The sequence below is a fragment of the Homo sapiens genome, chromosome 5 (assembly GCF_000001405.40).
Source record: "Homo sapiens chromosome 5, GRCh38.p14 Primary Assembly".
NCBI classification, from domain to species: Eukaryota; Metazoa; Chordata; class Mammalia; order Primates; family Hominidae; genus Homo; species Homo sapiens.
This window is the reverse complement of record NC_000005.10, coordinates 98,737,648-98,798,595: the sequence shown is the minus strand read 5'-3', so window position 1 is coordinate 98,798,595 and position 60,948 is coordinate 98,737,648. Positions and strand designations below refer to the sequence as shown.

At 40.4% G+C, this 60,948-nt stretch overlaps 1 protein-coding gene and 1 long non-coding RNA gene across 10 annotated transcripts, besides 9 other annotated features; one reads left to right on the top strand and one right to left on the bottom strand.

The window, feature by feature from the left end:
• Positions 1-2,101: 2,101 nt before the first annotated feature.
• RGMB (repulsive guidance molecule BMP co-receptor b) lies at positions 2,102-29,964 on the bottom strand. Of its 9 annotated transcripts, XM_047417124.1 has the most exons (6): positions 28,971-29,160; positions 28,141-28,243; positions 27,923-27,998; positions 24,390-24,643; positions 18,508-19,016; positions 2,102-5,511 (listed from the first exon to the last, which is right to left on the bottom strand). In XM_047417124.1, exons 1-6 carry the CDS (start codon positions 28,977-28,979, stop codon positions 4,843-4,845), a joined length of 1,620 nt encoding a protein of 539 aa, XP_047273080.1. In that variant the 5' UTR covers positions 28,980-29,160; the 3' UTR covers positions 2,102-4,842. The 9 variants fall into 9 exon arrangements, with proteins under 9 accessions (XP_047273080.1, NP_001353439.1, NP_001353438.1 ...); NM_001366510.1 differs by lacking the exons at positions 28,141-28,243; positions 28,971-29,160 and adding an exon at positions 29,734-29,964; NM_001366509.1 differs by having other exon boundaries at positions 27,923-28,243.
• Positions 18,283-19,482: an enhancer, noted in NCBI's record as "MED14-independent group 3 enhancer chr5:98114818-98116017 (GRCh37/hg19 assembly coordinates)". NCBI's record gives its function as "activates an origin of replication core promoter dependent on BRD2, BRD4, P300/CBP and CDK7 cofactors, and independent of MED14, by STARR-seq in HCT116 cells {active_cell/tissue: HCT116}" and the evidence as "EXISTENCE:reporter gene assay evidence [ECO:0000049][PMID:35650434]".
• Positions 23,697-23,816: an enhancer, noted in NCBI's record as "active region_22836". NCBI's record gives its function as "activates an Ori minimal core promoter by ATAC-STARR-seq in GM12878 lymphoblastoid cells {active_cell/tissue: GM12878}" and the evidence as "EXISTENCE:reporter gene assay evidence [ECO:0000049][PMID:35858748]".
• Positions 24,072-24,571: an enhancer, noted in NCBI's record as "H3K27ac hESC enhancer chr5:98109729-98110228 (GRCh37/hg19 assembly coordinates)". NCBI's record gives its function as "activates a minimal SCP1, AML or CMV promoter by ChIP-STARR-seq in primed H9 embryonic stem cells {active_cell/tissue: H9 hESC(primed)}" and the evidence as "EXISTENCE:reporter gene assay evidence [ECO:0000049][PMID:30033119]".
• Positions 24,072-25,086: a biological region, named in NCBI's record as "H3K27ac hESC enhancer GRCh37_chr5:98109729-98110228".
• Positions 24,457-25,086: a silencer, noted in NCBI's record as "silent region_16203". NCBI's record gives its function as "represses an Ori minimal core promoter by ATAC-STARR-seq in GM12878 lymphoblastoid cells {active_cell/tissue: GM12878}" and the evidence as "EXISTENCE:reporter gene assay evidence [ECO:0000049][PMID:35858748]".
• Positions 25,307-25,356: an enhancer, noted in NCBI's record as "active region_22835". NCBI's record gives its function as "activates an Ori minimal core promoter by ATAC-STARR-seq in GM12878 lymphoblastoid cells {active_cell/tissue: GM12878}" and the evidence as "EXISTENCE:reporter gene assay evidence [ECO:0000049][PMID:35858748]".
• RGMB-AS1 (RGMB antisense RNA 1) lies at positions 25,512-28,978 on the top strand. The gene is given in 2 exon segments (NR_033932.1): positions 25,512-25,974; positions 27,412-28,978. It is a non-coding gene; the product is annotated as an RGMB antisense RNA 1 (long non-coding RNA).
• Positions 27,735-28,235: an enhancer, noted in NCBI's record as "H3K27ac hESC enhancer chr5:98106065-98106565 (GRCh37/hg19 assembly coordinates)". NCBI's record gives its function as "activates a minimal SCP1, AML or CMV promoter by ChIP-STARR-seq in primed H9 embryonic stem cells {active_cell/tissue: H9 hESC(primed)}" and the evidence as "EXISTENCE:reporter gene assay evidence [ECO:0000049][PMID:30033119]".
• Positions 29,947-30,687: an enhancer, noted in NCBI's record as "OCT4-NANOG-H3K27ac hESC enhancer chr5:98103613-98104353 (GRCh37/hg19 assembly coordinates)". NCBI's record gives its function as "activates a minimal SCP1, AML or CMV promoter by ChIP-STARR-seq in primed H9 embryonic stem cells {active_cell/tissue: H9 hESC(primed)}" and the evidence as "EXISTENCE:reporter gene assay evidence [ECO:0000049][PMID:30033119]".
• Positions 30,688-31,429: an enhancer, noted in NCBI's record as "OCT4-NANOG-H3K27ac hESC enhancer chr5:98102871-98103612 (GRCh37/hg19 assembly coordinates)". NCBI's record gives its function as "activates a minimal SCP1, AML or CMV promoter by ChIP-STARR-seq in primed H9 embryonic stem cells {active_cell/tissue: H9 hESC(primed)}" and the evidence as "EXISTENCE:reporter gene assay evidence [ECO:0000049][PMID:30033119]".

Genomic DNA, 60,948 nt, shown 5'->3' with positions numbered 1-60,948 from the left:
TACTCAATTGGTTTAACATCATTCCAAGGAGGGTGAGGGCATCCATTCTGGCTTTGTAGAATGTTTGTTAGTGTATCCTGCTGGGTGTTGGTTGGATTTCACACATATTTCACCGTCAGGGAGCCATGACATAACCTTTTGGGTACAAAGGACAGCATATTCTATTATTTAGTTGATAGTATCAAATGGCATGCTTATTAGAGGTACCTGGGGGAAGAAGAGCAGAATTTTTTTTTTTTTTAAGTCTCGCTCTGTCACCCCAGACTAGAGTGCAGTGGCATGATCTCAGCTCATTGCAACCTCTGCCTCCTGGGTTCAAGCGATTCTTCTGCCTCAGCCTCCCGTGTAGCTGGGATTACACGTATTCGCCGCCACACCTAGCTAATTTTTGTATTTTTAGTAGAGATGGTAGTTTCACCATGTTGGCCAGGCTGGTCTCGAACTCCTGACCTCAAGTGATCTGCCCGCCTCGACCTTCCAAATTGCTGGGTTTACAGGCATGAGCCACTGTGCCCAGCCAAAGAGCAGTAAATTTAAAGGAAAATACCATCTAAATAATAACAATTGCTTTCATGTGACTTGTCCATTTGGAAGACATACAGAAAAGGGATAGAAGCAGAAAGAAACAATATGGTTTAGGTTTAGGTAACAATATGGTTAGGTAGTGAAATAATAAAGAACTTTGAAACTGCTCCTTGAACATCCTGATTACTTTCTCTGTGGGGGAGACATTGGTTCACATACAAATAGAACAGGGAGAAAATCTGCAGCAAGGTATCTTTGCTCAGAAAGGACAGCAGCAATCCAAGACTGTTATCCCAGCTAGTTCCAGACAATAGAATACTGCCAATGCTACAAAATTAAAAATAAACAAGATAAAAAATAAATCAGATAACAGGACTCTTAGGGTTGATGTCGCTGTTGGGATTTTGGAGTTGACGTTTCAGTCCCCAAAGAGCTGGAGTTCTGGGAATGAAGACAGAATGGTAAAGAATTATTTTTGACTTTAAGCATAAAAGTCAAATAGTCTATAGCACATTTCGTTCTGCTATAGATTATCTGCATTCTTTCAGCACAGACACATCACTGGGTACTCAGTGACTATGTCATTTCATCCTATTTTATGTGGTTCAGCTGATATGATTGTCTTTTTTTTTTTTTTTTTGCTCTGAACTGCTACATGTAAATAGTCAACTGCAATGGTTAAGCTTTTTTCTTTAAGAAACGATTATGGCCAGGTGTGGTGGCTCATGCCTGTAATCCCAGCACTTTGGGAGGCTGAAGCAGGCGGATTGCTTGAGTCCAGGAGTCTGAGACCAGCCTGGGCAACATGGTGAAACCCTGCCTTCAGTCTCTACAAAAAATACAAAAATTAGCTGGGGATGGTAGCATGCACTTGTAGCCCCAGCGACTCGGGGGGATCACTTGAACCCTGGAAGTTGAGGCTGTAGTGAGCTGAGACTGCACCACTGCACTCTGGCCTGGGTGACAGAGTGAGACCCTGTCTCCAAAAGAAAAAAAAAAAAAAAGAAGAAATGATTACATGTATGTTTATCCCAGTCAGAATCTGATCCATTTAGTATTCTACCTAATACAAGTAACAGTGCTTCTCTGTGCCTTTTGTTTCAGTTATTTTCCTAACTTTTCTACCCTTTGGTGTGTTTCTTGAACAAAGACCAACTTGTGATCTCTTGATGTCTCTTTTTAAAACCCAAGAAGTGAGGATTTGTTTTCAAAGCCAGAAAATCCTGCCTTCCCAAATCCTCCCCACCAGGAGGAAGTCGTTACTGTTCACATCACCTTAAAAAGAACTAGAGTGCAGGCTGTATGTCTTCAAGGGACCAAAACTGTTACTAAAGACAGAACTTTGGGACAATACTAGTGGACCAATCTCACTGATACGGATTTGTAACTGCTTAAAATTTCAAAAGAAAAAAAATGACAGTAATGCTATAGTTTTGAAAATCAGCGAATTTGTGGGCAGGTGGCATGACTTATCAGTAACCTTTAGGGATTTTATACAATTCCCCCTCCCCCGACTCCCTTTCTTCTGCAGCTCTCAGTTCTTCCAGCAGGTGTCCCTATAATCACAGAACAGACATTCCACAGCAAGGTATGTAACTTTATTTTTCTAGCATAATAATTTAAAGTATTTACACACTGCACACTCACTGTTTTACACAGATACGTATTCATATATCTATGAACCACATCTAAAGGTTTCTTTGCAAAGACTCGACACACTGTTGGGGGGGGGGGAGCTTCCAAGCATAACAAAGAGGACAAAAAAAAGTTTTGAGTCTTTTAAAGACAGCCATGTGGAGCATCTGTGAAAACCAGTGTTTCCCCCGTTTTAAGCTCCCCCAGGAGACCTCTGAACAGCTATAGCCTATCCACATGTTGGTATGACCTGAAATTCTTCTAGCTAAGGTTTCAAGAACCAACATGTGCAAGCAGCATTTTTTCTAGAAATCTCAAAAAAGGAGAAAATAAACCTGGCCCTTACGTAGAGAAATACATCTATTTCTGAAAGTAATCTGTGGGGATTGTTTTACAGGGACACCGATTACAAGGGCAGAATAGCAAAATACACTATTACTAGTGATGCAGGGTGCTTTTAAATGTCACTTCCAGCTAAATGATATGGCAAAATAACCCAATCTTCTTTTCCCAACTATCAGTAAGGGTGGTTGTTATTTTCCCTGAAAAGAGCAAAGGTATATTTATTAATGATACACACTCTAAACCCAGATCCTATAGAAATTTCTTCTATTGCTTTTACTTCACTTTCATATTATTTGCACAAAAATAGTGGTTATCCTCCGTATTTTTTCCTCGCTTGTACTACTCAATTATAAAACAAATTATTAACGATAGCTTCTGAATTTGGTACATGGCATCATAGGTGAACAAAAAAAGCCACAGTTCAGAGCTGATGGTCAGTCCGTCTCTAGTCCAGCTTCTATAAAAGGAAGGCGGGTTTAGGTTTCAACTCTCTATAGTTGAATCTCCATGAGTAAGAAGGAGATGCCTTCCTTATTTTCCCAGACTGCCCAAGATTATTCTCTCATCAACACAAGGTAGAGGTTTGCCACCTCTACATGAATTCACAACTCCACTCTGTGACTGGGTGGCACATCAGTTCGCTAAGAAGTTAAACTTTACAAAATGACGTCCTCTTCCTCTTGCCGGTATGGGCCTCTGGCAGTGTCACTGATCAATAGGACATGGCAAAAGTAACTACCTGGAGAACTAAAACTAAGCATAATCTTGGCCTGAACTACTACGGTAAAGATAGTATCTTTTATTTCTGTTTATGTAAACTTATCAACAAATTATTAAAGCAGAAACTCTATCACTTCTTGGAACTAAAGATTTACATCTAGCTATAACAATAGAAACCTACCTATCCTGGAGTTAACTTTCTCAGATTACTGCTCCTGACTTTTGCTGTTCTTTTCCTTTTGCAAGGGGGTGCCAACAATGGATGGAAGAGGCAAGGAGATCTTACTTTATAGGAATTTCTCCAAGTTACAACGAGCAACTGACCAAATCATATTCAACTACAGGTGTTGAGAGAGAGAGTACCTGACTTCAGACCACCTGGGAAGCACAATGCTTAGTTAACAAGAATATCTGGATTAAGCAGTGCCGAAGTGGCCGCACACCGAGTCAGGCCAAGGAAGCTCTTCTGTCATTGCCGCCCAACTCTGTTCCACTTTGCATGCAGACATATCAAAGACTGTGATGAAGATCATGGTGGACAAGGAAGAATGAAAAACTTTGTGATGGGATCTGGGCCTCTACATTAGAGAAAGAACCTAACAAACCCCAGTTCTTTGGATTCGTAAGGTGAGGCTGAGGAGGGCTTACTGGAGTTGGAGACAGGGAGAGCTGTGTTTCTGGGCTCAAAGCCAAGAAACGGTTAAGAAGAGGGGCTTGCATCAGTCATATAGATTAAAAAGAGCAAGGCATGATAATTACTAAATTTATAGTTTCATGTTTTAACACAGAAGAGTCAGAGGGAAAACTGACAATTTAAAACGGGGCATGGGATGAGAAAAAGTCTAGGAGTTACTGAGATGCCTGGTACTTATCTACAAAACTTCCATCACTAGACCCTTTTGACCTACGAGAATAGCAGTTTCTATGGTTCAACCTAATACACTGTATGGGCTCAAATATATAACAATTAGAATTGAGAGTAATCAGAATACCAATAATACCCCCCCTTCTGAAAAAGTAACAGCTCTTAGATGAAGAGAGCTTCTTAAGATCAGCGTTTAAGAGTCAAAGCACCTGTAAGGGAGAGTTAACGACCCTTTCAAATCAAGTGAGGGCAGAAGGGTGAGGGCATAGTTCAAAGGAACGAGGCAGCTCCACCGGAAGGTGGCGAGTAAAAGCTGCACACCGTGGCAAATCAGTAGCAATGGGAAAGGGCAGGAAGGTACAGCCAAGAATAGCTACAAACAACTGGTCACCTTCAAAGGAAACGCTGCATATGGATGTCTGTGTATATGTACTATACATATCAACCAAGCACACACATAAATATTTAATATATAAAAAATAAAGTGCTTTCTAACAGGTCCCTGGGCAGGGACATTATAAAACATTTCACAGAACTGCAAAACAAAATTGATACAATCAAAGAACACTACATCCAACATATGTGAAAACAGCCAAACACAGTATGTACAATCTGGTGGGTGTCCCAGGACAAACATCCTGTCATATACATGGTATATACATATATACTCTTTTACTCAATATATTATGACAATATATATTTTAAAATTTTGTTATAGACAAAAAATAAAAAACCAAAACAAAAGACAACCCCTACAAAAACACGATAAGGATCAAGCAGGTGAGTCCTAGACTGACAGACAAATCACTGCCTCCACGGGGAGTCCCATTGCCACTGCTGGGGAAAATGTGCCAGCGTTCCTTCCTTGGGTGCAGGGCCTCCACATCCTCCAAGGCACTGTGGGCTGCGGCAGTAAAGTTGGCATCACCAGTGGTGAGCAGGTCGAAGACACAGGACTGGAAATAGATGTCCTTCACTGGCATCTTCTCATGGCATTGAGTGTTGGCAGTCTCCAGTGTGTAGCCAGGCCAGGCCTGCACCAAGGAGGTGCGAGGCAGGCTGTGTCCCAGGATGGCAGACACCTGGCCCTGCCCGTCATCGATGCGTTCACTCAGGGGGCAGCCGTTCACGCACAGCTGCAGGTCCTGGCTCTCCTCGTAGGACATGGCCAGGTCTTCAGGCATACGGATGGCAAGGGTCAGGTAGCGACCCACCTGCCGCACAAACACTGTGGTCCCTATATAGCGGGCGTGCATCTCCACATAGTGGCCACTCTCCCTTTCCACGATACGCAGGCTCTTGGCATCGCTGTCCCCACCACTGGTGGTGCCATCCACAAAGGCGGCCGGCAGGTCATCTGTCACAGCTTGGTAGACTTTCTGATCTGTACACTCATGGTGGGCTTTGAAGATAATAGTGATCTGTGGGAAGGAGCATGTACAAGGTTTAACAGAATGGGAAGGAAGCAGAACGGGGTAACCCTCTGTAGCAAGAGCTCCCCGCCATTTTGAAGCTGAATGGCTTAAGGCGGAATCTCCAAAATGGACCCAACTGCTTGCACCTCAAAAATGGATATCACTTTCAGAAAATATTTTTTAAAGTCCTATATATTTAGAACTAAAGTTTAAATAAATCTGTGCATCAAGACAAAACTTTTTTACTTTCCTAAGAGAAAGAGTGAGCAAGTGAGCAGTGTTGCTATCAGAATATCGGTTTTTTTTTTTTTTTTTTTTTAAGTGACAGGGTCAGCTCTCTTGCCCAGGCTAGAGTGCGGTGGCACATTCATAGCTCACTGCAACGTTCAACTCCTGGGCTCAAAGGACTTTCCCACTTCAGCCTCCTGAGTACACAGGACTAAGGGCATATACCACCATGCGTGGCTGATTTAAAAAACTTTGAAGTGAGGGGGTTGGTGGGGGGCGGGGGGGATGGTGGAGGTCGGGGGTTCCTCACTACGTTGCCCAGGCTGGTCTTGAACTCCTGGCCTCAAGCGATCCTCCCACCATCATCTCCCAAAGTGCTGGGATTACAGGCATGAGCCACTGTGCCAGGCCAGATTATGGGCAATTTTTATTGATAATTTATATCTTGTCTGCTTCCAAAGTGGATGAGTCATGGCATAGTTCTGAGAAAAGAAAAAGGCTCGTTTCTGAGTTATTATGCAGAAACTTTAAAGGGCTTAATTAACAATATACCTAACAGAACTTTGCTTCCTACCAAGATTCTTCATAGGATTAAAAAACTGTATCCCATGACTCACCACTACAAACTTACTCGAAATACAGAGAGAAAGAGTTGAGGAGGGGGCACCCCAGTAACAGCCACCACTCATGTACCCCAGGAAAGATTTCTATTAGTCCCTTAATCAAATGTTTCACATCACTGGCTAATCCCTGCGACAGGGAAATCACCTGGCAAATATAGCTCCTAAGCACTGGCAGAGACTGAATACCCTAAACCTAGTTACAGCAAATGTTTTCCCAAACAGCACCAGAGTCCCTTAACTCCTCAGAAATCTTTTCCCAGCCAACTCTCGATTCTCCAAACTAAGCACATAAATTCATCAAAGAAAAAAAATTACTAATAATACAAAAGCTTCTCTTTTGTAAACCCATGTTCTTTCCTGCAGAATCCTTTAATTAGAACAGTTAGTTAAAAACCTTGCACACCTTCACCTCCAACATATCCAACATCTCTGGTACAGGTGGTGGAGGGAAGACAACTATGATAAGACAGGGGCTGCTGTGTCACACAACATGGAGAAACTATTTCAAAGAAACAAAAAAAGACCAGATTTTGAGAATTGTATCATTGCTAGTAACTGAGGCAACAGGGTTCTCTCTTCCTTCTTGAAAAAACAAAAAGTATCAGGTGACTTCAGTCAGGAGGAAGGTAGACAAGCCAAACACTCTATGAATTACTCGGGATGGAGGAAACCTTCTACCTCCTGCAAGGAAACTAATCGAAACAATAGACCCTTGTGAAAAAGACCAGAAAATGCACCCCCCTCCCCCCGCCTGCCCACCCGAAGTCCTCACCACCACCCTCAAGTTTATGTCTTAAGTTTTTCTCCAACTCGGCCAGCATTTGCTCACACTATTTAATTCCACTTGTTCCCACTGGTGTTACTTGACTGGAATTTTCCAGCCATTTCATTTTACTTCAGCCAGTTATAAAGCCAGATCTGAACCAGCTGCACTGTAGCAACCGGTTAAATTCATATCCGCTGTGTGCAGCTGCAACTAAAAGCCAGACAATGTACTATGAAAATGCTGGGTTTTCTCCCTTCCTAATTACCCTGAGCCACAACTTGATTTCACTACCAGCCTTCTCACATTTCAACACCTTCTTAACAACCCAAAGGAGGTGCATCAGAGATGATTTCAGGAAATTTGTTGTGCATCCAACCATAGGACCTTTCAGAGTGAATGGGGGTTTTGAGCTAGATATCTAACGGGACCATAAAATAGATTTATTTGGTGGCTCTAAAATCCGTTGACAAGTGTTTTTTTTTAAGGCATGCTGGGATCCCTTGGAGATGAAAAGATTGATTCAAGAAAATTTTGCACCTGAAAAAGTTGAAAGTCAACAATACAGATGGCTAAAATAAGAGTTAGTAATAGACTTTTTATATAATCACTATGCTCATTTTCACCTGTAACATCTACTCAAAGATTAAACTCTTCAATGACGGCTAAATAATTCGTCTTTCTAGTCTAACAAACCTAAAATTTAAACCAACTTGATATTATCTGCAAGAACTACTTTTTTGTTCACCTTAGGAAAAACAAAGAGGATTTACTTGTGTTGGGCCAACAAAGCAAAGATAACCGATTCCAAACAAGTTTCCAAAAAGCAAGCAAGGGTCCATATTGAGATGAGTGGAATGGTTCCATATGTCTCACCACGGCTGTTTTTTTCATTAAGCACACCAATTCCAACTCAGGAACTCAGGATTCATTTCAAACACCTCCCACAGTATTGTCCTCTGCTATGCCAGTGACATTAACAATAACTCCTACCTATCTAGAAGCTCAAAACTTGTTTTCTGCTCTAGTATCTACACCTACAAAATATCCTAGTTAACCTAAAAGATTTGTCTTTCCAATTTACTAGTAGTGATTTGCTGTGAGACAAGTGGATATTTCTCTTGTTGTTTCCCAACCAAGCAAGGTAATTCTCACACAGAGCATATGTGTAGAATTATCCCTTGAATCAAAATGCTGAGGGGGGTGAATTGATTGTAAAGCATGAGTGGGTTTCCTGAGTAGTCCCTTGTAGTTTAAATATGCACTGAGCAGGTACCTAGAGATATAATCAATGTAAATTTAGAAAACACTGGGTAATAGTTTCACATGACTTAAGTTTTATAATGCACTTTCATTCCTCATAACAATTACAACATGAGCTTTTAAAAGGCAAGTACTCAGCCAATGAAGGGCAAGAAATTCATTTCAGACTGTCTTCCTCTTCAGAAAAGCAAAATTTATTCATTCTTAATTCTTACTTTAGAAACAAGCACAATTTAATTGGAATTTTAAAAAACACCAAACTTTTAATATTTCCAGCTAGCAGCCACTAGAAAGTAAAAACTGAATACATAAAATTGTATTTCAAAAGCTCACAGATAATTTAAAAACGTTAGCTATGCTACTTACTTTTCCCCTCTATGAACTAATATATATGCTGTCATAACTCAATTTGGCACATCTGTTCTATGCCACACCATTTATTATTGATAGATGGCATTTCTGTGCATTTAAAACATCAATGCCTTTTGTTAAACCTCCTCCACCCAGCCCCTCTCAACCCCCACCTTAGACAAACTACTTCAGTTCTCTTCATTCATTTTTAATGTTTCACTCTCCTAGATCTTCACCACCCACAAGGTTTATTAGGAAGAGAAAGACAGCAGCTACAAATCAACCTTTCTACATGAAATAGGCAATAAGAACTTACGAAGGTTTGCTGTGAAATAATTTTAAGAGGCACCTGCCTCTCCTTTCCACCGGGAGAAAAAAAAAAAACATATTAAATGAAAATTAGGTAGCCAACAAAGAGGGAAATACACAGGTACTGCCTCGCCAAGAGGTACAGAGATATCTATCCAAAGCACAGCAGCCTTGCAAAATGCCACAAACAGGTTTTAAAACAGCAGACTTCTCAAATGGCTGTGCACCTTGACTACTTGTGCGTAATATATTTTGGAAGAAACATTTATCTGTGTTTAATCAGGCCATTTGGCACTGTGAGTGTAGGACTTTTCTGGAATCCTCAAAACATGAGAGCCAGACTTTAGGAGCTCTCATCTCTGGACTCTAGACTGGTCAGTAAACTAAACTGAAGAGGCACAGAAACTAGCTTGAAACACATGAAAACATAATTTTGATATGCACCTGGTTAAAATTCTGCAGTGTCAAAGAAGTCGATGAATTTTATTTCATATAATTAGCTGATGTGTCTACTTTGCCATATCATCTGGGTGCAATGATAGGTTGAAAAATAGAAGACTCTAAGGGAGAATAAGCCCACGGTGCTCACAGCCCCTTTTACTCTTAACACATGGTTAACAGCATGCAGCCTCTACAGTCTTCCCCAGTGAACAAAAAAGAAACCATTCCAACAAGAGCACATGTTTCAAAGGAGAAAAACATATACATGCTCTCTCTCCATTCCTAAAAAACCCAAATTTTACTTCCAAGGGTCAATTTTTCTAAATGTTACGAAGTCAGAGACTAGGATGCTCTGAAGCACCTAAAGGAAGTAGAGGCCTTTGAAAGCACCTTCCTTCAAGTGTCTTCCCTGGTCCCACTCCTCCCTACCCGCCAGGGTAATTCTGAAGTGTGGATTTTGGCCAGAGCAGAGGTACTCTGTCCACGCGGGGTGGCAACTGTCCCCTGGTTACATAAAAACTGGGGAGAACTCTGTCTCTCTCTCGAGGGGGGAAAAGAGGTATATTGATTTAGAATAACTCTTTCTGAACAATTTCATGCAAAACCCAGGAGAGTTTTTATATATGCCATATTTAAGAAAAAATAATGGACTAGAAAATACTTGATGTCATTGATAATTTTCCTTTAAAAATTATGAAAAAAACTGTTAGGAAGCTATGAACTCAATGAACTGGGATGTAATTTTACAATCACCACTCAGCCTACATATCAAATATCTTATAAAACAAATATCTACAGGAAGCTCAACTTAAGATCCACAAAAATACATTTTGTTAAACAATTTTATTGGACTAGGACAAGATACTAACAGTAAGACAGTACCTGTGTTTACGAGGTGAGTGGCAGATTAAAACTCATACTGTGGACTCCTTTTAGGGCTTGAATGAGACTAAAAAATCAGCTACCTTAAAAAGAGGTATCAGTTTCTCTATCCTCATGTCTTTTTCCACAGAGCTTGGAGCACTTACAGGATCCAGAGAAATGGAATGGACCAAACTTATTCTTCAGTGTTGCCGTAGGTAATAAATACATGCAAAAACAGGGGCTGCCTTGGCTGCTGAAGGGGTACTTGGCAGCAGATAGAGAATGAAGAAACCAAACCAGAGGGGAAGGACACGCAGAGCTGAAGGCAGCTAGGGTGGTCTAGAGAAGCAGCATCAAGCTCAGTGGCTAAAACGAGAATGAAAGGGAAGCTGGCCCAGGAAGACACATAAAAGGAACAGGCACAAAAATGCTGCTTCCCAAGAGTAATTTCTGTACAATTAAGACAGTGAATGCTGGAAGCATAAATAGCCACAGAGACAGGCAAATTCGCCAACTTCCTTGTATTAGGGTGAGCATGAGGAAAGGCCTTTGTCCTGTAAGTCTTGGTCACTCCAAAATCTCCAAATGGAACCTCTCCCTTAGCTTGTCTGTTGTGTTCGGACTCCACATTGTGAGGAGGCCAGCAAGTGTAGGAACTCACTATATGCCCAGATATGAAGGCAGGCCTGTGTGGACAGTATTATAGGCCTAGGCTGCCACCTTGCTTCAGACTAGAGGCTAAAAATATTCTGAAAGGTGAGAGCCAGGGCTGGTGGCAGTAACTCTCAGCCGAATCTGTCCTAGCAGGTCTTCCCTTCAGGCATTCCCTCTCCTGGTAGAGAGAGGTGGCAGGACTACAGACCCGAGGCCCTGCTCTGGGCCTAGGTTCAGCACAGCTGTTCTCCAAACCGATGGGATTAGAAAACCACAGGCTCTTTGATCATTTTTCAGCTTTGGGAGGTGAGCAAAAAAAGTAAAAGGGCTTGAAGATCTTCACAATACACTCACACTCTGAAAAAGAAAAGACCCATGAGAACTCAGGAATGAAGTGGTTAGAATGGTTACCATGCATTTCAAGAAGTGAGTTAACCGAAATCCTACAAAACAATATCTTTATGTCTGCATTTTCCTTGGTAGGGTGAGGGGAAGACCTCGATACCATGTAAAAGCACATGCATGTACATCTGTGCATGCACACACATGTCTTAAATGGAAACTGACCCCCATTTCAGGAGCACATGCAGAGCAGATGAGAAGTGAGTTTTAGATGGTGTCATATCATCCTATTCACAGTATACATGCTGTGTCCCAACATGAAAGAACCCCCATGTTCTTTTGGCTCCAACTCTTAAAGTAAACAGTTAACTGGGGCATAAAAAACTCCTCTCTCCATAGAACCAGTTTCACCTAAACTTCTTTCTAGACCCAATAGCACTGTGATTTCACTGCAAGGCTGTCCAGTTAAAGTCTGTAACTTAGATGTATGTTAGCTTTTCTTTTATTACTTACTGACAAGTTGGCCAGCTTCCTTGTCAGTATGAAAAGTCCTTAAGTTACCCCACCCACAAGAACACAAAATTCGAAACAGTGGAAGAGCAAGTTCTACTGCAGTCAAAACAAATAAAAACAAAATGGATAAGGTAGCAGTTTTCATTGTTCAACAATGTAGGTAACTTTTTATATGCCACATTCCACACGAGCAGAAACTGGTTAGCATTAATAGAAGCCAACAAAAAAAGGACCAAACATCCAATGCTTCCTTCTCACCCCTTCCCCTCAAAATGTTGACTCAAAGAAAATTTAACCAGGCAGACATTTGGAAATGTGACAGAAAAACAAGTTCTAACTCTCAGCTGTGTATCAGACTTGGCCTCATGCCTCTGGTTTAAACTATGGAAGAGTGTGGATTTGTTTTAAAGCAGCAGAGCCCCATAGCACCCTCACGGAATCTTGCCTGGCTCACACAGGGACAGGCGCTGGGTTAATTTCACTTACAAATGGGGGGCATTCTGAAGGTCTCTTCCTCCTTCCAAACCACATCTGGGACAGAAGGAGTGGCACAGTCAGGGAGATTAGAAAGATGGTAAAAGACTCATTACCCAGAATTTTTAATGTGTATGAATGAAACAAAGGCAAATCTTCTTTGAAAAGTATAGCATAAAGAATAAACAGGTAGCTCATTTATCTTACAAAATGATTTTTCAGACATAGGTTCATTACACAGCTAGCAATTTCCCCATTTTTCTCTGCTTCCTTTCCCCACATCCACTTGGAAACCTTTTCACCTCCAGGCAATTTACTGAAATGATATAAAGCAAAGTTGAGTACTTCCTGGGCCTAAGATCTTATAATCCAGTATGCACAACAGCTGCATGATAAATAGAAAAGGACAAATAATTAGACTGCCACCTGGAACTACAGCTGATTTCTGCTCTTTTGAAAACCTGGCTTTTAATGTTTCAATATTGTTTCTATAATAAAAAAATTCAGGGAGGTAAAAATAGCTAACATATGCTTTTATGAGAATTTTAAAGATGAGATGAGGCTCTGGAAAATGAATTTAATTAAGAACTGGCGACTATGACAGTCAAATTCTAGAAAGCTTTTTGGTATAACATCAAAGATCAGCAGTCTTTCAAAAGTGGGAGCCAGGGTTCTAGGCCCTGCTAGGTTGTATGCAGATGAGGAAATACAGATGCAGGTGAGCATTCTTACTGTGGGAGGTGGAAAGAGACTGTGCCAAATCCCGGGAGTAAAGACAATGATTTGGCAAGGAGGGGTGTTAGCGTGGGACAGGCCTTTGTAGCAGCCCACTCTTCTGGCTCTTCTTGACACCCCTGCCAACTTGCTAAATGAATAACATCAATTGGAACCAGCTTGTCAATGTGAAAAGAACCCTGAAAATGCTGGGTTTACACACAAACCCCGTGCTTTCCCACCAACTGCTGCAAATTTTAGTTATGTGCTTAGATTGAGGCAAAGGCTGCATTCACCTCTACATCTCCCACAGTGGGCCCTTTAGTACCTTCTGTTTCAAATGCAGCACCAAATTAACCATACATTTATCAGAGAATGATTATCAGGGAAATAATTACATTAAGCAGGGAGGTGTAACTGCAAAATCCTTTCCATCTGTTCCCAATATGCCTCAACCAGTCAGAACTTCTTAGCATCTTCATAAAGCAAGGAGGGTCACAATAAGGAGCAAATCTCAAAGAGATGCCAAGAATTACCCATGCAACAATGTAATTGTAACAAAAATAAAGAGCGATCTCAGATTATAAGAATTAGTTACAATGTATCACCAAGAGAGTTGCAGTTTCCTTGTGGAGGGAAAATGGTCTATTTTTCCCCCACAAATACCATGCGTCCCCCTCTTTATAACACTGCATGCAAGAACAGTGTCCATAGATTCAAAACACAGACCTATCAATGGAAGAACCATATCCCTTAGTCCAGAAAAATAATGATAAACACTATGTAGCTCACATGGTTTCCATAAAGATGCTAAAAACATAATGGGTTGCAAAAACTTAGCTACAATAAATGTACTAGGTCTGGGGTCAACAGAGAACAGATTTCCAAACCTTATGCAGAGATATACTTAAAATGACAACTGAAAGCTGTTGCAATGCAGGCATGTCTGGTTCTGATTTTGTAACCAACAAAGAATGACCCAGAACACTGGTTTACATGCCCACATGCTGTTGTAGAACAATAACTCCCTGCTAAGGGGCACCAGAAAGCAGACCTACCTCATGCTCTAGGAGCCTACAAGGTAATGGTGTTTCTTACAATGGAAAACTGTAGGTTACAGAGTTTGAAGAAGACATTAACCAAAAGCAAACCAAACTAAGTCTTTCTACATCTCTAGTATCTTCAACCAGCGGAAATTTTCAAGAATTCCCAAGAAAGTAGCTACAGAATTTGAAATTCAGGGGTAAGTATGGAATTTAGACTATCCATAATGCATGATGGGTATGCTACTATGCTTTGGACAGGCGATGAGTGCTGCCCATAGGATTGCCAGGAGCTGGTGGCCGTTGGCAGCACCAAAAACGTACAAGATAGGCACCTCAGAGCATCTGTCCATCTGCCTAACAGTCATCTTGCTTGGTCAAGTACGATGAGCACAGCCCTTTCCCAAATTCAAACGCCTTAAGGTAAACTACCTTCTCTCACTCAAGGGTGAGGCACAGTAAAATGTGTAGCAGAAGATCTGCAGTAGGACCTGTTGTCATCCCCAGTCTCCACTCCTACTTTTTATTTTGTGTTACTGAGGTGGAAGGATAGAATAAGAAAGCAAGAGTGGTGAAAAAGGATACAACCACATTAAAACAAAAGGAAAAATAAAATGAAGGCATTCAAACTACTTGTACAAAAATAATTACTAAAAACATTTCCATTGTTTGTTTAGGTATGCAACTTAATAATAAATGAATTTCAGAATTGTTTTTGAAAAAGGAATACTTTTGAATTCCCTGGAGACTGGCAATTTTAATATATGCTATTGGGAATACATTTGCAAAGTGCAGAATCTTTCATAAAAAAATTTATTCCCCAATCACCTTCTGTGATCATGGCATATACAGATTCTTATTGAACCCACTTAAACAGAGATATAAAGATCCACAGAATGAATGAACAAGAGTTGAGACTGAGAGGTTGGCAAAAATAACATGGAAGAAGTCAAGCATCCTCAAAACAGATCATCTGGTTTATCTTGAGTGTGTGAGGCACAGGACAACTACTGACATGTGCCCTCTCTGGAGCCTGTGAAGGGTGGGCTACTTCCTCCTGCAAAACAAAACCTGCCTTTCTTCTCAGTGTAGCTAACTCTGCCAGTTCAGAGCCTGTCCCTCTCATCTCATTCTGAGTGCCTACATGCCTGTAGCCGCCTCTCACAGCCAAAGGTGGGGAAGATGGCCCAGAGCTGATGTGGATGTCAGCCGAGGTATGTGTGTGTGCCAGACACCCCTGCAGCCCCCGGGGTGGAGAGATGAAAAACCAGCCCTGGCTTCCCCTTCAGAAACACATCTACCTGGCAAGGTAGCCAACTGGCACAGGTTCCTCCAAAGAGAGGGAGGCAGGCACAGGGCAAAACTAAAAACACAGAGGCCTTGAGAAAGCATACCTGTGCACACCATGACCAACAGGAAAACAAACCCTACCTTTCCCAAGGAAGGGGAGGAGAGGGCCATGGTGGGGAAGAAAACAGTAGACCAGGGGAGATGAGGCAACATCATTAAGCACCGCAGGCATGTCTGCCTTGAACTCACTGCTTGCCATGTAGAGAAAAAGAAAAGGCTTAGCTAATATATGGCCCCGGGTGACTTCATTTCATTCTATGGTGTTTAGATTTTTCCCCCACTTTGTCTTTTTGTGATAAGGAAAAGGGGGGTACCTAGGAACAGGCAGAGCTCACAAAGTTGGGCTTGAAGACGGCTTGCTCAAGAGGCCAGGTTCCCAGGACTGAGAAGCTGTCTTAGTAGCCTCATTGAGCAAAATACCCTGGGGTCTAGTGCTTCAGTGCAGTGTTAAAGGGAGCGAAATGAATGGATGTTTCCGAAAATTTCAGTATCACAGCTGGCCAGCTAGCCAATGACATCAGTCTTTCAATCTAGTGGCACTGAGCACGTGGGTTATTAAAAACACTTGACCACACAAGGATGATCTGGTATCTACAAGGCACAGTACTAGGTTACCCAACAACTGGTCTATGCACTTGCTTAAATTCTCAGTAAAGCTGGGATTTCCATGAAAAAATTTTTCAAAAGATTTTTTAAAGAAAGTATGGTGGTAGACATTAAGGGAAAATTTCAGATCTTGTTTAGAACTTATTTTATAAGCACTTTTATGCCTCTTATTGTTTTTATTTTTATCACCACCACTTTTTTGTGCTGAAGGTTTTTAAAGGTTTTATTTTGGTCCTGGCTGGGTAAAAGGAACGTATTGTAAGATTTAGGCCTTTCTTTGGTTTCACCAGCACACGTCATACTAGTATTGAGACAGGTCTTCAAGAGCAACCTTCCAGATGCTTATGGGGCTTTGGAGAGAGTTACAAAGAGAAGGGGGATGGGGAACCAAACCCAACAACTCCTAGAGGTTGTGAAGTGAGGCTACAGAATAGTTTGCTGCTGAACAGCATGGTCACCAGATGTGGGAAAATACCTTCCAATAGTGCAATTAAAGACCAAGCATTCTCATCATCTACTTGAATTTATGTCAGAGGACCACTTTCTCCAACTTTTTTTGAATGGGTAAAACCTTTGATCCTTATTCCAAACTGAGGGAGAAAACAAGATTGTCCTTTTTATTTATTTGCTAAAAATTACAACAGAATTCAACTGAAATAAAATGATCTTAAATACTTCAGTGTAAACTGTTCCATATATATAGCAATATTCATAAGGTTATCCCCCACATATTTTCACCATAATCAGTAACAATAGAATTCTGAAAGACTGAATAACAGAAGTGACATGACCGGATGGAAGGCATGAAGAATAAAATTTGAATACTGCTTCTTGTGAAGAGAATGAGTATTTCCCCATTTACAAGCTCTGATTAATCTCTATAGTTTTGTTCGAAGGTCACTCTGCCAAGTCCTCAATTATTTGCACAATTGATGACTTTTTCCATTCTCAATGGACTGCCTTCTTTCAGTTACCCAAAGACTATTCCCAGCTTTCATGTGCCATATGACTCTGCAGTAATGATGGATTTGGGGCCATCGTTTCTCTTATAACTTCATAATTCTATAACTTTATATATAATTTATAGCAAATACATATTCTGAGATATTTATAAAAAAATGATTTGAGTACATACAAAAACCAGAGGGAGAAAAGTTTATTTTGAGATATGGAATTTGGTAAGGCAAAAGACAAGCTTGAGCTTTTACTGAGAGTTGAAGTATAAACATTTTGGAGTTCCCCTAAGATGTCTAGACCAGTGTAACAGTCGTCTTTGATTAGGGCAATGACTTCTAGTCTTAAATTTGTGACACCCCAGGGTGTCTGCAGATATCTCCCGAGGTGTTGTAAAATTCCCTCCACAAAATGCCAAGTAAAATAAGCTTTAATTTATTTAAAAAGTATACCACACATGTTTAGACACAGGGGAGGGTGTCCTGGAATCAAGAGAACAGTCGTAAGTATTTCAAAAGCTTGAGTCTTGTCAATTACATTAAAAAACTAAACCAATTTTTTTGGATACAATAAATGCAAGAAATAAAGTAAGATGAGATGGTCTATGTGTGTGGTTTTGTGGTTGGAAAAGACACGGAAGGAGGTGGTTAGTCGGGACACTATTTTAGTGGAAAAGTGACTTTACTTACTAATGGCTGAATTAGCACTGACTGCCAATTAGAAACCTAGTTCATAGGTCCTCTCTACCTGCTTGCACTAAACACTGGTGCCTTGAAGTTGGTGTCAAAGATCTCTGTACAGTATTAGTTTCTTTAAAACAAACGAACACAGACCACATAAACTGGCAGCTAGTCATGGTAAGCTAAATTTTGTCAGTGTTTCTCTTAGCTTCTGACTGAAACTGTTAACCTGAGGCCCTGAGATTACACACAGGTTACATATTGCTGCTCTGCAATATCCAATTATTAACCTCCTCGGTCATCAAGAGGTTAGTAACTAAACCACCACTGTGGGTTTACCACTGGGAAGTTGGCTTATTGCCATTATGTTTTACTATAGCTTCCAAATCTCCAATAAAATATGTTTCCTGATACGTCACTGCCTCAGGCCTCACAGCTTTCTTTATTCAGAACACCCACTTCAATCATCTGATAAATCTGAACATGGATTTCTTCAAGAGTCACACACATATGCACTCAAAAAAAGACATCACTGAAAAAAGCATCCTTTTTTTACTAAACAGGTCTGCCTTTTCCCTGGAGAACTCAATTTCACTGTTTACTTTTTATTCTTTATATCACTGTCTATTTAAAATTAGAACCACGTTTACATTCCAATAAGAAATTCCTTACTAGATAATTTTTATTTAACCCTTTATCAACTGTTAATTGCTTTTCAAAAGAAGTTCCTTTTAAACTAGGCCCTTTATAGCACATTTCAAAAGTTATCTGAAGAATCAAACATCTTTTGAAAGTTGAGTAGGGAGAGGGAAAAAAGAAGGTATACTTGCCTTATTTGTAGCAGTAGCACTGGATCCAGGGACCACAGGTACGTTTGTCACTTGAACTGAAAGATAATTATTATCTATGAGTGGCCAGGCCCCTTCTACTTTGCATGTTTGGAAGTTATCCTTGAAAGTTCTGAGGTGAGGATCTCCAAACAAGCCACAAAAAAGGTAACTGGGAGGGTTCTGGTCCCCTCTCCTGTGTTCCCTGGCTCCAGCGTGGCTGTGATAGTTGCAAGGATCATGGGTCACTTCGGGGTTGGTAGAGGATGTGGGTCCATCCTTGGAACAATTCCTCTGGCTCATGAGGTCACTGATACCCAACACGGCAGAATGGTATACCAGGTTGCCACGGCAGGCTTTTGAAGTTCGCTGGGTGCAGCCAGCATAGGCACGCAAGGCCTTGCAAAACTCAGAGTCAAAGCCGTCAACGGCAGAGTTCAGGTGAGAAGTCAGGGACACGAAGTCCGTGGTGCATTTCTGGATTCGACATTGGGCTGGCTGTTGGCAGTCACCTATGGGAAAGAAGATAAGACCAAACATTTGTAAACTCTTCATAACTTCCTGAGCTACATGAGAAAATCACATTGTTCTTTGGGAATTGTTTGTTCTATTTTATACACTGTACTCCTATTTTAAGAAGCCTTCAGATACAGGGTTTCATTGTGTTCCTGTGTCTTTCTCAAACTAAGCCACTGGAAGAAAAACTGCATGCAATTAGTTAACTTACAACTTTAAAGCATGAGCCACTGTGAGTGAACATGAGTCTAGTCCAGTGATCACAGGTTGAGATTACAAGGGAATAGTAAATAAAATATTTTATAAATGTTGCTATTTGTTCATAGGTTTTGAAAAAGATTACTCTAAGGTTACGCCAAAAACATGAACATTGTTTTGATTTTCCAAAATTGCATAACTTCCTTCAGAAAGCATTGGAAAAGCAGCACTAGGCACAAAACCATGGTTAAAACCTCCCCACTTCAGGAAGGTGTAAAATCCTAAATTATAGTATAATTAGTTAAAACACCTTTACTTGATTTACCTGTATGGCTACAGAATAAGAAAAAAAAAAATCCAGGTACTGTCATTCTACTTCTCCTGAGGCACGTTTACCAAGAAACTGTAAATAAACTGACACAATTTCCTAATTTCTACAAAATGTAAATGCTCTAAGAAAAAAAAAAACAAGATTCACTTGACCAAGCTATATATTTACTTTTTCCTTACTGTCTATCTCCATTACCCTAGGATCCTAGCTCCCAAGCAGATCACAAGTAAAAGCACACTAAATAAAAACAATTCATATAAACATTATGAAAAACCAAAGTATCACTGCCCTATTAGTTTTAAAAAAATCAATTTCCAAATGATGCTTTTTACCACTAGTTTCTCAAACAAAAATTTATAAAATCTCCTAAAGCACAAAAACTACCAATACTAGGTCAGTTGTGTGTCCCCAAATAATTTAATATTCTGTTCCATAAAATGGAAACAACAGACTTAGTGAAAAGAGACACTGTTCTTTGTCATCAACTGCAAATTTTATATAAATGAACTGTAACACATTATTTGTGTTACATAAAATCTTTATAGGTCTTTAAACTATGGAGACGTCTCTTAATCTCTTTAAATGTGAGGGTCCTCATCTGAGAAATGAGGAAGCTATTCTAAGACGAACTTTGTATTCTTTTCCAGACAGTAAATATCTTATGATTTGTATTCTGGATGGGGGAAAAAATTCAGGGCCAGTAGATTATTATTAAATATATAATTATTTCAAGATGTGGATGCAATAAACTTCAGGATGATATCAAGATTTAGGGAACTCCATCTGATAAAGACTTAAAATTTAGCCTAATATTGTCTTAGAAAGCTATTTTAACATTTTCACTAGTAAACTGCTCTTAAATCTGAATTTAGTAGCTTGTAAGCTCTGTTTCTGGCTTTGGCTGGGAGAAACAGGTGGGAGAAGACAACTTCTGAAGACAACTCTGTCACCACTTTTAAATTTGCAAAATTTTAAATTTTAAATTTTAAATTTCAAATCTTCTTGGGTTCTTCTGCTTTGGCTAAGGCTTCCAACAGCATTTTGCTACAGAGATGATGGGAGGGAAGAGGGCTAAATACAGAGAAAGTGTGTTTGGGTCAAAAAGGGGAAAATACTATATAGTCTAGGCTTGGTATTCACTTTAACCTGAGTCAAAGATTAAAACATTTTAATATGTTGGAGCTATGGATTTACAGCAATCATCAAATCATACTTTCAAAAAAAAAGTTACAAAAACATCTTTGTGTGGAATCTACTTTATGTTTGCTCATTCCAAAGCTGACAAAAGTAGCTCCAGTATTTACTGAATTTCTCTTTCCAAAGCAGATCAAATAATTTTCAGCTATTTTTCACTAGAACTCAAATCAAACCAAAACAGAAATTAACCAACTAAACAACTCCAAAAGGCGTTAAAGCCATTTTGCAGATGGGAAATCCAAGGCAAAGGGATATTAAAGGGCTTGTTCTGGCAGAATCATAAAACAGCTAGCATCATTAAGCCAGGATGTGGTGCCTTCCCTCAAAACTTGTTGTTCTTCCATCACAGGTCACGTCTCCTCTTATTTCCTAACTGCAATGACAGTACTTGATGGCTGAAAAAAAGACTTAAGTAGCTATTGCATTTTTTTTCTTTTAAAATCAGATACACAGAAAGCAAGAAAATAAATATGGGGCCAAGGTCTCAGTAATGAAGAGCTCTTAAGACTACGGATAAATGACAGCACAAGAACTTCCCGCTAAACTTGCAGTGCCTATTTGTTCTTTTTATGGTCTATAAAATCTATCCGAGCATACGTTTCTTTATAATTATTTCAAATAGTCATAAAATATCAAACGAACAGTATGGAAATGCAGATGGAACCATTCAGAAGGAAAGAAAAGTGGAATTTAGATTCCCAGCTCCCTTTTCATACCTTCCTTGCAACCCCCCAAACCTTTTCCTTTCCTTTTTTTTTTTTTTGAGACGGAGTCTTGCTCTTGTTGCCCAGGCTGGAGAGCAGTGGCGCGATCTCGGCTCACTGCAACCTCCGCCTCCCAGGTTCAAGCGATTCTCCTACCTCAGCCTCCCTAGTAGCTGGGATTACAGGCACGCGCCACCACACCCGGCTAATTTTGTATTTTTAGTAGAGACAGGGTTTCTCCATGTTGGTCAGGCAGGTCTTGAACTCCCAACCTCAGGTGATCTGCCCGCCTCAGTCTCCCAAAGTGCTGGGATTACAGGCGTGAGCCACAGCGCCCGGCCTAAACCTTTCCCTCTTTCATAGCAGGTAGGTGCTGACTGCTTAAACAAATCTCAAATCAAACAGATCTCCCGGGGTTCTTTTGCTTTGGCTAAGGCTTCCAACAGCCTTCTGCTACAGAGATGATGGGAGCGAAGAGGGCTAAATAGAAAGTGCGATTGGGTCAGCATTTTCAGCTGCCTTGTGGGCTTCTATATAATGACTAATTTGTAGCATACACCCAGAAATATCCAGGCTTCATGAATTTATAACGACAACGCACACTTTGCCTGTTATAGGCGGTAAAGTAAGCCTCCTGTCAAAATGCCAAGACAATGCGGAGCAGAAACAATCTCAAGGATGTAGCCAAGAAGGCCATGAAGTGTATGAGTAAGCAAGTAACTCCCATATTGGATCTCTATTCAGGAATTGCAGAGGTTTGCTTAAAAAAAATAAAATAAAATAAAGCAACTAAAGGTACTCTTTTCATACTCTTTTCATTCCCCAAGGGCAGAATTAAAACTCTGCAGCTACAGATTTCTCTATTTTTGGGTCAGATTATCTGTGATCAGTGTGACAGTATTTTCACACCAGTTACTGAACATGCTAAAGCATTTGTGGGTCTAGAGCTTTCATTTCATCATTTTTGAATGAATCAGACATAAAGACCTCACCATTCAAGACAGTTTCTTTAACACCAGGACTACACGTGTGAATCTGCAGCACAATCACCAGTTTATAATAAAAGAAATGAGGTATTCTGAAGCTGAATTAAGTGAAATGTGGAGCCATATGGGGTGCTGAGGCAGATGATAAGGATCCAGGCATAAAACATATAGTAGTCCATCTGCAAAGAGCACTGGCACTCTTGCTGGGTTCCCTTATCTGAGAAACAACCCGGGCATTTAAATAGCACCACTCTTCAAAGAAATCTCTCAAAAGGAGCGTTCTTTTCTTTAACAGGATTAATCGCTTCACTCCAACAAGTTGTCCATAGAAATCGCTTACCACATTGTTGGGCTGAATCTAATGGTGACTTAAATGAGGACACATGAAGATACTGGGAGCTTCACATTCCAAATTCTTGAACGAAGACACCCTACTTTTCTAAACCTTTAAGCCAACTTAGTATGCCTTTCACGGGCTAGCAAAGAAACCTTCAGGGACCACATTCCAATTCTGTCACAGGATCCTATGGCAACTATGGGAAACAATATCCAAGCAGCCAAGGGGGACACAATCCCACCTAGCACAATTTCCATTTCATGAAACTTACATTTTGGTATTATGGACACATATTTTTCGCACAAACACTCCTGAATATATCTTTTAACATGTCAAGAAAAATTTTCCACGTAACTACATGCAGATTGACACTATTTTCTAAGGTTCTTAGGTTACTAATTGAAAGCCGTAATCATCCTAAAACTTTCTATTACACTTTTTTATTAAGCCGTCTTTTCCCTAATTGTCGGTGTTAAAAAGCAGCTATTACATCATAATGCAAAGCTACGCAAAGTAAATTAAGTCTCCTCAGATGTCACATTTTCCCCCCCATTACTTAAAAGACCTCCCTGATTTTTAGCATGGCGGGTATGGTTTAATAAGTAAAAATTACTCCGCACAGTTGGGTGGCATCGAAGTTCAGGATTCTCCAGACCAGAACGTTGTGAAGTGTCTCATATATACAGGACAAAAAAGGTCTGGAAGGAAAAGAAACTTATCTAATGCTGTTTGTTCTCAAGACTAAAGGAAAATGACCCTTTCAACCTTAGCATTAAAAAAAATTCTTTGTCTAGGCAAATTCCTAGAAAAAAATAGTGTGAAGAGCGTCCTGGATTTTCATGAAACGATTTTTTAAAAAGAAAAATAGGTATCACATGGTAGAAGGCTCATTTGCAGGCTTACTTCCCTTGGAACATACGCCTCAAGGCTGGGGAAGCGCCGACCTCCAGAAGGCAGCATGGTTATCTGTCAACCCCTCACGGAGCCCGAAGACACCCGGCTAGTCACAAAACACGAGCTTTTCCCGGGAGGCTGATCGCTGAACAAACGCAGCTTTTGCCAAAACGAAAGAAATCCCTGCTCAAAAAAGTTGACGTTACTTCGAGATTAACTCCCAGGTTTGCAAAATCTGGTAAAAATCTTTCCATCTGGTGTACTTCCTTCGCCTCGCCGCCACCCCCAACTCCAGAAAAGCAGCACAAGGCTCCTTGTCTCCCTCCGAGGCGGCTGCGACGGCGGAAACCTGATCCGAGCCTGACTTTCAGTAAACACCAGCGCAGAGAGCAATAAAGCATCCGGAACATTTGTCTCGGGCGCGCGGCCCCCGCCCGCTAAATGTTTGATAAGCGGCTGTCGGAGGGGAGATTTGTCAGCGGTCCGAGCCGAAGGCGGGGAGGGTGGAGAGAAGGCTCGTCTCTGCGCCCGGCGGCCGCCCGGTGGGTGGCTGCGTTACTGTGGCCCGGAGCCCGACAGAGGTGCGTGTCAGGGGCTCGGGAGGCCTTTCCCGTTGCGCCACGCCGCCCTTCCGCCCCGGCGAGCGCCTTCGAGACCTGGGGCTATTTGGGAACAAAGCCCTAGGCCCCGGGGCTGGCTCCCCTCGCGCGCTCCCGTCCTACCTGCGTGGAGCAGCCCGAGGCTGAACAGCAGCAGCAGCAGCAGCTCCAGCGGCGGGGGGCAGAGCCCGGGGCTGCGGCGCTGCTCAACCTCGGCGGCGGCAGCGGCGGCGCTGGAAGGTGCTGCTCTCAAGCCCATGCCCGTCCATGCAGGTCTCGTGGGCTCCGGCGAGGGCGGCGGCGCGGGCGCCGTGGCGGGTCTGGGCCCGTGGCTGCGGCATGGGCCGGGGGGCGCGCTTCGCTTCCTCTTCTTCCTTCTTCAGGCCCGTGTAGCAGATGGGGCGCCACCACCGCCGCAGCAAGCAGCGCGCAGCCGGCGCAGCCAGTCCGCGGCGGCAGCAGCGGGGCGCAGGGGCATCGTGGCGGCCGGAGGCGGCAGGCAGGGAAAGGGGCGGAAGAGAAGACACAAAGACCGTGAGCGACTGCTGAGACGAGTCCCGAGCGCGCCGGCACCCCGGCCCCAGCCAGCGTGGGCTCGGCGGGCGTGGACCTCCAAGAGGCTGGCCCAGCCCTAGCGACCACCCACCGGCGGCCCGGATATCTCTGCGCGGCAGCCCCCGCGGTCGATCAATCTCAGTCCCGCACTGCCGTCCCGCCCCGCCCTGTGCCCGCCAATCCACGACGCCATAATCCCCCGCCGTGTCCCTCCCTTCCTCCCCATTGGTTGTGACCGCACGTCAGCCCGACTCAGCCTGCCAATCGCAGGACCCAGAGGGCCCTCTCCCCCGCCCGCTCAGTGTAATTCGAGTTCCCTGTCCATCGACTCCAAGTCCTCTCTCCTGCGCCGCATGCTGCCTCGCGCTCCCTTTCCTTCCCCCTCTACCCCCTTCCGCGATTTACTGTTTCCTCGCGCCCAACAGAAATGGGCGACCGCAAGTCTTACTCTCGCCGGCGTTACAAAGGTACCGGCCTTTGACCTCTCCTTGAATTAATGTGATCCGATTCATCTTCCCTCCAAGTTTTTTTTTTAATTTAATTACCCCTCCCTGCCCTGGCCCTGCCAGCTTCAGCTCCACCTCCTTGGAGGAAGCAGGCGCTTTTACAGAGCGCCGCGCGGCAGGTCCCCTTTCAGCCAATCACATCTGCGGAACCGCGTTCCGAGTCGTTTGAGGGTGTCTGGTAAAGCAAGCTCGGGGCGGTGTTGGAAATCTGAATGTCACCCGCGGTCCGGAGCAGATAGGATGGGCTGGGAAGGTACCCGCGAACTGCCGCCGGAATTCGCTGGCAGCTGTGCGAGGCTCAGGTGTTCTAGTTTGACATTTCCCTTCCTGAAAGCGGCAAGGAGAGGTCTAAGAGTGGGCAAACTTCAACGTTCGGTTACAGTGTAATTAATGAGAGTGGTGGGTTTTTATGCAGTGTAATTATGCCACGATTTGTTGTTGCTCAGTGGCTTTTTCACAAATTTCTACAGATTATTTAAATTTTCCACAAATTTCTACGGATTAATTCAATGGCAGCTCACTTTCTCCTTTTATGATCGGATGGGTCCGAAAGTGAGGAAAAAGACAATTGTCTACAAAGAAAGAGGCTGCCAAGTGGAGACAGAAAAGCAGTTATGAGACTGATGATAGATTCCAATTTGTTATCGGTAGGTGTGAAGTGGTATCTAATCTCAAGAATGACCTCAAGGCTGAGAGACACTTGATACCGCCCTCGCCTTTGCCTTTCCCCAAACAGCACAGGGTTGCCATTTAAAATCCACTAACATCCAAATCGTAGTTGGCAACTGTACCCGCTATGTTACTCAGAATCTCTAATTAGGAATTTCTTATCAACCACGGACATGCTGATATTCCACACATGTTTAAATGAGCTAATCAATGGACTAGGATAATTGAGGGGCAAACCTTCAGTCTCACCAGCTCACTTATTAGACACATTTTGAATTGCCCAAACCACTAGGTCCCTAATGAAGGATGCCTATCTGTTTTTACTGTAACTTTTCATTACTTACTTGTTACATACTATGATGACTTAAGGGGTAAACACACCTTTCACTATCCACAATATAATCCAAGCCTGTGTATATCCATAATACGCTTAATAATAGCTTCACAGTTGCCTGGAGAAATGACTTTTGGGGAGGAAGTTATATGACATTTTTAGATAATGCTGCGGACTAAGTATTATTAGAGCAAAAATTTACTATCTTGCAATTACTTCATATAATTAGATACAGTTCATGACATACTAAGAAGCATCTTAAAAAAGTAATCAAACATAATACTGATTTTCAAAGTATTTGGCTAACAAAGACTACATTTTTTTCTCTTAACCCAAGATTTAATTCGACCCCTATAAAAGCAGCATCTCACTTTATTGATCATACTTCAAAGCATATACTCAATAGTTAAGGATCAATAATTTCTGTTTGGTTTGGGTCTTTCCACTCGTGACTTTCTATGATTTTTTACTCCCCTCCCCCTATATCCTGTTCCATAAGTACACGGGTGCTCTAGATTTTCCTATCAATAGAGGGCGTCCTCGAGTCATTGCAAATCCTGGTGTCGTTAAACGGAACTGTTCTTCAGAGGAAAAACTTCATCTCTATAAGGTGCTTTATTGCTCCTCTGTTGTAAAATTTGACAAGCTCGAGATTTATAAGCCTAACAATTCACTTTTTATTGCTGCATAAGTGTTCAGCCGCTAGAGGAAAATGCTAATTTTCACAAGTAAACCGCAAGGTGGTTCCTATTTTCAAGACATAGGTCAGTTGACACACTCGCGGGTAAATTCGTACTGTTCACAAGATCAGGAATTGGCTTGGAAAGCAAGAGCGTAGTGAATAGTCGCTTATACCGCAGCCACTCCTCAAGCCCGTGAGCTGCAAGTTACAAACGACTTTATATTGTACAAAGAAAAATCGGGGAGGGAGCTAGAACACAAACAAAAAAATCGGTGACTTATAAAAGTTTTATGTTTTAATCAGAAAAAAAATCATGAAGTGGCTGATGACTTGTGTAATTCACACATCCACCCTGTTTCTTGCCACTGGTACTCTTTCTCCCTTTCTCTTTGTTTTCAGAAAGGAAGGAGGAGACCTGAACAGTACATCCGGAGAATCCAGCAAAGCATACTACGGCATGAACGTGCAAGTGGACAGAATTAAAACACATGCCAGAAACACTAATGGATTCTAAACAAGATGCAGTTTCATTTCCTGAGCCTATACGTGATGTTTTTAACTGTTCTCCAGTTAATATGTCTCCATTTCCAGAAATCTAACAGGAGAATCTCTGACTGCTTAACAGATCACCTAAGCTTGCGATTTGTGCAATCCTTTCTAGAGTAAGGGCTCCCCGGCTGCTCCCCGGCCACTGTGTACCCAAAGCAGCGGCTGAAATAGCCCGGAGTCCAACAGCTCAGCGTCAAGCAGCTCGTGGTTTGTACTTACATCATTTTTTTTTTCAGAGCAAGAGTGAAAGTTTATTAAAAAGCGTTAGAACAGTAAGGAAAGGAAAGGAGAGAAAATAAGGAAAGTACAACTTGGAAGAGGGCCAAGCGGGCGACTTGAGAAATCAAGTGCCTGTACTTACATCATTCTTAACCCTTTCGCTCCTGGAGGGGGCTCAGCGGGATCAGGGGGCCCCTGAACTTCGGAACACGCAGGACCTGGGTGTGAGAGAAGAGTCCCAAAGCTTGGCGTGAGCAATGCACTCGCGGAGGGAGAGAGCCCGGGGCTTGCGGGGGGCTCATCACCCGCTCGTAGACAACGGGCCCCCGCAATCCCTGCGGGCTCCGCCGCTGCTCTCACCGCTCAAAACGGCAGGTGCAAAAAGCATTTGGGAGCCGCTTGCCAGCGCGCGGAGGTAATGCGCTTCCTGTCCATTTATCTCAGGAAACCAGTGCAGCCTTCCCTTCGAAACAAAATTAACCTCTCATTAGCCAGCCACTCGCTCCCAAGAAGGCCTTAAAAGCTTTACCAGCTCGCTAATGTATTTAGGCTTTTCTTCCAGGCAAACGCAGCCGCCGGTCTTGACTGCCATCGCCCAAGGGGTTCCTCTGGGCTCTCCCGCGAGCCAACAGCCGACCTCTCTCCAGCCTAGTCTGGGAAACTCCAGCCAACCCAGGATCCCATTTTGTAGTCCCGGGCAGACCCGAAACCCCTGAAAGAACTCCACTCCAGAAGACGCCAGAACAAGTTCCCACGAATTTCATGGGCGCCCTTCACATGAAAACCTCAGCTCCCCTATCCTCAAGGAACGGGGAAGGGCGCCGGGGAGGGACTTCGGTGGCCAGCTGTCCCTGGGTCGTGGGCGCTGTTTGCTCTGCGGAGCGCCAGCCCTGCACACAGCGGGTGCGGGAAGCGTTGATGGGAGGCTGGAGGGCGGGGTGAGCGTAAACTAGGATCTAGCCGGTTCCAGGCGTGGAGAATCAAATGTGGTCCTAGATCTGTAAGTTGCGAAAAGGGGCTTTTGGGAGCGTCAGAGCTTTCTCACTCCGGTCCCCCGCCGCCTTGAGGCTGGCAGATTTATACCCCACAGGTGGATGGAGACCTAAACAAAACAGTCCCGGCCGCTGCCTGCCGCTCGCCCCCCACGTCCCCCGGGCCCACCGCAAACTTCAACAAAATAAACAACTCACCACAGGCATTCCCTTGTCTGCAGCGCGACGCTTGCCAGCTGGGAAAATAAGCCGCAAGCCACGCGGCCGAGGCGCGGAGGGAAGGCAGCGCGGCGCCCGCCCCTCTCCCCCAGGTGGGGGGCAGCGCGACTCGGGGCGGGAGGGAGGCTCCGCCTCGGGGGCCGCTCTCCCAGTTCTCCGACTCCAGAATGAGCTCTGGGAGAGGAGCTGCGCCCTTCCAGCTAGCCCGATTTCTCCGCCATCTAGGGGAGAGGGCGGGGAGCCAAATCCCTCAGCCCCCCGCACCCCAGCAGCTTCCTCCAGGCAGCTTTCTCCCCAGTCAGCCTCAAATAGAGGTGAACAGAGACCCTCCTCTCCCCCCGGCAACCCCTATATCGCCACACTGCCCCCTGCCGGCGCTATCCGGCTCATTCCGGCACTGCGGACGGCTGGGGGCGTGGGGGCGTAGGGGCGCCGCAGACCCCCGCGTCCAGGTCCTGGATCAGTTCTCTCTTCGCCTTCCCCCCACCACACTCAATCTTGCACAAAGACGCCTTTCACGCCGCCAGCGCCACCCTCCGCGCCGCCCTCCGGGCCGGCGGCGCTGCCTTCGCCCACCCGCGGCACCAGCCGATTCCTGGTGGGCGATTGTGCCACTCGTCGCCAGGCAGGGCGGCAGCGGACGCGTGCGGGCTGTTCCCACTCCGCGCCCCGGCCAAGGCGCCAGATGCGCTGCCCCCCGCCACGTTCTCTAGCTGCCCGCCGGCAGCCGCAGAATGCACACCTTTCTCTCCGTAAATGATCCTTAAGGGTCTTCCAAGTGTTTCTAAAATGGGTACAGTGGCGGGAATGGTCCGCTGGACTTTCGCCGAAATAAGGAATCCAGCGATCTTACCTGACCACCTAAGGTGCCAGTGTGCCTTTACAGCTTAAGAAAGCCAAAGATAAAGATTTGGAAATAAAGAGGGGAGAGAGGGTTTAAAGAGACACCTAAGGCCCAGAGCAAGTGTGTTACAAAGAATGAGCCCACGAAATGTTCGAGGGAGGACGGTCGCTTCGATCAGCGTGGAAGGCGTGGAGGGCAAGAAGAAAGGGATTAACTTTCTACCTTACATTGATCTTCCAAAGTAGAAAAACAAACAAACAAAAAACATCCCAGATACTCAGCGGCAGCTAATTGGCGCGTTCAACGCCTGGAACTAGCGGGCTACTTCTCTTAGTCAAGTCAAATGCTCAAGTATCCTGACTCAGGGAGGTCACTTCTTGCCTCCTTAGGCAAGAATCTACGACCCTCTCCAGCTTTTCTTTGCCTTCTCCTCCCCTAACCCCTCCTTACAGTTTCTCCGGCTAACGCTAGAGGCAGCATAGGGCAGTGTAAAGAGGACGAGTGGGAATCCACAGAGGAAGGTCTAGTCCTGACTTTCTGGGTCTGGGCTTTAGGCAACTGATTTAACGTCTTTGGACCTTGGGGTCACTATCAAGAAAGGATGTGTAAGAGGCATTAATTAGTAAAATTTACATATCCTTCTCTTTCTTAAATTCGATGACAATGAACGCCCTTCCTCCAAACCTCTGCAGGTTCCTCCTTAGTATTTTTTTCACCTTGCTTTATCTTCTCCAAGTGCCAGTCAAATGGAAAAAAACATACTGAGATTGTTTCAAGGTAAATGTAAGACACATTGAAACATACCCTTTTGCATCTGAGAATTTAAAAAGAAGAAAAAAAAAACCCCAACTCAGCTCCTGGTTTACAAAAGCAAGGAATTTTAATGTCCCCACTTGTTTTGCTTTTGAAAAGCCACTCCAGCAGTCAGCAAAGCACAGCTTTGATTTAGAAACTAAAGGCTAGTCTCTTGTGTTTTTCTTTTCCCTTCCACCAACACAAAGACAAGCTGCAGCATAAAATAATGATGAACAAGAGTTCAAAGCAAGCCCAGTGAGCCAGCCCAGAGGATGTTTTTTAATGCAGCCCCAGTTCTTCGTCCCTCTCCTGCTAAGCTGAACGGTACATAAATAGCAGGCACAAGCTGCCAGAATTCCCTGTCTCCTCCACTCCTTTCCCATAAATATTGCTCAGTGGAACCTAGAGGCTAACTTGTCAATCATCACATAAATACATTCATCAGATCATACGTTTAATTTTTCTTTAGTTTCATAATATTTTTCATGATTTTCAATTCACCACCCACTTTGGAAACTTGAACATTAGTTCTCCCTCTGGGTAAGCTTGTCTGTTTTCTGAGAACTTTCTATGCAACTAAGGCAAAAAAGGGTAAAATCTCATAATGAAGCACTAACTTTTAAATTACAAATCTCTTGCTTCAATTTCAACAACAGAATTTTAGAATGGCTTGGCTTTCATACAATGCACACTGTTAAAAGTTATCTATTAAAGAGGATTCTTAAGTATCCCTTTGGGATACTTTTTTGGGAAAAAAAGTTTCCTTAAACAATAGTGGTGGCAAAATATTCTGAGCTTGTCTAATTCTGTTGCTTTCATTTTTTTTTAAGTTATATTTTAGGCTCAGTATGATGGCTCACACCTGTAATCCCAGTGCTTTGGGAGGCCAAGGCTGGAGGATCACTTGAGTCCAGGAGTTAGAGATGAACCTGGGGAACATAGCAAGACCTTGTTACTACAAAATTTTAAAAAATTAGGAGACGTGGTGGCACACGCCTGTAATCCTAGCTACTTGGGAAGCTGAAGTAGGAAGATGACTTGGGCCCAGGAATTTCAGGTTACAGAGAGCTGTGGTCTGGTCACTGCACTCCAGCCTGGGCAACAAAGTGAGACCCTGTCTCTAAAAAACAGAAGTTATATTTTAATTGGCAAATAAAACTATATATAGTTATGGTATACAACATAGTGTTTTGAAATATGTATACATTGTAGAATGACTGGATCAAGCTAATTAACATATGCATTACTTCACATACTTATCTTTTTTGTGGCGAGTACAATTAACATCTACTCTCAGTGAATTTCAAGAATAGAATACTTTGTTAGTAACTATAGTCAAAATGTTATACAGTATTCTGTTGCTTTCAGTTGTATCAATCTCAACACTCCCATTGCCTCATTCAAATATGCTAAAACATTTACATTTCTAAATAAACCTTGGATGTTTCATTGGTAAAAGGACATGGCTTGTTTCTTCTCCCCATTGTTAAAAAATCTTGCTCAATCCTTTACAACATTGCCACCTTATCTCATTTATATTTTTCTTTCTTTCTTTTTTTTTTTTTTTGAGACAGAGATTCTCTCTTGTTGCCTAGGCTGGAGTGCAATGGCACAATCTCGGCTCACTGCAACCTCCGCCTCCTGGGTTCAAGCGATTCTCCTGCCTCAGCCTCCCAAGTAGCGGGGACTACAGGCATGCACCACCACGCCCGGCTAATTTTTTGTATTTAGTAGAGACAGGGCTTCACCATGTTGGTCAGACTGGTCTCGAACTCCTGACCTCAGGTGATCCACTGGCCTTGGTCTCCCAAACTGCTGGGATTCAGGCATGAACCACCACGCCTGGCCTTGATCTTTCTTTTTCGTCACATCAAGCAAATAGAACAAAGTTGGGAATAGAGAAGGGACAAAAAGTCCCCTTTCAGTAAAGTTGACTTAGCATTTTTCTATTGACTATAAAGAAACTTTTTGCTGATACAACATGTATGTGCACCATCTTCTGAATATTCACTAAAAGGTGATAGCACTTGAGCTTTTAGAACATTCAGCTAACGTGTACATCTAAACCTTCAGTTGTCAAGATCATAGCTTGCTTACTCCTGATGTTCCTAAGTATTTTTTCATTTGCAATTGTGGAAGTTATCTTAATTATCAAGAAGCATATGAATCCATTTTCTAGTTTTTCTTTTTTTACTTTTCTTGCATGTTTTTAAAAAAATTATTCTCTAAATTATTTTCAGATTGACGCCTAACTTAATAATTCCTTTGTTTACTCATAATGTTTGAGAATTATTATTGTTAATAAATTACACTATTTTAAATATTAGTAGCACTAATAGTGTTATTGGCAAGGAACAGAATATCAAATGGGCTACATTTGGCTGCATGAGCCTGCAGTTCCAACTACTTTGGAGGCTGAGGCAGGAGGATCCCTTGAGACCAGGAGTTTGAGGCCAGCCTGGTCAATACAATGAGACTCTATCTCAAAAAAAAAAAGAATACTTATAAAATAATATTAGAAGAAAATGTTGCTTTCTAGATGTGATTTAATAAATGTTTGTTTAATTAAACATTGAAGTTCATAAAATTCTGTTTTGTTTTATAGGATCAGTGTTTAAATAGAGTGAAAACAGAAGATCTAAGACCTACTTGTACTTTTAAAAGGGTGAGGATTTGCTTTGCTTCCTCCCCACCCTCAAACAAAGATACAGGACAGTTGTCTTGAACGATTGGCTCATGTGATAGTTAAGGAAAGGAATTCTGGTAAATTGCAAATTTAAAAGATAAAATGTCTAACCACAAGCCCAATGAACAAAGAAAAGTAAAAGAAAAAAAAGGGCTATCCTGTAGAAGATGAACACTATTATATTCTATCAGTAATGCAAGCCTGATTTTCAAGAGAAATCCTGCAGTTCTAAAGTATTCCTACGTATGTGTACAAGAAAAAGGCACATGAATACACATTAAATTAGTAAAGTCAATATTTATAAAGAAGTAGCGGGATAAAAGGTTTATTTTTGGTCCACTTAGTATTAGAAAAGCTCTTCTCATGAAGAACTTTCTCTCTTCATCTTTCCATCATTGGCTGGCATATAGAAGCTCTCCCTCCCTCTTCTCTCCCTCTCTTCATTCCTTCATTCTTCAACAAATGTTTCCCGGCTGTTAACCAGTGTAATTGGGCACTGATTATACAACAGTGAAAAAACAGACCTGACCCCTATCCTCCATGTACCTTCAGCTTAGTGGTTCCTTTTCTGTCAGGCTGGCCAGGAAAAAATGGCTCCAGCATCTTTCCTTCTTTGTATTCATGGAATAAGGGCTGGAAGGGGCTCCTTCACCATGCTTTCCTTTTATACACACACACACACACACACACACACACACACACACACACACCCCTCTTTCCTTGGCCTCGCTCCCTTTCCAGTGTTAGTTTTTTTTTTTCTAATAAGTCTCATTTTTTTAAGGAAAAAAAAAAAAACCCAAAGTGAAAACATTTTAGCCATTCAGCACAGTTTAAAATAGTAGAACATAAAACAGCAAGGACTGGACTTTTTTTCATTGTATCTGCCGATTATTCCAGTTGCAATCATGTAGACACACCCAGATATACGAACACACACATATACAGTCTTTTCTAGATCTTAAGTCTAAAGTGACAGTTTATACATCCCAAAGATATCCATATTTCTCCATTACATTTGCTTTATAAAAATGAACTCCATGAAGTTAGAAAAGAACCATTTCAGTGAAGTAAATAACTGAAGGTGCCCATATGAGAACCAATTTGGACCTATTGCTGTAATTCATAGTTTCTTTCATAGGCAAAATCTGTATTCCCGCACTCACCTGTATATACAATGGCAAGAATATTATAAAAACACGACAGAATGGAATATGCAGCAATCCTTAAAGTACCATGAAATCTAAGACATATGGGAAATTGAATACTCTTGATTCTTATAGCCAATACTCCTAATTAAGAGTTTACATTTTAAAAAACCCTGCATATTTTAATATACAGATAATAGGTATTTATACCTTACCAATACTAGCAAAATTTCCAAGGAGATATGTTTTAACACAACTTAACAAAATTGAAAAAATAATAGGACCAAGAAATCAGTGGTCAAATAATTACAAGTACAAACATATTAAATTTTTTTTTCTTATCTTCTTGTATTTCATTGTCCTATCATTTCAAATTGTCTGAGCCACATGAGAAGGCTCAGGTAGGGTTTGCTCCAGAAGCAAGATTAAACTCAAGCCTGAGAATGAACTCAGGAATAAAAATAGCGCATGTTTGTCAGAAATTTATGTGACAGAAATCCGGCTGAATTAGGAGTGGGGCTGGTTTCAAAAGAAGAGGATAACTTGGGAGGAGGAAGGGATTCTCTAAGGTTTGGACTCTTGCTATCGAGTTGTTAATGCGCTCTTCAGCTGTCCCAGCTGGGTCTGTCCATCAATGAAGAATGTGAGGAATGCATGACTGGTGCAGACTTCTATGTGAAATAGATGAAGTTTCCTTTTCCCCTGGCCCTGGGGGGTAGGGACTAGCAGAGAGGATGGGGCTTCTTGCCCCTACATCCCCTGGTAAGCAGTCAGCATCCAGCATACTTGCTCCCTGTCAAAAAAGAATCTGATGCTCACTCATCCTCAAATAGAAATTTTTAAATTTCTTTCATTAAGTAATGTTTTTGAGCACTGACTAATGGTCCTGGCAATCTAAGTCCTGGGGATACTGCTGTAAACAATTCAACAGGCTCCCATGAATGTACATTCTGGTGGTGGAAATAAAAGCAGGCAGCCCGGTGAGGTGGCTCACGCTTGTAATCCCAGCACTTTGGGAGGCTGAGGCGGGTGGATAACTTGAGGTCAGGAGTTCAAAACCACTCTGTCCAACATAGTGAAACCCCATCTCTATTAAAAATACAAAAATTAGCCAGGCGTGGTGGTGCATGCTTGTAATCCCAGCTACTTGGGAGTCTGAGGCAGGAGAATCTCTTGAACCCCGGAGGTGGAGGTTGCAGTGAGCCGAGATGGTGCCATTGCACTCCAGCCTGGGCAACAGAGTGAGACTCTGTCAAAAAAAATAAAAATAAAAAAAGGAAATATAAGCAGGCAAACAAGTCAATATTCAATAATGCTATAGAGCTTAAGGAACAGGGTGTTATGATAGAGAGTAAAAGGGGGAGAAAGAGCCACCGTTAATGGAAATAAATTTCTGAGATCCCATGCTAAGGCCTGAGTACAAGATAGTTATGTAGTAAAATGGGGAAAAGCATTCAAGGTAGAGGTCAGTGTCTCAAGGTGAAAACAATTTTGGAGTGTTCAAGGAATAGGAAAAAACTATGGCAGAAAGTACCATACCCAGAAGACTTTTTAGCAATCTAAGGCAGAGTCCTTTAATTCCAATTGGCATTTGAATGAAGGAGTTTTTTTTATTGTTTCCAAACTGCCCGGGAATAAGGAACCGAAGAGGCATTTATTTAATTTAAATCTATTTAATTTAAATCCACTTGGTGTCTGGTTCCTGGAGATCTAAGTGTATCCTCATAACCTCTCTCTGAAGCACAGATTATTGTTCTTATAGATGAAAAAATTTAGGTTGAAAGATTTTAAAACCTGTCCAATATATTACAATATATAAATGTTAGTATATATAATATATCATATAATACATAAATATAAAATACATTACAAAGCAACGATAATTAAAACAATACAGTACTGACATGAAAATAGACATATATACTAATGGAGTAGAATGGAGAGCCTAGGAATAAATCAACAAATATACAGTCAACTTATCTTTGACAAGGGTGCCAAGAATACACAATGGAAAAAGAATGGTATCTTCAACAAATGGAATTGGGAAAAATGGATATCTACATGGGAAGATAGAAATTGAACTATTATCTCACAACATACACAAAAATCATCTCAAAGTGAATTAAAGATGTAAACATAAGAAATGAAACTGTAAAACTACTAGAAGAAAAAATAGGGAAAAAGCTCTATACTACTGATTGGTCTTGGCAATGATTTCACAGATCTGACACCAAAAACATGGACAATGAAAGCAAAAACAGACAAGTGGAACTACATTGAACTAAAAAGCTTCTGCACAGCAAAGAAAACAGTCAACAAAGTGAAAAGGCAAACTGTGCTATTGAAGAAAATATTTGCAAGCTATATATCTGATGAGTTAATCTTCAAAATATATAAGGAACTACACTTCAATAGCAAAATCAGTCCTAATAATCTTATCAAAAAAATGGGCTTAAGACTTGAATAGATATTTTTTTAAAGAAGACATATAAATAGCCAATAGGTGTATGAAAAATGCTCAACATTACTAATCATCAGAGAAATGAGATATCACCTCACACTTGTTAAAATGGCTGTTATTAAAAAAAAAGACGAGATATTGGCTAGGATTTACAGCAGTTGAAACCCTTGCACACTATTGGTGGGAATGCAAAATGGTGCAGCTGCTATCAAAAATGGTATGAAGATTGCTCAAAAATTAAAAATAGGACTGCATATGATTCAGCAATCTCACTACTGGGTTTCCACCTAAAAGAACTGAAATCTGGGTCTTGAAGAGATATTATCATCTCTATGTTCATTGCTGTGCTATTCATAATAGCCAAGATGTGAAAACAGCTAAATGTTTATTGATGGATGAATGGATAAAGAAAATGTAGTGTATAAGTAAAGTGAAATGTTACTGAGACTTAAAAAACTAGGAAATTCTACAATATCTGATAGCATGGATGAACCTCTAGAAAATTATACTAAGTGAAATAAACTTGTCATAGAAGGACATATACTGCATGATTCCACTTACATGAAATGTCTAAAATAGTCAGATACATAGAATCAAAGTGGAAAGTTGGATGCCAGGGGCAGGGGGAGGGAGAAATGGAGAATTGCTAGTCAAACGGGTACAACGTTTCAGTTGAGCAAGACAAATAAGTTCCAGAAATCTGCTGTACAACATTGTACCTATAATTAACAAACTGTACAGTTATAAATTTGTCAAGAGAGTAGATCTTATGTTAAATGTTCCTACCACAATTAAAAATAACCTCCTAAAGATACCCAATAAATGGTTAGTACTGGGTTTGAACTTTGTCTTTTTGATTCTAAAGTACAGTTGTTTCCACTAGACTTCTTTGTTCTATATTATTTACTGGAGAGTTCTAATGTTAAAATGCACAGAGATACGTCATAAAAGTTTTGAGGCAATGATAAATCAAGTCAGTGTAATTAATAGGGAAATTGAAAATGAACTAGTTAAAAGAAAGGCCTTAAGAATTATTGTTACAAATTTTAAATTAATCCTGTGGTCCCCTCCTAGACCAATCAAGAATCTCTTTTCAATAAAAGAGAGGGCTAAAGAGTCTCTTATTTCCTCAATTTACATTCTGCCAGTTTATATAGTACTTGTCAAGAATGAATATTCTTGGCTTGATTAAATGCCTAGCAGCCTATGGCTTGATCTTGAGAGTATAATTTTGATATACACTCCAACTGATTTCATCGGAGTCTTCTAGTTTTTAATGAATTCACAATCAGAATTATCTGATGGACATATTCTTGTCTGCTTCACAGCTTAGCTTATGCCATTTCCTCACTATTTTCCTGTGTAGGGCTGTGTGATTATGGTAATGCATGTGTGGTGTCCATGGTACTAGAAACACAGCAATACTAATGGTTTCTTACCACATTCAGAGCCTGGAAAGAGAACTAGGGGTATTGAGAAAAAGTTGAATACAATCAGAATGGGAAATAATTCAGATTATCAGTGCATAGCTGCAGCTGCAGCACTTATTATTACTTTAAACAGATAGTATTATTATATTCATTTATTCATTCATTCAACCAATCAATTAGTTGTTTGGCTAATCAATCTTTCAACAGATGTTTAGTGAACTACCTACTATGTGTCAGACACTCTTTTAGGCACTAGGGATATAGCAATGAAACAGAAAAGAGGAACTGAGATATGCATTAATGAATAAAACATAAAAATCTTTCTCCCTCCTAGAGGAGGAGATAGGCAATAATCATAGACATGAGGATATTCTATAATATATTAAAAGGTGTAAAGTGCTTTGGGAAAAATAGGACATGATAATGGGATGCAGAATGCCAGTTTGTATGTGCAAGTTTTGAAAGGGTGGTTAGAATGGCCTTCACTGAGAAAGTGACATTTGAGCAAACACTTGAAAGAGGTGATAGAGTGATCCATGTAGCTATCTGAAAAAAGGGAATTTAAGTCAGAGGAAATAGCCAGTGCAAAGATTCTGTGGTGGAAGCATGCTTGGCTATTCAAGACAGAGAAAAGAGGCTAGTTTTGTCAGATTCAAGTGAGACTCGTAGGTGATGAGTTCAGAGAGGTCATGGAGAAACCACAACATAGAGAACTTCTAAGCCATTGTAAGAACTCTGACTGAAGTTGGTAACCTTTGGAGAATTTTGAGCAGATAAATGCCATGATCTGAATTTTAGTTCATTCATGTAATTTTGTTGAGAATATACTATAGCCAGGCAAAAGTGGAAGCTGAGAGGCCTGTGGGGTGGTTTTTAAAATAATCTGTGCAAGAGATGGTAATGGCTCAAACCATAGGGTTAGCAACGGAATTGGTTAGAAGTGATAGGATTCCGGATGTATTTTGAGGTTAAAACCAAAAGGATTCCTTCCTTGGTAGATTGGATGGGGATGCTTGAGAAAAAGAGGAGTCAAGAATGACTTCCAGGGTTTTGGCTTGAGCTGCCATCAAGATGGAATTGCCACTGGGCACTATGGCTTATACCTGTAATCCTAGCACTTTGGGAGGCCAAGGTGGAGCCAGAAGTTCAAGGCCAGCCTCTGCAACATGGTGAAACCCCATCTCTACAAAAAAAAAACCCACAAAAAACAAAAATTAGGTGGGCATGGTGGTGTGTACCTGTGTTCCTAGCTACTTGGGCAGCTGAGGTGGGAGGATCACCTGAGCCCAGGGAGGTTGAGCCTGCAGTGAGCTGTGACTGTGCCACTGCACTCCAGCCTGGGAGACAGAATAAGACCCTCTCTCAAAAAAAAAAAAAAAGAAAAAAAAGAAAAAAAATTGGATTTGCCATCAACTAAGAGTTGAAATAGGTTTTTCTAGACAAAATGCACCAGACAATTAAGGGGATGGTTTTATAAAGTCTGTTGTAATAGGGAGATAGTTCATTAACTAGGATGATCTCAAAGATAAGAAAAGAGGCCTTGCATGAAGGGCAGATAGGCAAGAATGTCACCAGGTTATCTTCTGAGAATGGTGAGAAGGAGTTGAGAGGGCTCTTAACTGAGTCATTAAGGAAGGTAGAGATGGGTTATCTTGGAATATTAAAGGGCGGGATGGTTCTTTGTGGTTCCCCATTTATTTGAACACAAGCGAGTGAGAGCACAGGGCTAAGATAAAGTTAAACATTGTCAGGGGAAAAGCACGAGTTTAATTTTGGACTTACTAAATTTAAGATTTGTTCAAACTCCTAGTGAGAATTTCTCCATTATTTCTTTGTGTTTGTTGCATCCATCCCTGAATTCTCACATTGCATGTAAAAATATGTCATTTGAATAACCAGTTTTTATTAAATTTCAGCAGACAGATGTAGGCAATGAATTATTTTCTTTTTATTATATAAATAGTTTCATTTTTAACAGCCTTCACAGTACTAAACGATCTATTTCAACAAAATTGGAGCCTTCACCTGCCACCAGATATCCTGTATCTCAGTGACAGGCTTCATGAATCATGAAAGACTGCAAGGCGCTTACCATGATTGACTTCATATTCACACCTATCTACATATATGATGTGTTCTCTCCCTTTTAGACACTTAGATGTACATTAAATTAGGAAAATTATACCTTTCTTTAGTAAATTCTCTTAAAGTTACATGAAAATATTTTTGATAACTACATACAATAAAATACATGGAATGGTGTGTTTAGTTATAACATTACAGGTTCTTGGTCTAGATTTCTCCCAAAGTCCTCTCAACACTCCTCATAGAATATCTCATATTTCATATGACATCCAGGAAAGCCAAAGTTTGATCAAAGTGGTCAGAGAAGTGATAAGAAATGTGGACCTTTAAGGGAAGAGGCTGGAAAAAAAGTAGACTGCAGATTATATGTATCTTGGAATGAGAAAAGATGAGAATATACAGGGTTTAGGTAGGAAAGAATGTGTTGAGAAGTTTAATTTAAGGCACAGAAGATAGAGTAAGAGTAATCCATATTCCAAGGACAAAAGGCACTTCTGAAAGGTAAAATATCATAAACAAGCTTTGTCTGCAAATTTGGGAACCTGAGTTAGAACATTCCCTTTATTTTGAGGGAAAGGATAACTTGGTCTTAAAATAATCTATATTTGGTGATCTCCTTCCTTTGGTTTTTCTGGAAAGAAAATTAAAAACAAAAATAAACAACAAACAAACAAAACACTCTTATTTGGGATCTACTCTAGCATTGCCTCTCTTCGACTTTAGAAAAGCATCATTTTAACTAAATTTGATTAATTAATGAAGGAAATGAGACCCAGAAACCAATGCAAACTCTGCACTAAATGTATTATCACACTTAATTCTCACAACAATTGTCCAATCCTAGATACCTTCATTTTCTATATTCTACAGATAAGGAAATTTAGAGAATTGAGGAAACTTACTAAATCATGACTTTATTTTTTTGTGCATGGTAAGAAGTTGAAGAGGTAGGATATATATTAGTCAGTTTTCACAATGCTGATAAAAACATACCCAAGACTGGGCAATTCACAAAAGAAAGAGGTTTATTGGACTTACAGTTCCACATGGTTGGGGAGGCCTCACAGTCATGGCAGAAGGCAAGGAGGAGCAAGTCACATCTTACATGGATGGTAGCAGGCAAAGAGAGAGAGCTTGTGCAGAGAAACTACTGCTTTTAAAACCATCAGCTCTTGTGAGACCCATTCACTATCACGAGAACAGTACAGGAAAGACCCGCCCCCATGATTGAGTCAATCATCTCCCACCAGGTCCCTCCCACAACATGTGGCAATTATGGGAGCTACAAAATGAGATTTGGGTGGGGTCACAGAGCCAAACCATATTAGATGCAAACCCATACGTATAGCTCTAAAAAGTCTTTTAACCATTACACTTACTACTACTTTCTATTTATGTATTACTCAAGAGTTCTATAATTTCCCCTTTGCTGCCTTTTCTTTTTCTGGACTATTAACTTTCTTTCTTTTCTTTTTTTTTTGAGATGGAGTCTCGCTCTGTCGCCCAGGCTGGGGTGCAATGGCGTGATCTCGGCTCACTGCCAGCTCCGCCTCCCAGGTTCACGCCATTCTCCTGCCTCAGCCTCCCGAGTAGCTGGGACCACAGGCACCTGCCACCATGCCCGGCTAATTTTTTGTATTTTTAGTAGAGACGGGGTTTCACCGTGTTAGTCAGGATGGTCTTGATCTCCTGACCTCGTGATCTGTCCGCCTCGGCCTCCCAAAGTGCTGGGATTACAGGCGTGAGCCACCGCACCCAGCCTAACTTTCTATAACTTTTGCCATGAAGGTATTTCTTTCTTAACCTTTTATTAATTCCTCTATTCTCTTCTGAATGATGTAATTGGACTATCTGTTATTACATAATTCTGCCACAATGAACTTCAAATTTCACTTGTCCTAAAGCAAAGTGATGCAAATGAAATTCACTCAATGTATTAAATACTATTTTAAATGAAGAATAAAATATAGCATTTTTGTGTTAGTGACACATTATTGATACTTTCCGTTTTTCTCATACTTTTCAGTGTTTTGTTCTTGTTAGTGTTTTGTAGTACTCACCATTTTCTGTGTAAACCACTTCACATTTTTCCTTTATTGAATGTTGCATTTTATCGTTTTTCACCCATTTCTCAAACTTTTCATGCTTATATTCGACTTTAATCTTAATTTTCTAAAACACTGTAATTCTAACCATTTATAAGTTTGATTAGTATTAACATCTCCACTCAAAGCTGTTAATAAAAATGTTGAATGATACTGGGTTCTAAAGGACCTCTGTGGAACTCTAAGTAGCATTTTCTCCCAGTCAGGATACCTTACATTTATAATTACTTTTGGGGTTTGATTTTTTTCAGGGGGGCCAAATGCCATGTTCTTTTATAGCAATGTCATTCTAACCAATAATTTAATTTTAGTTTCTTCCATCTCTAGGATCTTAGTCATAGACGAAATTGTGTATACTTAGTATTGGCTTTCATAAGAATTTCTATGTAAAGCTATTTTGGCTGCAAGTCCTGTTAGTCATTTTGCCTTCTCAGCTGCCAAAATTCTAATTGTCCCCAAGGGCTGCCCGCAAATACAAACTCACTTAAAAACAAACAAACAGATCGCATGCACCTGCAATACTCATAACCTAGTGACTTTGGGAATGCATTTCCAGCTATGACTCCTGCTGCTGGTCAATACTGGGTAATCCCAGTGAGTCAATAAAGAAATAATGAAGCCATGTATCTTGAACTCATTGCCCAAAATTTACCTTTCTAACATTTATCTCATGGAATCTGAGTCTCAGAATGTTCCTTGGTTTTTCTGTACTGTTTTTGCAAGGCACTCTCTGTTAACTCAATGATTTTCTTAAACTATCAAGATGGATTTCAAGCGGGATGTCAATCAAATCCCATTTTCTGATGTGAAACTTCTAGTATCTGTTTGGGTTTCTGCCAGAATAGATTTACTCTAGGTAAGTCTTCAAGCCAAAACTTTGGTTTCTATTTTCTTAAAAATAACAATAAAATACAGCTCAAAGGGACTTTTTTTGGTTATCCTTCAGAGTACATTTCTAATTGAGAGGGTTTTAAAAACTAATTTGACATTTTAAATTAAATAGGAGAAAAAAATCCTGTTATGTTGTCTCAGTATATCTTCTATTATTGTCCCTTTTTTTCTGGGAATAATAAGTGATTGATAGAACACTTGGAGCTTTCTAATCCTGCACTCTCTCATCTGATTTGACAAGTTTGCTGCTACCATTGTCATACCACAATTTAGAGCTATAAGATTCTATGCTATTTTGAGGTGAATTGTATCATAATTGTTTTAGGGTTTTTAAAAAAGGTTTTGATTATATCATAACCATATGAATTCTTAACTGATGCACAGAAAATTGCTAAGTGTGGTAGTTTTAAAAATATCTACTTTATAGATATTTTATCACATATTATTTTGAAGTCCTAGACATGAACAGAAACTTATTTATTGAGTAAATAAACATTTATATAGGGAAAATAGAGATGCCCTGGTTCATTACTTAAAACACATTTTATTAATAGAACAATTTAAATAATTGTCCTACCATAATACAAAGAAAACAATAAGTGATGTCACCTTGGAAATATATATAACAGATGAAGTATAATATATATGTCACTTTCCTGGTATGCAAATCAGCCTGAGGGAAAAATATTCTTCAGAAAAAAAAATGCTTCCTGAGAAACACTTGATGTTGGAAGAACAATTCACTTTATTTTCTATTTGTGGCACTCAACTCTCCACACTTTGGAGGCATATATTTTTATTAGTTTGCATTATGCAGCATGTTCACAAGAAAGAGACACAAAGATGCATTGGAACAAAGCAAACAAGAAATCAGAGAGGCAGACACACAATGAAAACATAATGCAGAACATTAAAGTTTTTGTTAAATGGGAAAACTGTTTGCACACTACAGCTAAAATCTATGAGAAAGAGACAATTCAAAATTTAGCCTAAGCTGCTTTTAGTGATAAGACATATCAGGGGAAGCTTCAGTGTTTCAGATACATTTCCCTTTCCTCATCCAAAGCACATTTGCTGGCCTATTATTGTCACATTTCTCCTTCCCCAAATAAAACTCCTTTTAGCTAGCATTTTCCTCAGGAGAATGTACAATAACAGTGTGCCCAAATGGAATTCAGGGAAGAATGAAAATAGGTGAAAAGCATCCTGGGTAATGGAAGTTAAAATTATAAAGTCTGTGCTCCAAACTTGAAAGACTACAGTTCACGTGGTTTTTGCTAATCGACTAGTCCAGTGGATTTCAGTGTGGTCCCTGGTCCAACAGCAACAGCATCACCTGAGAATTTGTTAGAGGTGAAAATTCTCAGGCCTCATCCCAGATCTACTGGATCAGAATCTCTGAGGATGGGGCCCAGCAACCTGTGTTTTAACAACTGCCCCTCCCCAACTTCCTGCCACCAGGTGATTCTGGTGCATGTTGTGAGAACCTTTGGGCTAAGCCCTTTGCTACTCAAAGTTTAGTTCTTAAACGAGTAGCAAAGGTATCACCTGGAAGCTATTTAAGAATTCAGATTCTTAGGGCCTACCCCAGACCTACTGAATCAGGATATGTTTTTAACAAGATCCTCGGATGATTTGTCTATATATTAAAGTTTGGGGAGCACAGTGCTAGCCATTCTCTCGTGGTGTTTGTCTTTTGAGTGCATAATAACATCATCTTGGGATCTGAAAAATAATACCCTCAGAGATTCTGATTTAATTGGTCTGGGATGTTGTCTGCACACTAGGGGTTTTTAGAAGGTCCCCAGATATTTCCAATGGGCAGGCAAGACTGAGAATTGCTGCCTTTAAGCCCTCAAATAGGGTTTATTTACTTTAGATTCTGATAAGCTTATTTGGTTTCTATCCCTGGAATACCCCGAAGGAAATCTTAATCTTGAGTTGTATTAAGTAAAGGAGGAGAACATTAAAGGAGTTGAGGTAATTATTTTCACCTAACTTTGAATGATCAGATCACATGGAAAGCTCTGCCTTCATTTACAGACTCCCTTCTGGAGGAGAATGTAGAATACCTAGAGCAGGATTAGAGAAGCAATCATTCCTGTGAGAAATGGTTACAGGAATTTGTAAGGTTCAGGAAGCCAGAGTGATTTTCAGAAATGTACCTCAGATTTATTGCTGTCATGTTTGTCACTTGCCATTGCATTTGGAAGGTGTCAGACCTCTGAGCCCAAGCTAAGCCATCATATCCCCTGTGACCTGCAGGTACACATCCAGATGGCCAGTTCCTGCCTTAACTGATGACATTCCACCACAAAAGAAGTGAAAATGGCCTGTTCCTGCCTTAACCGATGACATTATCTTGTGAAATTCCTTCTCCTGGCTCATCCTGGCTCAAAAGCTCCCCTACTGAGCACCTTGTGACCCCAACACCTGCCCGCCAGAGAACAACCCCCCTTTGACTGTAATTTTCCTTTACCTATCCAAATCCTATAAAACTTCCCTACCCCTATCTCCCTTCGCTGACTCTCTTTTCGGACTCAGCCCGCCTGCACCCAGGTGAAATAAACAGCCTTGTTGCTCACACAAAGCCTGTTTGGTGGTCTCATCTCACGGACGTGCATGAAAGAAGGGAATGGAAGGCTTCTACCAAGTCCCTACATGATCAGGTACTGCCTCCCTCTCCCCCTTATCTCAGGCCCTTTACCCCCCGACTCTTACCTCTCCAGCCACAGCTGCCTCCTTCATATTCCTTGATGATTTTGAGAGTTTCCTTCTCTGACAGTGAATTAATTTACTGTTTTTTCTGTCTAAAGGGCTTTTCTCTTGGCTTTTCTTCTGGGTGGAGCTTTAACTTTCAGGTCTCTGGTCGGATAGGGAGCCTTCCCTATGCACTCAGTGTCTCCCAGTAACTTTCCAGAGCAGAACCCTATTTAGTTAGTGTCTTCTTGATACTTCCTGTGATCTGTAATGATCTTGTTTGCTTATTTATTTTCTTGTCTATTATCTTCTACACCAGTAAGTTTGATGAGGGCAGAAACTTATTGGTCTTATTTAATACTACATATATTCCCAACATCTAGAGTAGGGTCCAGCACAAAGTAAACAATAATGATTCATGAAGCAAATGAGAAATGAAGAAAAAGAGAAGACTTTGTGTACCATGATAATTATTTTCAGATATTTGAAGAACTCTAATTGGAAAAGGGTTTAAATTTGAATGGCCCCGAACGTTAGCACTAAAACCAAAAGGTAACCAGTATAAAGGTACTGATTTTGATTTAATATACACAATAAATTCACAAAACTGAAAAAATCAATAGGCAGCCAAAGAAAGAAGTGAGCTGTCATAAGTAAATGGGTACAGGTTCAGGGAGATGGCATCTTGGCAGGTTGTCAATCAGGTGACTTAAGCATTTAGAAGGTGATTGGTTTCAGTGGTCACTGACTTACTATTAAATCTCATGATTATGAAAATGAAGGCTTTAATAATCATTATAATGATAAACTTGAGTTATTAATATTCTTCATTGAAAGAGTCAGGCAAATAAGTGATTTATTTTGGAAATGATTCTAATAAAATTAAGATAAAAGAGTTTGGCTGTGTACAAGTATGAAGTTAATTTTCAAGAAATGTTAGCCATCCATAAATACCCATTTGTCAAGAGTTCCATAGCCAAGATGCTACACTCTGTCTAAATCGTGTATATGTATTTATGTTGATTGAACAGAGATGTGGTTAATACTATAGCTAATCTATAAATGATCTCATTGGCCCTTATTGGCACTGCTCGCATCCTCAGTGGAAATGCATTGTCATAGTTAAATTTAACTTTTTTCTAATAATAAAAAAGAAATTAATGGGCTAAGATAGCTCCCACATTGATCCGCATTGTCTATGCATTGAACAGATGTTTCACCCTACACTTTACTTTGATATTTAGACTTATTTTTGATGTTTCCAGTCAGCAAACCTCATTATAAGGGTTCATTGGAAATTTCACAGGAAGACTTGAGACCTCAAGTAGTTAGTGAGAGAATAGTATCAACTAAGCAGTACTAAGGTAATTTCTACTGGGTAGCTCGATCTTAGTGCTATGGTTTCACTCTGTGTCCCCACCTGAATCGCATCTTGTAATTCCCACATGTCAAGGGAGGGAGGTGATTGGATGATGGGGGTGGTTCCCCCCCATGCTGTTGTTGTGATAATGAGTGAGTTCTCACTAGATCTGATGGTTTTATAAGCATCCGGCGCTTCTCTGCTTGCACTTCTCTCTCTTGCCATAAGGTGGAGAAGGTCCTTGCTTCCCCTTCACCTTCCATCATGATTTTAAGTTCCTGAGACCTCTCTGGCCATGTGGAACTGTGAGTCAATTAAACAAACCTCTTTCCTTATTTATTTACTTATTTTTGGAGACTGAGTCTTGCTCTGTAGCCCAGGCTGGAGTGCAGTGGTGTGATCTCAGTCCCCTGCAACCTCTGCCTCCCGAATTTGAATGAATCTCCTTCCTCAGCCTCCTGGGGACTACAGGTGTGCACCACCATGCCCAGCTAATTTTTGAATTTTTAGCAGAGATGAGGTTTCACCATGTCGGTCAGGCTTGTCTTGAACTCCTGACCTCAAGTGATCCGCCTGCCTCGGCCTCCCAAAGTTCTGGGATTACAAACGTGAGCTACCACACCTGGCCAAACCTCTTTCTTTTATAAATCACCCAGTCTCAGTTATTTATTTATAGCAGTGTGAAAATGGACTAATACACTTAGTTTGGATATTTAGCAGTTCATTTTCGTTCTTGTTGCCCTGTGCTCCGTGTTATCATGAAATTGTTTATCAATGAACTCAATGATTACAACTAATTTGGGCAATTAATTACTGGAATGGCTGATGGAGGCCCTAACAGAGAATTAGCCTCTGACTAATTAAGAAGTTCACAGCAGTTAAATTACGGTTTACCATTACTACCGCTAGTTATATCATTACAACCTTAGAGAAGAATTTCTTAACAACCTGATAACATGGTCTGTGCTTATTTTCCACATCATGATGAAATTGTCACTGGCATCTCTGAGTCCTCAAATCTTTTCTAGATTACATTTAATTGTCTGTGTTTTTCATTCTATTTAGTCCTTTGCCCAAAATTGTTGTTTTTACATTCACATTATCTCCTAAATTTGGTCTTTTTGCTTATAACAGTCTTTTATCATATTCTCATTATCTCTTCCTTGAATTATCAACTTATACAATTTTTTTTGGGAATGGGGTTGCAAAAACTAATAATTATTGGGGACTTTCTGTGAGCTAGGCATCATATAGGGATATTTCAAACATTATTTAATTTTCACAGCAATGATGGAAGATACATTATTATGCCCATTTTTTACGTGAGGATTCTGCAGTGTTAAGATGTTTTGTAATTTAGACAAGTAGCTAGTTTGAACCTAGGTGTGCTTGCTTCAAATTTCTCTCCACAACACTGCACACTGTCCCCAAAATTAGTGTGAGCACTTACTATGTTCTGTAAATTAAACTATGTAGGCTGGTGGATATGAAATTAATGAGGCATAACCCCTTTCCTGGGGGAACTCGTATTTCAGAAGGGAGACAGGCCCGCAAACAAGACAATTCTGCATCATAAGTACATTTGAAAAGGGGTAGAATGAATAGACTCACAGAAAATAAAGATGATTGTGATTCACAGATGAGTGAAGAAAAAGGGAAGAGATATAGTAATAGGTTCTGGTGACAGTAGAGAAAATACAAGATTATATAATATAGAGAAAAATTCCTGTGGTTCTATTTTATTTTCTGTAAGCTGTGTTTCAAAATAACACTGACCAACAGATACATAGGCCAGCTGCATCCGGAGGCTGAATCCATGACAACTGGAACTGGGGGCTTTCTTTCTGTCTCTCATGTCCACATTGTCTTGGTTGACTTTGACCCCAGGATGGCTCTCTCCTCATGACCAGCAGGAATGTTACTTTTTTTGTTTTTAAATTTATAATCCTAGAAATCTTTCCAAGATTTTTCTGGTTTCTGTGGTCTGGTTTTCAAATCCCATGCAAAAAGGCAAGAACCTTTGTCTCAGGGTTCCTAGAAATATTTCTTTGTCTCTAATTGAATCATGTGCGCATCACTGAACCAATCAATACATCCCAGGGTAATGTGACATGTTGACTGTCACCCCTAAGCTAAATGTGGAGGCTCACCTGGAGCCTATGTGCTGAGAGGGAGGGAGAGGTAGCATCAGGGCACTGTTACCCAGAGGAACATGAATAGATGCTGGATGGTGAAATAACCAACTAGGGGTATTCACTATTCTTCACAACATGTGGCTTGGCCGGCCTGCCTGCCTGCCTGCCTGCCTGCCTTCTTTCATTTAAAGTTCTGGGATACATGTGCAGGATGTGCAAGTTTGTTACATAGGTAAACCTGTGCCATGGTGGTTTGCTGCACCTATCAACCCATCACCTAAATATTAAGCCCTATATACTTAGTTGATTATCCTGATGCTCTCCCTCCCGCTGGCCCCCATGCCTGACAGGCCCTGGTGTGTGTTGTTCCCCTCCTTGTGTCCATGTGTTCTAATTGTTGAGCTTCCACTTACAAGTTAGAAAATGTGGTGTTTGGTTTTCTGTTCCTGTGTTAGTTTGCTGAGGATAATGGCTTCCAGCTCCATCCATGTCCCTGCAAAGGACATGATCTTTTTCTTTTTCATGGCTGCATAGTATTCCATGGTGTATATGTACATTTTCTTTATCCAGTCTATCATTGATAGGCATTTGAGTTGATTCAATTTTTTCTATTGCAAATAGTGTTGCAATGAACATACATTTGCATGTATCTTTTTAATAGAATGATTTATATTCCTTTGGATATATACCCAGTAATGGGATTTCTGGGTCAAATGGCATTTCTGGTTCAAGGTCTTTGAAGAATCACCACACTGTTTTCTACAATGGTTGAACTAATTTACATTCCCACCAACAGTGTAAAAGTGTTCCTATTTCTCCACGGCCTCACCAGCATTTTTTTGTTTCTTGACTTTTTAATAATTGCCATTCTGATTGGCATGAGATAGTATCTCATTGTGGTTTTGATTTGCATTTCTCTAATTATCAGTGATGTTGGGCTTTTTTTCGTATGTTTGTTGGCTGCATAAATGTCTTATTTTGAGAAGTGTCTGTGCATGTCCTTTGCCCACTTTTTAATGGGGTTGTTTGTTATTTTCTTGTAAATTTGTTGAACTTTCTTGTAGATTCTGGATATTAGACCTTTGTCAGATGGATAGATTGCAAAATTTTTCTCCCAATCTGTAGGTTGTCTGTTCACTCTAATGATAGTTTCTTTTGCTGTCCAGAAGCTCTTTAGTTTAATTAGATCACATTAGTCAATTTTTGCTTCTGTTGCAATTGCTTTTGACTTTTTTTTTTTTCTTTGTTTGAGATGGAGTCTCACTCTGTTGCCTAGGCTGGAGTGCAATGGCGCGATCTCAGCTCACTGCAACCTTTGCCTTCTAGGTTCAAATGATTCTCCTGCCTCAGCCTCCTGAGTAGCTGGGATTACAGGCACCTGCCATCATGTCCAGCTAATTTTTGTATTTTTAGTAGAGACAGGGTTTCACCAGGTTGGCCGGCTGGTCTTAAACTCCTGACCTCAGGTGATCCACCTGCCTTGGCCTCCCAAAGTGCCGGGATTACAGGTGTGAGCCACCATGCCCCTCTACTTCTGACATTTTTGTCATGAAATCATTGCCCATGCCTATGTCCTGAATGGTATTGCCTAGATTTTCTTCTAGAGTTTTGACAGTTTTGGGTTTTACATTTAAGTCTTTAATCCATCTTGAGTTAATTTTTGTATAAGGTGTAAGGAAGGGGTCCAGTTTCAATTTTCGATATATGGCTAGCCAGTTCTTCCAGCACCATTTATTAAATAGGGAAAACTTTTCCCATTGCTTGTTTTCATCAGGTTTTTTAAAGGAAAAATGACTGTAGATGTGCAGTCTTATATCTAAGTTCTCTATTCTGTTTCATTGGTCTATGTATCTGTTTTTGTACCAATACCATGCTGTTTTGATTACTGTAGCCTTGTAGTGTAGTTTGAAGTTGGGTAGAGTGATGCTTCCAGCTTTTGTTCTTTTTGCTTAGGGTTGTCTTTGCTATACAGTTCTCTTTTGGTTCCATATAAATTTTAAACTAGTTTTTTTCCTAATTCTGTGAAGAATGTCATTGATAATTTAATAGGAATAGCATTACATTTATAAATTACTTTGTGCAGTATGGCCATTTTTATGATATTGATTCTTTCTGTCCATGAGCATGGAATGTTTTTCCATTTGTTTGTGTCTTCTCTTTTTTTCTTGAGCAGTGGTTTGTAGTTCTCCTTGAAGAGGTCCTTCACATCCCTTGTTAGCTGTCTCCTAGTATTTTATTCTCTTTGTAGCAATTATGAATGGAAGTTCACTCATGATTTTGTTCTCTGCTTGTCTAATGTTCATGTATAGGAGTGCTTGTGATTTTTGCACATTGATTTAATATCCTAAGACCTTGCTGAAGTTGCTTATCAGCTTAAGGAGCTTTTGGACCGAGACAGCATTTTGTGGATATAGAATCATGTAGTCTGCAAACAGAGAGAGCTTGACTTCTTTTTTCCGATTTGACTACCCTTTATTTCTTTGTCTTGTCTGATTGCTCTGGCCAGAACTTCCAATACTATGTTGAATAGGAGTGGTGAGAGAGAGCATCCTTGTCTTGTGCCAGTTTTCAAGGGGAATGCTTCCAGCTTTTGCCCATTCAGTATGATATTGGCTGTGGGTTTGTTATAAATAGCTATTATTTTGAGATATGTTCTATCAATATCTAGTTCATTGAGTGTTTTTAACATGAAAGGATGTTGATTTTTATTGAATGCCTTTTCTGTATCTATTGAGATAATCATGTGGTTTTTGTCTTTAGTTCTGTTTATGTGAAGAATTACATTTTTTGATTTGCATATGTTGAATGAGCCTTGTATCCCAGGGATAAAGTTGACTTGATCATGGTGGATAAGCTTTTTGATGTGCTGCCAGATTTGGTTTGCCAGTATTTTATTGAGGATTTTTGCATTGATGTTCATCAGGTATACTGGCCTGAATTTTTTTTTTTTAAATCTCTGCCAGGTTTTGGTATCAGGATGATGTTGGCCTCATAAAATGAGTTAGGGAGAAGTTCCTCCTTTTCAATTGTTTGGAATAGTTTTAGAAGAAATGGCACCAGCTCCTCTTTGTACTTGTTGTAGAATTCAGCTCTAAATCTGTCTTGTTCTGGCCTTTTTTGGTTGGTAGTCTATTTATTACTGCCTCAATTTCAGAACTTGTTATTTGTCTATTCAGGGATTCAACTTTTTCCTGTTTTAGACCTGGGAGAGTGTATGTGTCCAGGAATTTATCCATTTCTTCTAGATTTTCTAGTTTATTTGCCTAGAGGTGTTTATAATATTCTCTGATGGTTGTTCATATTTCTGTGGGGTCAGTGGTGATATCCCCTTTTTCATTTTTTATTGTGTCTAATTGATTCTTCTCTCTTTTCTTTTTTATTAGTTTAGCTAGTGGTCTATGTATTTTATTACATTTTTGAAATAACGAGCTGCTGAATTCATTGATTTCTTTGAAGGGCTTTTTGTGTCTCTGTCTCCTTCAGTTCTGCTCTGATCTTGGTTATTTCTTGTCTTCTGCTAGCTTTTGGGTTTGTTTGCTCTTGGTTCTCTAGTTCTTTTAGTTGTGATGTTAGGGTGTCAATTTGAGATCTTTCTAGCTTTTTGACATTAGCATTTAGTGCTATAAACTTCCCTCTTAACATTACTTTAGCTATATCCCAGAGATTCTGGTACATTGTCTCTTTGTTCTCATTTGTTTCAAAGAACTTCTTAATTCTACCTTAATTTCATTATTTACCTAGGAGTCATTCAGGAGCAGGCTGTCAATTTCCATGTAGTTGTGTGGTTTTGAGTGAGTTTCTTAATCTTGAGTTCTAATTTGGTTTTGCTGTGGTCTGAGAGACTGTTTGTTAAGATTTCAGTTCTTTTGCATTTGCCGAGGAGTGTTTTACTTCCATTTATGTGGTCAATTTTAGAATAAGTGTCATATGGCACCAAGAAGAATATATATTCTGTTGTTATTGGGTGGAGAGTTCTGTAGATATCTATCAGGTCCACTTGATTCAGAGCTGAGTGCAAGTCTTGAATATTCTTGTCAATTTTCTGTCTCAGTGATCTAATATTGACAGTGGGGTGTTAAATGCTCCCACTATTATTGTGTGGGAGTCTAAGTCTCTTTGTATGTCTCTAAGAACTTATTTTATGAATCTGGGTGCTCCTGTATTGGGTGCATATATGTTCAGGATAGTTAGCTCTTCTTATTGAATTGATCCATTTACTGTTATGTAATGCCTTTCTTTGTCTTTTTTGATCTTTGTTGATTTGAAGTCTGTTTTGTCAGAAACTAGGATTGCAACCCCTGCTTTTTTCTGCTTTCCATTTACTTGGTAAAAATTCCTCCATCCCTTTATTTTGAGCCTATGTGTATCTTTAAAGGTGAGATGGGTCTTTTGACTACAGCACACTGGTGGGTCTTGACTCTTTATCCAGCTTGCCATTCTGTGTCTTTAAATTGGGGCATTTAGCCCATTTACATTTAAGGTTAATATTGTTACGCGTTAATTTGATCCTCTCATCATGATGTTAGCTGGTTATTTTTCAGACTTGTTGATGTAGTTGCTTCATAGTGTTAACAAACACACATTGTCAGTGTGTTTTTGCAGTTGCTGGTACTGGTTTTTCCTTTGCATATTTAGTGCTTCCTTCAGGTGCTCTTTCAAAGTGGGCCTGATGGTGATGAATTCCCTCAGCATTTGTTTGTCTGAAAAGGATTTTATTTCTCCTTTGCTTATGAAGCTTAGTTTGGCTGGATATTAATTTCTGGGCTGAAAATTCTTTTTTTTTTTTTAAGAATGTTGAATATTGGTCCCCAATCTCTTCTGGCTTGCAGGGTTTCTGCTAAGAGGTGTGCCATTAGTCTGATGGCACCCTTTGTAGGTGACCTGGTCTTTCTCTCTGGATGCTCTTAACGTTTTTTTTTTTCATTTTGACCTTGGAGAATCTGATGGTTCTTGGAGATCTGATGATTATTTGTCTTGAGATTGATCTCTCATGGAGTATTTTCCTGTAGTTCTCTGGATTTCCTGAATGTGAATATTGGCCTGTCTTGCTAGGTTGGGGAAGTTCTCCTGGATGATATCCTAAATTATGTTTTCCAAATTTGTTCTGTTCTCCCTGTCTGTTTCAGGTACCCCCCAATCAGTCATAGGTTTGGTCTTTTTACATAATCCCATAGTTCTTCAAGGTTTTTTCGTTCCTTTTCATTCTTTTTTCTCTAATCTTGTCTGCCTATCTTATATCAGCAAGATAGTGTTTAAACTCTGAGATTCTTTCCTCCACTTGGTCTAGTCTGCTATCGATACTTGTGATTGCATTGTGAAGTTCTTGTGTTTTGTTTTTCAGCTCCGTCAGGTCATTTACAGTTCTCTCTAAACTGATTATTCTAGTTAACAGCTCTTGTAATGTTTTATCATGATTGTTAGTTTCTTTGCATTGGATTAGAACAAGCTCCTTTAGCTCAGCAAAGTTTGTTATTACCCACCTTCTGAAGCCTACTTCTGTCAATTCATCCATCTCAGCCTCTGTCCAATTCTGTGCCCTTGCTGGAGAGGTGTTGCAATCATTTGGAGGAGAAGAGGCACTCTGGGTTTTTGAGTTTTCACTGTTTTTTCATTGATTTTTTTTCTTCATTTGTGTAGTTTCAGTTTTTGAGGCTGCTGATCTCTGGATGGAGTTTTGGTGGGAACTTTTTTGTTGACGCTGTTGCTGTTGTTGCTTTCTGTTTGTTTTTCTTTTAACAGGCCCCTCTTTTGTAGGGCTGCTGTGGTTTGCTGGGGGTCCACAATAGACCTTATTCACCTGAGTCTCCCCTGCACCTGGAGGTGTCAGTCGTGGAGGTTGCAGAACAGCAAAGATGGGTGTCTGCTCCTTCCTCTGGGTTCTCTTTCTCTGAGGGTCACTGACCTGATGCCAGCGGGAACGCTCCTCTATAAGGTTTCTGGCAACCCCTTTGGGGGTTCTCACCCAGTTAGGAGACATGGGATCTGGGACCTGCTTAACAAAGCACAAGCACTCTGGCTTCCCCTTGGTGAAGTTGATGTGTTGCGCTGGGGGAAATCCCACTCATCTGGGCTGCCCACATTCCTCAGAGCCAGCAGGGGGAAAGAAAGACTAAGTCTGCTGATCTTCGGAGATTGTAGCCACCTTTTCCCCTGGGGTCTCAGTCCCAGGGAGATCAGAGTTCTGTCCCTAAACTCCTGGCTGGTGTTGCTGAAATTCCTGAAGGGAGGACCTGCCCAGTGAGGAGGGATGGGTCAGGGTGTAGCCTAAAGAGCAGTCTGGTCACAATCTGCCACAGCTGCTGTGCTGCACTGTGAGGAATTCTTCCTAGGTTCAAACCACCCAGTCTACCCAGCACCAGTAGTGCAAAAAGTGCAGACTGGAGCTGCAGTGATGGCTGCCACAATTCCCCTAGGGAACTCAGTTGTCTGAGGGAGCAGGCAGCTGCAGTGATGATGGCCCACCCTCCCCCCGGGAACTTGTTAGTCTTAGGCAGTCTCCAGCAGAGTGACTGAAGAGAATCTGCACAGCTCTGTGCTTGGAACCCAAGACCCTGGTGGTGTAGGTTCAAGAGGGATCTCCTGTTCTGCAGGTTGCACAGATCAGTGGACAAAACATCGTTTCCCAGGCAGGGTGGAATAATCACTCACCACCTCCCTTGGCTGGGGGTGGGAGCTCCCTTTGCCCTGTGTGGCTCCCATGTGGGCCATCACACCACTCTTCTTTTCCTTGCTCTCCTTGGGTTGCACCAACTGCCTAGTCAGTTCCACTGAGAGAACCTGGATACCTTGGTTGCTGGTGCAGGATTCACTCGCTGTTATTATTCTTAGTGGGAGCCTCTGACCACAGCTGTTTCTAGTCATCCCTCTTGGCCTTTCCACATGTGGCTTTTCTAGTGTTCCCTTTTTATTTTAGATCCAGCTAAACACTCCAATACTTTCTTAATTTAATCCCACTCAACAATGGAGTATTGAGTACCTATTTTATGCCTGGCCCTGTGTTAGTTTCTGGAAAAACAGAGCTGAAAGAGACATAGATGCTACTTTCAAGAATCTCATAGCAAGGAAATATTTAATTTCTCTTATCTCTAAATAACAAACATATTTTCTTGCATTTTATTGGTATAATTTAATATTTTGACCTTATCAGTATTGTCTGCCTTAAATGGTAGCTTTATGGAAGATAGGAACTTATTATTATTATTATTTTTTAGCTTATTTTGTACAAATTCTCAGCCTTTCAGATAGCTCTTTTTCAGTGAAGAGTTTTCCAATGTACGTTGCTTTTCTGAGAGCTAAAGAGAGATTGGGAATCATGAATTCACCTGTTTAGCTTCAAGTAGTGTCACACACATTGGTGACAGGTCAAAGTGATGAGAACGAACTCAACAACCATCTTCATGAATGGAATTACTATTTAACTCCCTCTGTTCTTAAAGCACCAAAGTACATCATTTTTCTTTAAACTGTCATATTTACATATTTTTGTGATGCAGCTCATTTTTGACTTCAAAATTAGGAAAGGCTTCCACCAAAGTAAATGACTTGTGGCATGATTTCGTGATAAACAATCCAACCAAAACTTATTATTTTTAAAAAGAGACTTCGGGAAACACTTTAGAGCCAAGGATTATGTCTGTTTTAATGTTGATAAACTATTCATTTATAAAATAAGAGGATTACTTACTATTAACTGTATGATTTAAATAACACAAGCAGCCAAAAAAGTGATTTTTTTGTTTATCTTAACTATTATTTGTAACTCCTTGGATCCAGATCTTTGTAAGCAGCTCTTTCTTTACAATGTCCATCATGACTTTTGTGCTTCCTTGTCCCTAATTTTTATTTATCCATTTCCTTCTGTGCAAGCCTCTGTGCCTGATGATACCTACATTTTTATAATTAACCTTTTCTATTTCTTTTGCTTTTTCTTTTCTCCCTCTCTTCTATGTCTGCTAGTTTGCACATATATAAATGTGCATACATACATATATGTGTGTGTGTACAGTATATATCAGATTATTAAGCTTTATTAATACCTAGTTAGAAACAAAAATATTTCATTTAGTAAAATAAGCATGAATATCATCAATTCACAAAGAGAGAACAGAATTTAACTGATTTATCTGAGGTGACTCATAATAAGTCAGTTTCTTATGTGGCAATGAAAACAAGTCTTTAATGCAGTATTCTAATAGAAGTAGTTGAAAGCTTTTGCTTTATATATTTATGCTGAGGTTGTTAGGTACATATAAACTAGTGAATATTATATCTTCTTGGTAGATGTTCCTCTTATTATTATATAGAGCTCTTCTTTTTCTTGGTTAGTGACTTCCAACCGTATTTTGTTTTATCCTAATATTGTAACTCAGCCTTTTTACAAGAGTAGTATTTGGATAGTATCTCAGTTTCTTTACTTTTGTTTTTGATTTTTCAGTTTGGTTTTGCTTCAGTTAGGTTTTTTGAAAGCAGTGTATAGAGTAGAATGAACAAAAATCAATCAGTAATTTTTATAATTTGAGCTATTACAGTTTTGTGGCAATGCAAATATTTGGGATTGTTTCTGTTATCCTACTATACATTTTGTGTTTTTTTCACCTTCCTGAATTTCTGTTAGATTGATAGCTTTTTTATTTTGCTAATTGAAAGCTATAAATTATATTTTTATTTAGTATTACTCTTAAAGTGTTAAGACACATTTTTACCTATAATCTTTTTAAAGAGTTCTTCCTTTATTCAGTATTTCTATTTTTCTGAATACAACAATAGTGTTAGTATGCTTTAAATATGCATTAAGCATTTTTCCTTAAGGTTGTTATTATTTAGAACTTTATTTTTACCATTTAGAACACACAAATTATAGTGAACATTTTATTAGCTTCTATTGTTTATATTTATTTTAGTTATGTACATTAATTTTTTTAGCATAGGTCTGTGAATGGTAAATTCTCATAGTCTTTGAGTGTCTGAAAATATCTTTTTGTTACCTTTACTTGTAAATGGTGATTTTTTAACTCTGTGAAAAATTTTAAATTGGTAGTCATTTTATTCTCAGTTGTTTAAACATAATACTCTATTTTTCCTGGCATTAGTTTCATGTTTATGGTTACTTCTTTATATATGTATTAGTTCCAGGTGTTTGATAGTGTTAATCATTTCAACTGTGACTTCCTTGATTATTTTTTGTGTCTGATTGTTTTATCAATTGCTATGATGGGTATTAAAATCAACAACTAAGATGGTAGAATTTTTTTCTTTTCATTTCTGTCAATTTTTGCTTTATGTATTTTGTAGGACTTATTATGTCTTTCTGATGAATTAAATTCTTTATCATCATTAAACTTCTTTTCCTCTTATCTTTGGTAATAGTCCTTTTCTTAATTTTTCTTTTGTCATTTGTTTGCAGAGTATATCTTTTTTGATTCACTTTATAATTCTCAACTTTATTTTTTAATATAACATACATTTATTTATTTAGACTATGTGTTATCTATCCTGAAAACCTCTGCCTTTTATTGGGGTATGTAATACATTTTAATGAACTTATTGTTATGGTTAGATTTAGGCATATGTAGTCCATCATATATTTTAAATGTCACAAGGTAATTATATAATTTTTGTTTTAAAAAGCAAACTTGCTTTAATAATCCTATGTGCTTCATTTATTTATTTATTTTTGTATTTTTTAAATTATACTTTAAGTTCTAGGGCACATGTGCACAACGTGCAGATTTGTTACATATGTATACATGTGCCACGTTGGTGTGCTACACCCATTAACTCATCATTTACATTAGGTATTTCTCCTAATGTTATCTCCCCCCACTTCCCCAACTCCACAACAGGCCCTAGTGTGTGATGTTCCCCACCCTGTGTCCAAGTGTTCAATTCGGACATTGTTCAATTCCCACCTATGAGTGAGAACATGCAGTGTTTGGTTTTCTGTCCTTGTGATAGTTTGCTGAGAATGATGGTTTCCAGCTTCATCCATGTCCCTACAAAGGACATGAACTCATCCTTTTTTATGGCTGCATAGTATTCCATAGTGTATATGTGCCACATTTTCTTAATCCAGTCTATCATTGATGGACATTTGGGTTGGTTCCTAGTCTGCTATTGTGAATAGTGCCGCAACAAACATATGTGTGCGTGTGTCTTTATAGCAGCATGATTTATAATCCTTTGGGTATATACCCAGTAATGGGATGGCTGGGTCAAATGGTATTTCTAGTTCTAGATACTTGAGGAATAGCCACACTGTCTTCCACAATGGTTGAACTAGTTTATGGTCCCACCAACAGTGTAACGGCATTCCTATTTCTCCACATCCTCTCCAGCACCTGTTGTTTCCTGAGTTTTTAATGATCACCATTCTAACTGGTGTGAGATGGTATTTCATTGTGGTTTTGATTTGCATTTCTCTGATGGCCAGTGATGATGAGAATTTTTCATGTGTCTGTTGGCTGCATAAATGTCTTCTTTTGAGAAGTGTCTGTTCATATCCTTTGCCCATTTGTTGATGGGGTTGTTTGTTTTTTTCTGGTAAATTTGTCTGAGTTCATTGTAGATTCTGGATATTAGCCCTTTGTCAGATGGGTAGATTGCAAAACTTTTCTGCCATTCTGTAGGTTGCCTGTTCACTCTGATGGTAGTTTCTTTTGCTGTGCAGGAGCTCTTTAGTTTAGTTAGATCCCATTTGTCAATTTTGGCTTTTGTTGCCATTGCTTCTGGTGTTTATCTACCTTTGGTCTTTGATGACGGTGACCTACAGATGGGGTTTTGGTGTAGATGTCCTTTTTGTTGATGTTGATGCTGTTCCTTTCTGTTTGTTAGTTTTCCTTCTAACAGTCAGGTCCCTCAGCTGCAGGTCTGTTGGAGTTTGCTGGAGGTCCACTCCAGACCCTGTTTGCCTGGGTATCACTGGTGGAGGCTGCAGAACAGCAAATATTGCAGAATAGCAAATGTTGCTGCCTGATCCTTCCTCTGAAAGCTTCGTCTCAGAGGGGCACCCGGCTGTATGCGATGTCAGTCGGCCCCTACTGGGAGTTGTCTCTCAGTTGGGCTACTCAGGGGTCAGGGGCCCACTTGACAGGCAGTCTGTCCATTCTCAGATCTCAAACTCCGTGCTGGGAGAACCACTACTCTCTTCAAAGCTGTCAGACAGGGACGTTTAAGTCTGCGGAAGTTTCTGCTGACTTTTGTTCCACTATGCCCTGCCCCAAGAGGTGGAGTCTACAGAGGCAGGCAGGCCTCCTTGAGCTGCCATGGGCTCCACCCGGTTCGAGCTTCCCAGCTGCTTTGTTTACCTACTGAAGCCTCAGCA

What these genes read in the sequence shown, in the direction of transcription:
- RGMB (XM_047417124.1), bottom strand. An exon ending in TGCACCTGCCGTTTTGAGCG is followed by an intron (nt 27,999 to 28,140) that starts GTGAGAGCAGCG and finishes TCTCACACCCAG; the next exon opens with GTCCTGCGTGTTCCGAAGTT. An exon ending in GTGCTACTGCTACAAATAAG is followed by an intron (nt 5,512 to 18,507) that starts GCAAGTATACCT and finishes TCCTTCCCACAG; the next exon opens with ATCACTATTATCTTCAAAGC.